General features: G+C 34.9%; 5 protein-coding genes and 2 pseudogenes across 5 annotated transcripts in view; 4 read left to right on the top strand and 3 right to left on the bottom strand.

Annotated features, from left to right (window-relative positions):
• LOC125578669 (cullin-3A) overlaps positions 1-2,406 on the top strand; it is a 2,833-nt gene extending 427 nt beyond the window's left edge. The window contains exons 2-3 of the mRNA XM_048742059.1: positions 1-137; positions 215-2,406. The exon at positions 1-137 is cut by the window's left edge and continues 37 nt beyond it. Of these exons, the coding sequence (XP_048598016.1) occupies positions 1-137; positions 215-2,252 (2,175 nt within the window). The 3' untranslated portion in view covers positions 2,253-2,406. The remainder of the gene's footprint in view (positions 138-214) is intronic.
• Positions 2,407-2,806: 400 nt separating this feature from the next.
• LOC125578671 (origin of replication complex subunit 6-like) lies at positions 2,807-4,731 on the top strand. Its single transcript, XM_048742061.1, has 10 exons — positions 2,807-3,030; positions 3,120-3,166; positions 3,245-3,349; positions 3,438-3,518; positions 3,618-3,729; positions 3,833-3,895; positions 3,988-4,075; positions 4,164-4,228; positions 4,337-4,433; positions 4,522-4,731. Exons 1-10 carry the CDS (start codon positions 2,911-2,913, stop codon positions 4,596-4,598), a joined length of 855 nt encoding a protein of 284 aa, XP_048598018.1. The 5' UTR covers positions 2,807-2,910; the 3' UTR covers positions 4,599-4,731.
• Positions 4,732-5,140: 409 nt separating this feature from the next.
• LOC125578670 (probable methyltransferase PMT2) lies at positions 5,141-8,093 on the bottom strand. Its single transcript, XM_048742060.1, has 6 exons — positions 7,817-8,093; positions 6,810-7,461; positions 6,521-6,731; positions 5,767-6,451; positions 5,601-5,678; positions 5,141-5,520 (listed from the first exon to the last, which is right to left on the bottom strand). The coding sequence occupies exons 2-6, from the start codon at positions 7,452-7,454 to the stop codon at positions 5,295-5,297; spliced, it is 1,845 nt and encodes a 614-aa protein (XP_048598017.1). The 5' UTR covers positions 7,455-7,461; positions 7,817-8,093; the 3' UTR covers positions 5,141-5,294.
• A 12,112-nt stretch (positions 8,094-20,205) lies between these two features.
• Positions 20,206-21,056, bottom strand: LOC125578167 (annotated as a pseudogene).
• A 10,051-nt stretch (positions 21,057-31,107) lies between these two features.
• LOC106443056 (protein FEZ-like) lies at positions 31,108-38,892 on the top strand. Its single transcript, XM_013884663.3, has 3 exons — positions 31,108-36,369; positions 36,485-36,789; positions 37,411-38,892. The coding sequence occupies exons 1-3, from the start codon at positions 36,183-36,185 to the stop codon at positions 38,167-38,169; spliced, it is 1,251 nt and encodes a 416-aa protein (XP_013740117.2). The 5' UTR covers positions 31,108-36,182; the 3' UTR covers positions 38,170-38,892.
• Positions 38,893-43,504: 4,612 nt separating this feature from the next.
• On the top strand, positions 43,505-47,007 carry LOC106448383. The gene is made up of 3 exons (XM_013890269.2): positions 43,505-44,199; positions 44,476-44,905; positions 45,091-47,007. The coding sequence occupies exons 1-3, from the start codon at positions 43,505-43,507 to the stop codon at positions 47,005-47,007; spliced, it is 3,042 nt and encodes a 1,013-aa protein (XP_013745723.2).
• Positions 47,008-50,165: 3,158 nt separating this feature from the next.
• On the bottom strand, positions 50,166-52,100 carry LOC106447776 (annotated as a pseudogene).
• Between the last annotated feature and the right edge of the window lie 6,398 nt (positions 52,101-58,498).

Genomic DNA, 58,498 nt, shown 5'->3' on the forward strand with positions numbered 1-58,498 from the left:
TTCCAGATAGAGGCGTTCAAGCACCGCGTCGTCGTCGATCCCAAATACGCCGATAAAACCTGGCAGATCCTCGAGCGTGCCATCCATCAGATTTACAATCAAGATGCTAGCGGCCTCAGCTTCGAAGAGCTTTACAGGTCTTTCATTGCTTCCTTTCGTTTCTTCTCTTATTGTTTGGTATGTTGAGAGTTGTTCTTCTTCTTGTTTGGCTCAGGAACGCGTACAACATGGTTCTGCACAAGTTTGGAGATAAGCTCTACACCGGCTTTATCGCCACCATGACTGCTCATCTCAAGGAGAAGTCCAAGCTCATCGAGGCTGCTCAGGGAGGGTCGTTTCTTGAAGAGCTCAACAAGAAGTGGAACGAGCACAACAAAGCGTTGGAGATGATACGGGACATCCTCATGTACATGGATAGAACTTACATCGAGAGCACCAAGAAGCCTCACGTTCATCCCATGGGGCTTAGTTTGTGGAGGGACAACGTGGTGCACTCACCTAAGATACACTCGAGGCTTCTGAACACACTTCTTGATCTTGTCCATAAGGAACGCACTGGTGAGGTTATTGACAGGGGGTTGGTGAGGAATGTTACTAAGATGTTCATGGACTTGGGAGAGTCTGTGTATCAGGATGATTTTGAGAAGCCCTTTTTGGATGCTTCTTCTGAGTTTTACAAGGTTGAGTCTCAGGAGTTTATTGAGTCTTGTGATTGTGGGGATTACTTGAAGAAAGCTGAGAAACGTCTGACTGAGGAGATAGATAGGGTAGGACACTACTTGGATGCCAAGAGCGAAGACAAGATTACGAGTGTGGTTGAGAAAGAGATGATTGCTAACCACATGCAGAGGCTGGTTCACATGGAGAATTCAGGGCTTGTTACTATGCTGTTGAATGATAAGTATGAGGATTTGGGTAGGATGTACAACTTGTTCCGCAGGGTTACCAACGGTCTTGCTACTGTCAGAGACGTTATGACCTCGCATCTAAGGGAAATGGGGAAGCAATTGGTTACTGATCCGGAGAAGTCAAAGGATCCGGTGGAGTTCGTGCAGCGGCTATTGGACGAGCGGGATAAGTATGATAAAATCATCAGCACCGCGTTTGGTAATGATAAAACGTTTCAGAACGCGTCGAATTCTTCGTTTGAGTATTTCATCAACTTGAATGCTCGTTCTCCTGAGTTCATCTCCTTGTTCGTTGATGACAAGCTACGGAAAGGACTGAAGGGTATCGCAGACGCGGATGTGGAGGTCGTCCTTGATAAAGTCATGATGCTGTTCCGCTACTTACAAGAGAAAGATGTGTTTGAGAAGTACTACAAGCAGCATTTGGCTAAAAGGCTTCTCTCTGGCAAAACCGTGTCAGATGACGCAGAGAAAAGTCTGATAGTGAAACTAAAGACGGAATGTGGATATCAGTTCACTTCGAAATTGGAAGGCATGTTCACTGACATGAAGACTTCAGAGGACACAATGAGAGGGTTTTACGGCAGTCACCCTGAGCTTTCTGAAGGACCAACGCTTATTGTTCAGGTTCTCACAACTGGTTCATGGCCCACGCAGCCTGCAGTCCCTTGTAATCTCCCAGCTGAAGTTTCGGTTCTCTGCGAGAAGTTCCGCTCTTATTACCTTGGAACCCACACCGGTAGAAGATTGTCTTGGCAAACTAACATGGGCACAGCGGATATCAAAGCCATCTTTGGAAAGGGTCAGAAACACGAACTGAACGTGTCGACTTTCCAGATGTGTGTCCTCATGTTGTTCAACAACTCTGATCGACTCAGCTACAAGGAGATCGAACAGGCTACTGAAATCCCGGCACCAGATCTAAAACGTTGCTTGCAGTCGCTTGCGTGTGTAAAAGGCAAAAACGTGATAAAGAAAGAACCAATGAGCAAAGACATAGGAGAAGAAGATCTGTTTTGTGTGAACGACAAGTTCACAAGCAAGTTTTACAAAGTGAAGATTGGAACAGTGGTGGCACAGAAGGAGACAGAGCCGGAGAAGCAAGAGACGAGACAGAGAGTGGAGGAAGACAGGAAACCTCAGATTGAAGCAGCGATTGTGAGGATCATGAAGTCGAGAAAGATACTGGATCACAACAATATAATAGCTGAGGTGACGAAACAGTTGCAGCCACGGTTCCTGGCTAACCCAACGGAGATAAAGAAGAGAATCGAGTCGCTTATTGAACGTGATTTCTTGGAAAGGGATAATACGGACCGGAAACTTTACCGCTATTTAGCCTAATAAGTTGATTACCTCAACAACAACAAAAAAAAAAAGGCTGTTCGTCTCTGTTTATTTGCTTTGTTTCTTATGTTTTGGTGTACAAGCGTATGAACTGAAATCGAACGAACATGGTGTTGCTGCCGTTGGTCGAATATTATATTTCTCCCTTTTTTTTTTGTCTTTTTTACAAATTTGCTATGGTATATTGTTTTAATTTATTTGCGAACAAAATTTTCATTAAACTAAAGCAGACAAGTTATTAAACAATCAATCATGTGTAATATGCTAAAACGATATAAAAACAAAGATTCATGATGAGTTTAGAACTTCTCACTCAGCAACAAATACACAGATTTTGATTACCATAAAGATGCACAGATTCATGATACATATCTTCAGAGTTCAGACACTCTTCAATTCTTCAGCTGCCTTTACGAGCATTAAAATTCTATATGGGCCAAACCAGGCTAAGCCCATAAACGAGAGGGAAAATGAAAAAAATCAAGCGCGGTTAACATTTTAACTAGGAAACAAAAATCCCGCCAAACGTTGGCAACTCTTGTTTCTTTTTAATAATAATCCCTCCTCGTAGCTATTCACCATTGACATCTGTTGAAAACCTCAACAATCACTCGGATCTTTGTTCTTCGTCTCAACAATCACGGAAACAAAAGATATGGATATCTCCGACATAGCGAGAAAGCTTGATCTCTCTAACAACAAGCTTGTCGTCCGAAAAGCTGCCGAGATTCGACGTCTCTGTGATGCTCAGTTCGATTCATCCGTCATCGGCGTTGTAAGACATTCCTAATCCGAATCCAAAATTCAATCACTATTTGATTTTTAATTACCATCCGTCTTAAAAGTTTGTAATCGGATTCGCAGGGTGAGATCTGTAAAGCTGTGATCTGTCTCGAAATCGCAGCGTCTAGGTAATGTCGCAATTGAAAATCATATGCTTATTCAATCTCCATCGTGGGTATCTTACTTTTCTTTCGAATCTATTACAGGTTGCAGGTTATTTTCGACAGACAAGCAGCGATTAAGTTGAGTGGCATGTCTGAAAAGGCATACACGAGATCATTCAATAGCCTCCAAAACGTTATCGGAGTCAAGTGGGTTTCCTTTTCCACTAGATCTCCACTTCAATTACAAATCTTTTCATGAATCTGTTGAGTTGATTAAAAAAAATGTGCATTTCAGGATTAAGCTCAATGTTAAAGAGCTGGCGGTTCAGTTTGGGTGCGTTAGGATCATTAAATCAGTGCAGAACATGTTATCTTTGTAAGTTTTGTATCCCCCTTTATCGTATATGCATGGGATGTGTTTGATAAAATGTCTCATAGAAACTCCTGGTCATGTTTTGCTTTGGTTGATGTCTAGGTACAAAGAGAGGTTTCTTGCGTCACTACCAGCGTCAAGGCGGGCGAATGCTGACTTCACTAGACCTGTATTTACGGCTGCTGCTTTCTACTTGTGTGCCAAGAAGCAAAAGGTTATTAGTACTATTAGTCTATATTTATTTCCTTTTGAGGGATGTTCTGAGTATCTTTGTTGGGTTGTGTAACGTTTCTGAGTATCAATCTTCTGTTTTGCAGCTTAAGGTAGATAAGCTTAGGTTGGTTGAAGTTTGTGGAACTTCAGAATCTGAATTCTCTTGTGTGAGTGTGACATTGTTTATTTATTTATTTTTCTGATGTGTGAGTTGATTGTTAAAGTACTGATTTAGAGCTACATGGATTATTCAAAACAGGTCTCAACCTCCATGATAGATCTTTGCTTTGACTGTGTTGGGGTCTCCAAAGAGAAGAAAGATGCAAAAGACGTTAAAGGAAACCGGGGTATGTTTAATCTTTATATTCTCTCTACTAGTCTGAACATATATTTCCATGGTGAAAAATAACTGATTATGTGCAACATTCTCCTCAGAGTTGATTGATGTGTTACCTGAAAAGAGGAAATTAGAGGACGGTGGATATTCATCTGATGATGAGGTACTTTTGTTTTCTAGCAATCTTTTCTAGAATTACTCCCTTTTGCGTTTGTTTACCTACTTCATGTGACCATTTGCTCACACGTCATTTGAATTGGATCTTATGCAGTCTTCGTGCTACAAAAGACACAAGAAGATGGAGGAGGCTAAGTACGAGGACTGGAAATCAACCGTTGTTCATTCGATCAAGAAAAATCCAGAGAAAGGTGCTTTATACTACTCCCTCGTCACTTTCAAGAATTGCTTCATTGTATGTTTACCTTTGTTCCTAATGTGGATTGTGCTCTTTTTCAGGACCTAAGAAAGTTATACAGACTAGTCTCAGTTTCACAAAGAAGGCTGCAACAGAAGAGGTGCAAGTTGATTCATAGTCAAGAAGACTCAGATTCTGTTCGATTTATTGTTGTTTTCACCACATGATATATGTGTAAATTACAATCCTTGAAAGAAATGTTATTCCTAAACCATTCTGCTCAATAACAATTGGCAAATTTTGTAAGCAAACAAGAACATAAGACAAGAAAAAATGTATACCCAAACCTAATAAAACATGTCGTCTTCTGAACCAACTGCTATAAATAGGATTTTATGTGATGAGAGAGTTGCAGAGTGCAGGAAGAGGAGAAGAATCTTGTCTCCAAGTCCAAATCCACCAAGTCAACAAAGTTCCCTATTTGCTATACCTAGGACCTAGCCAGTGGGTAACCGCCACATGACAATGCTTCATGCATGGGTGATGGGTATATGCATCACAAGTTCTTATACAATAATATCCATTCTCAGCACCACAGGCTGATTGTTCCATATGCATACAAAGCTCTGTACAACCATCTAGTGTAAGGAGTTATCCTCGATACAATTGGTGGTGCCTTATACTCAGGTGATTATCTAAATTTGAGTTTGCTAAGAGAAGAAAACAAATTTAACTATATTATAAATTAAATAGAGATACTTAGCAAAGTGTAACAAAGACGAGAGTGTAGCTCTCTCACATTCCCTAAGGACAAAAGAAAGCTTCTATCATTTGATCAAAATGTCATGTCACACACCAGGAAATAAAAGAAACTTCACTGAGCCGAGGTGGAGTTAGTGACCCAATACTGCTTCACAGCAATCAAAACCTTCTCATTAACTAAAGGACCATCCTCATGATCAACCAGCTTAGAGTCCCATCTCATTCCAGATATGATTCTCTTCACCTTGATCAATGTGTCCACATCGTCCCGGATAATAACCGCTCCTTCTGGACGGAGTATTCTATCCATCTCCAGAAGAATGTCATCAACATTGCACCTAAAAAGATCCCAGTTTCATTCATTAGTCTCAATAACACATCATAGACAAGTTTTTGGTGAAGAGACAGAAACACTTACTTGTTTTTGTACAGACTGAAGAGGTGGTTCGCATGGATTAAGTCATATGTTCTCGGGTATGTAGAGAAAGCCTCACACCTGAAAACACATATTAACACCACAACAACGTCTCTAATGAGCTTTGAGAAGTTGTGAGAAGAAGAGGGTTGTTGTTGTTTTTACTCACCAGTCATGATAGATTCCAATGAGTCCTCGTTCATAAACAACTCCAAGTCTATTCTTTTCAGCAATGGTGGGAACAACATTCATAACCCAAAGCTTTTGTGATTCTATAGCAGCAGCAAAGCCACCAAACCCTGCGTTCATGTCCATGATGTTACGGTACCTCCCGGTGTCAAGTAGACTGTTGATTCTCTTGTAGGCTTTCACATGTTTCTTCCACTGTCTGTTATCGTCTTCATAGGCATCGACCGTGACACCAGAGATGGAACCGCTAGAGATCCTAGGCGGAACTGCGTTGAGTCTATCAGGGAAAACCTGAAGTTCTCCTCCAGCTACCTCATCTGAGCTACTTGTCTCTGGATAAGGTGTAATGCATGCCTCCATTTTCTTGTACCAGACATCATCGGTGTCATCAGTTTTGCAGAAGTTGGCTCTAGGATCATCTTGTCTTGAACGGCATGCATCATCATTGACTCTCTTCTGCCAAATGGCGATCTCACCGTGCTCATACTTCTTCTCCCAACAAAGAAGCTTAGCAGCTTCCTCAATCTTTCTTTGTTCCTCTTGAAGCTGCTCCTTGGGACGTTGCCACGCCTTGTAGTTGATCTTCCAGTTGATTGGAGGACCAGAGAGAATCCAGTATCCACCAGGTCTAAGCACACGGTCAACTTCCATCAAGTACATCCCATCTGTTTAAAACACCAAAACAACATTAAGAAACTGAATCCTTTGTTAAAGAAGTAGAAACTAGTGCTCACCATTTGCTCCCCATGGAATCAAACATCTTGAGCAATGAGCCATGTCGAAGGCCCGTGTTGGATACGGCAACTTAATGGTACCAAGAACACCAATAACAGCAGGAACACCTCTCTCTAAAGCAAACTGAACCTGAGCCTCGTGTGAATCTCTTGGTGCAAAAGACATTGCACGTACATTCCTGCTCCATAAGTACGCTCCCCAGCTTGCAACCTAACCAAAACATTTCAGTTTAGCACCACAAAGAGTATCAAAAGCCTCAGGACAATCAAACATAAAGACATTAATTACCCCACAACCAGTGTCCAAAGCAGTCCTAACAGTACCATTCCCCATCGGTATCACAGAAGCAAGCTGATCAATATACTTATCAGCCCCCTGAGGGAACTGAGTCCCACCTCCAGGGAACCTAAAAACCTCACCCTCATACTGAATCCAATTCTGAATCGCCTTCTCAACAGTCAAGGCCTTATACGGCGCATTAGCATAAGGCACATAGTCTCTACTCTTAGGCCAAGAGAACGGCGTCACGTATCCCTTAGGCGCAGGCACAAGGCAACGAAGCTTCTCGCTCTCCGGAGCGCAATGCCTTTCCCGGTAAATCATGCTGTCTCTTGGGAACGTCATCGCACGCCTCTGGTCTTGGCAGGGAGTGTAATCAGTGTAAAGAGCATCGCACGGTTCAAAAGTTTTGACCTTTGCTGAGGAACCAGAGATGCTCGACTCTCCTGCGTGGTGTGTCTCGAAGTTGAGGCTTGGGACGATGTTGCAGTCAGCTCCACTGTTTGTCATCTCGAGAGCTATGCTGTCTCCTTTGCCGAAGCCGCTTCGTTGCCATGCTCCGAGGATGTAGAAGAAGCAACATAGGCTGAAGACAATGAAGATCTGAACAGAGCTTCTGGTTTTGTTATCAGCAGAGGTCGACTTTATCGCCATGATTGGTCTAAAAAGAATGGAACAAAACTCAGATCAGCTCCATAGCATAATAAGAAAACAGATCAAAGAGGGAAAAAGTGTGAATCTTTTGGATTTGAATCAGCAAAACAAGACATAAGAACAGGTTGAGATCAAGAGAATGATGCTAAGATATGTCTTCAGGAAGAAGCAAAAGATCAATACTTTACGACGTTATTAAACAAATATCCGTAAAAGATTAACGAAAACATTTTATTATACAAAGAGAATGAGAACAGATTGAGAAAAAAATAACAAAAGTAACAACACCCCCATCTGGCAAAAAAACATAAGGAGACAGGAACTACAAGTAGATTTGTCGGAATGAAGAAATAAGAACATACAGCAGAATCTGGGAGATAGAATTGGCTAATCAGAAGCTGTTGTTATCGGTGGGGATTGATGGAGAAGAAAGGGATTGAATGAAACGTGTAATAAGATAGATTGTGGAGAACCCTAGTTTATGATGTTAATCGTCATCGTAATGATCTCGACATGGGATGTGGTGATGATGAATAAAGCTGGCGACTTTGTGTTTGTGTGAAGGAGAAATCTAATATGCCCTTTTTAAAACTGAGCCATAGAGAGAGAGAGAGAGAGTAGGGGGAGGAACTGTGCAGATCAAATCGACGTCTCATATTTTTTCTATTTAACCTAAAATTGACGGAAATCCCTTATATATTAAAAGAGAAACATTGTAATAAATGCATTCACACTATAACAGACACGTGGCAGTCTCACAACGATTTGATAATAAATATGCTAACGCGTTCACACTATATTCATAAATGTGTTCACACAATGTATTTTGCGTTTTTAATATAAAACTCACATACATGGTTCCAATAAAACTCTGGATTTTTCGGTTCGAATAAAAATAGATAACAAATCAAAAGCCAAACTATATATATATTACTTTTATTATTTACGGATAAAGTTGAGCAAAATATTCATAAATTTTGATTCTATTCATTATCCATTTTGATTTGAACCAAATAATTTGGATATCCGCAACTCTACGAAACAAATCAAATACTAAAATACAATGTCCAAACAAAAAGCAAATCATAAATACCAATAATTTTAGGAACATATATCTAATTTGATCTGCTATATGAATATATATACATATATGTAAAGAATTATATATATATATATATATATATATGTTATGAATTAAATTTAATATATTAGGTACTAAAATTTAGAAAGTTAAATAATATTTTATTTTTGTAATAAAATGTTATTATTAAAATTTTCAATTATTTTAAAATTTTATTTTATTTACGGATCAAATCGGATATTCTTTAAAATTCTAAAACATTTCGGATATCCGAGTCACCAAATATCAAGGTGGCTAAAGATCGAATCGACACGAATGCTTCCAAGTACTCATATATTCGATCTGGCCCCACCCCTATTTACGGATACAACTTTATTTTCTTTATATGAAAAATGACTAATGTCAAAGCCTTTTTTATTTCAAATTAATTTAAATTTTATCTTTCATGTATTATTTTGAACAAAAATGTCATTTCATATTAATTAACAATATCTTTATATATATTTGTCAACTATTTTTATATACTTTTTACATACTCATACAACAACTGAAATATCTATTTTTTTTTAAAGTTGAAATATTTTTTCTTATTGCTTCTTTCACTACCGACCAAATTGTAGTAAAATGATTTGTCTATAATAATTTTCTTTTCTTTTTCTTTAAATATTATATGTTTGAAACTATAATATTAACTATTGGTTCGACATGACAACTATCTAAAATTCATAACATGAAAATAAACAAATAATATTAATTTTTGATTTTTACCGGAAAAAAAACCAAAAAATCAAACATTTTAACCGAATAAACTAAAATGAATACTCCCTCCGTTTCTGAATAAGTGTCGTTGGAGAGAAATTTTTTCGTTACAAAATAAGTGTCATTTTCGATTTTCAGTTCAAAATTTATTAGTTTTATTGAGTAATTTATTTTTCTATTGGTTGAAATATGGTTTGATATAGTGGTAATTGTGTTTTTATATAGGAAATATACAAAATTAATTGTTTCCTTAATCCGTGTGCATAGACCCAAAACGACACTTAGTATGAAAAGGAGGGAGTATAAATTTAAAATAATAGTTATATTTTAGAAGATTAAAAATAAAAAAAAAACTTAAAACCGAACTAATATCCAGATTAAACAGATTTAGTGTCTATTTATTAAAAATAACGAAACTAATAATCACATCCCGTGCAAGGCGCGGGTTATTACCTAGTTTATAATTAAAGCCATTACATTTGAGAAAATACTTTTTTTTTAACTCAACAACTATTTTTCATTAGCCAACTTACTGCTCTACAAAAGACTTATCAGCCTCCATACAAGAAAATAACCAACTAGGCACAATATAATACAATTTAAGGATAATTGACGTAAATGTAGCAGTTTTCTTTACTATTCTATCTGCAACTTTGTTATCAGTTCGAGAGTAATAAACCACTTCAGCCTCGCTTAAACCTGCTAGGGATATACTAATCTCTTGGATGATGGATTTCACTCTTGGCCAGATTTCCTCTTCTCCACTCGGCATCTTCGAAAGTATCTGAGAGTCAGTTTCAAATGTAACATTTTTATATTCGAAACCCGCCAAGGTGTATATTGCCCATCTCAAAGCCTCTGCCTCTATTTCCAGCTCTGATCCCATTCCAGGTATACTCTTCGCCCCTGCCCACAACATATTACCAGAAAAAAGGAGAAAAAGAAAAAGTTGATTTTGTCTTTAGTTAATTATAATTGTTTTTCGTACTTTTTTTGAAAAAGAGCTTACTATTACTTTCCTTGCTTTTATTTTTATTTTATGTACTTTGTTCACACTAGTAGCTTTTTTTCATCCAGAGTTTTTTTTTGATAAGTATGTTAATTATCATTAAAATGAAACAGAGTTGTAAATTTACAAAAAAATTAAGCGGTAAAGCCGATTGATGCCAAAAAAAGATAAAAAACAACAAAAGGCTTATATGATGAGATAGAAAATCCACACCACACTAGACAGTATGTTTGAACCATACTTGCATTAGCCCACCGAAGTTGCTACGATTCTTCCTTGCTAGGATTGTATTTCTGATGAGTCTGTCAATATCCTTGCAGAGTCTGGCCGGTGTAGAAGAGATGCGTTGATGAAGACGGTTGTTGCGCTCGATCCAAATACTGTATATGGTTGCCTGAGCTGCAAGGCGTCTAAGTGTGAGAGGGCTTGTTGTGTCTCTAGTGTCAAGCCAAGCAATAAGAGCGGACCAGGTATGGAAGTAGAACGGTCTATATCCGAGGCGCCTAATGATGATGTTCCATAACTGCTCGCTGAAGGGGCACCGAAGAAAGAGGTGGTCCCTGTTTTCATCATAGAGATTACAAAGCAAACAAGTCTTGACAATGGTTATATCCCAAGCAGCTAATCGACATCGAGTTGGTAATCTATCAAGGTTCGCCACCCACATATTGAAGGCATGTTTAGGAATGTGTCCGCTGAACCAGATAGTAGATTCCCAATCTACTGTAGTGCCCCGACATCTCACACAGTCCCAGGTTTTACTAGTTGAAAAAGAGTCCAGGGACTGGCCATTTACAGACCAGTTGTAGACATCAGGGGTAGTGGATGAAGAGGGCAGAGGAACTGAACAGAGGAGGATCTGGAGGTGTTCAGCTTTGTGAGATCTCGCTGGCCTCAGAGACCAACCATTGAGGGTACAACATTCACTTACTTTGGCGTTGAGAGGAACTCCTATGTGTCTTGGTCCAGCATCACCAAAGTACTTAATGAGGGGGCCTATAGGCAACCAGTAGTCAAACCAAAAGCTTGCTGAGGCGCCATTACCGATCTGACAGCGAAGAAATTGCTCAGCCATAGGTCTAAGCTTCAGGATGGAAGACCAAACCCAAGAGGACTGCTTCTTTGCGTCCATACTCCATAGGCTGGCGCCCTTTAGTCTGTGCGTCTTAGTCCATACGGCCCAAAGGGATTCAGTTTCAGCATGAAGTAACCAGACTAATTTGAGCGCAAGAGTCTTGTTCCAAGTATGAAGGTCTCGGAGGCCTAGACCACCTTCAGAACGAGGGAGGCAAACTGTTTCCCATGAAACCTTTGCAGCTGCTCTGTTTGTAATATTACCATTCCAAAGAAATCTTTAGCACAGGGACTCAATTTCCCTGATACACCCTTTTGGCAGCACAAAAGATGAGAACCAGAAGTTAAGAGTACCAAAGGTCACAGAGGAAAGTAATAGCTTACGTCCTGCAAAAGAGAGAGCCCTTGTGGACCACGATGAAAATCGCCTTTTTAGTTGATCCAGGAGTGGCCTATAGTCGCAGATACGCAATTTGCGGTGCATAAGAGGTAAGCCTAAGTAGCGAACAGGGAGAGAGCCAAGGGAGAAGCCAAGGCTTGTTAGTTCCGATGATTCTATCTGGCTCATTCCTGCGACATATAGCTCCGTCTTGTTTCGATTCATTGACAGGCCAGACCATGTGGAGAAGCTTTCTAAGGTGAGAGTTATTTGCTGGAGAGACCCGTATTGACCGTCGAAAAATACCATAATATCGTCTGCAAATGCCAGATGAGTTACTGAGGGGTTCGACGCTGTTGGGTGATACCCGATACTTCCCTCTGCATACTTTCTGTTCAGCATTTGAGCAAAGACTTCCATGGCAAGGACAAATAAGTAGGGGGACAGAGGGTCTCCCTGCCTTAATCCTTGTGCTCCCTTAAAATATCCTCCGAGCTCACCATTAACTGAGACCGAAAAGCGAGTGGTTGTAATACATTCAGCGATCAAACCTACAAAAGATTCAGGAAACCCCAAGACTCGTAGGATGAGTAGAATGAAGCTCCAATTGAGAGAATCAAACGCTTTCTTCAGGTCGACTTTGAGTAAAGATCGCTTTGAGATGTTTTTCCAATTGTACCCATTGACCAGCTCTGTAGCCATGAGGACATTCTCCACTAGTTGCCTTCCGGGGATAAAAGCTGACTGAGTGTTTGAGATTACAGAAGGCAGCACTTTCTTTAGCCTGTTGGAGAGCAGCCTGGAGATAACCTTGTAAGTTGTATTGCAGCAAGAGATGGGTCTAAACTCAGAGATTAAAACTGCATTCTGCTTCTTCGGGATGAGGGTTAATATGGTGGCGTTCCATTGCTGTAGAAGTCTACCAGAAGTGAAGAACTCCTGAACCGCATTTATCATATCATTACCAACTGTTTTCCAATGAGCAGTGAAGAACTCCGCAGGATAACCATCAGGTCCAGGCGCTTTATTCTTCGGAAGCGAGAAGAAAGTCGCCTGAATATCAGTTGCTGTGATGGGCGCTTGAAGAGCAGCCACTACATCTTCCGAGCATCGATACTGGAGCAGGCTAGAAAGGTCAGCTGAGGTAGAAGGTGTCATCGACGGTGTGCCTCCGAGCAAGCTTTCATAGTAAGAGACAACATGCCTCATGATATCATCTTTTTCGCTTAAGACATTACCATGTTCATCTTTGAGAAAGATAATCTGATTTTGAGAAGATCTAGTCCGTACTGTCCGATGGTAAAATGTAGTATTGGAGTCGCCTTTATCGATCCAGTTGACACGAGATCGCTGGAAGAAAAATGACTCCTCAGCCTTAGCAAGCTCTGACCATTTTCCAAAAGCAAGTCTCTCATCCATGCCCGCCTGAGGAGTAGGAGAAGATAGGAGAATTCGCTGACACTGAGTGAGTTGATCGAAAGCTTCTAGGACTCTCTTTTCAATCCCTGAATAGTTATCTCTACTAAAGGACCTAATAATACTCTTTAGCTCCTTAAGCTTCCTAGAAACTTTGAACATCATAGTCCCTTCAAACTCAAGAGAATTCCAGCATTCAGATATTAGGATTTCAAACTCTGGATTATCATTCAAGAGGGTGAAGAACTTGAAGGGTAGCTTCTTCTTAGGCAAGGAGGTATCAAGGTAAACACAACACGGGCTATGGTCAGAGATTCCCGGGTCACCAAAGACACCAAGTGAGTTCGGGAACCGCCGCAGCCATATGTCGTTTACGAGAATCCTGTCTAGCTTCTTTGAGATCACCGAAGCACCTTGATTGTTAGACCAAGTGAACGAGTTTCCACAGTACGGGAGATCTGAAAGATTAGCAGAAAGAGTGCAATTATAAAAATCTCTCATTCCTCGGGAAGAAGAAGGGGCATCAGGAGAAGAATGTTCAGAAGCTGCTAGGATCTGATTAAAGTCGCCCAAGACAGTCCAAGGTAGATGGCTGATAGGGGAGGAGGAGGAGAGGAAGGAGATTTCAGACCATAACTCCCGTCTCTCCTTCTTGTGGTTTGAGCCGTAGACCAGAGTAACAGCAAGTTCAGTAGAGATAAAAGGCAACCTTACCGAGCAGGTGATGCACTGAAGAGATTTCTGGAGCACCGATACAGAAACTGACGGATGCCACAGAAGCCAAACTTTACCTAAATCCGAGAATTCGTAATTACATTCATAATGCCAGCCAGGAAAAACTCTGTTAATGATCGAGCCAGCATTTGCGCTACTGACATGAGTCTCCAACAGACCTCCGAAAATTGGCTTATTAGAACGAAACCATTTCCTAAATCCGCTGCGCTTTACTTTATCATTGAAACCCCTAATGTTCCAACAAAAAATATCCATAAATAGGGAAAAAAAATCAGAGGATTAAAGGGCCTCTGGCCCTAGCGATAGCTCTTGCTTTCTTCTGTGATCTCCGCGAGATCACTTTGATGAACTGATCAGCTAGATCATCAGGATCATCTTCCTCATTAGAGAACCCCTCTGAGCCTGGATCGTCTTCATCTGAAGAAGTAGAGGACTCTGGAGAAGCGGTAGATAGTTCTAGGTTGCGAAAGTCAACAAATATTTCTCCTTCCTCGAGATCATGAGTAGGGGCAGCGAGTTCCTTTGAAGGGCCGGACTGCTTCGAGGGGGCTTCTTCAATGATAAGAGGACGCTTGATAGAATCAGTACGTACCCATTGCTTTTTACTTTTCTGCTTTCCTCTAAGATCAGGCGCTGGAACTTTTGCTGGGGCATTGTGCACGTTAATCTCAATGAATGATTTTTTTTACAGTTAAATGCATAATTGAGAAATATTTTTATTTTTGTCGACCAAATTGAGAGAGATTACTTGTGACGCTCCAAGTAGTGAGTGACTTTCAATAAATAAGTCATCATAATTGTTGTATGAAATTATGAAGGTAAGTTTTAATTACAACTGAGTAGGGAAGAACATACCTCTGAACATAGGACCCATCATCTGTGAATTATTAAAAAAGCATGTTATGTCTGCAAAGCCGCGTTGTGATCGTACAGCCCATGATGATTAGTATTTGGATCCGACGGCTCCCACGTAATTTTTGCTGATGGTTCTTTTGATAGTAGTAGCATAAGGCGCATCCACAGATCCACACGGCGTGCTCGTTAATACGTGACATCGATTGTAACAGAATCTTTATGCATCTTGTGGTGGATGTGTCTGAGAGAGATAGGGATTCTCAGTAAACCCTAGGTTCTGGAGATTGTAATCAGTGTTCTTGTTCAATAAAGGTTTGCATGTGTTCTTATCAGATTATTTTCAAACGTGGAAGAATTGACATATCAAGTCAACATGTGGTTGTGGTCCTTGTGGACAGATGCATCACATATACTCTCGAGGAAAATGCACTTACGACACCATTTTGCATATTTATGTAGTTATGTGTATACATAGATGGTGTATCACGTAATATATATGTTGTTCATATGGGATAATGGGGCCAACAGGCGGACAGTCATTACAAAATACCACTTAAAATAAAAGAACATATATAATCCAAATAAGCTTTCTATTAACATTTTAGATTTGCGGGACTCCATTCAACATCTAATGTGTCTGACCTTTTTACAACTTTCCAAACTTTTTAACGATTTGGTGTTCTGAGCTATTGGTAAGTTCTTATGATGTAGCATACATTGTTAGTTATCCTTTTGACCTTTGGTTTTCTAGTTTCCATTTCTATTATTAAAGTCTTTTGTTTAGATAAATTTTAAGTTTCTTGTTACTAAAGAGTTTAGGATAAAAACTCTTGGATACAAGGTTATATTCTAATCTTGTAGGAGTTATGACTTTTCATTTTAGTATATATAACAAACCTTTGAATGGTGAGTCATTGTTGATTTGATTTAGAAAATTATTAAGAGGTTTGCATAAACTTTTGAATCCTTACTCTTCGGGTATTCTTCAAGAATTTAACAAACTGAAGAAATATAAGTTAATAGACATTCTCAGAATTCAACATTACTTTATCAACAACCTTAATCAATTACTAGATTTTGACATGCGCTGGTGTTTATTTTATTTTTATAAATACATATATATTTGTATAAGTAATAATATATATTTATATAATTTACCCCTATTAAATAATTGTTTAACATGACATCTGTAAGCAAAATAATTTATGTTTATATTGATTAATTTTATTTTTTCTTGTAAACAATTGTTTTACACATATTTTTAGAACATGACCCGTGCATTCACACAAATGCTTTTTTATTTTTTATGGATATTTTTTTATGATAATGTATCGGATAATTGTTTTATATAATATTTAAAATCTTGTGCTATATATTTTATACTCTTCAACATGTATCCATTTACATTCGGTTATTATTTATAGGAAAATATACGTAAAATAATATATTTATAATTTAATTATATCTTATATAAATGGTTCTTTTTAAATTTAGGTGTCTTCTTTAGTAATATGAATTTTCTTATTAAGATCATACTTACTAATTGAAACCTCAGATTCATATAAGAGCCACGATAATTCAATGAAACCTTCAAAGTACAAAGTTCACTGAGTGAGAACCATTGGATCATCATTTATTTAATAAAAAGATGTATCCGTACGCTTCATATTCACATTGAGTTGGTTCCACTCGTTTAGTTGATAGAATCAAACATATTTGTTGGAAAAATGTTGCGGAGACATGATTTGAACCCGTTACCTCAAGGTAGTTTTTATGGTTGTTTAATTTGATAAAAAATATAATAAATGTTAAATGTTAGAATTATGTAATTTTTAGTGACATTAAAATAAAATTAAGTAGTTGTTTTAGTTTAAGCTTAATTTAGAAAATGATTTATTAATTAGGAAAAGACAATTTTAAATATATGTTTAATAATTACTCAGTGAAATTATAATGTAAATAAGTTGTAAAACTAAGATGCATTTTTTAGTTGTACTTTTTTTAATAATATAGATGTTTGATTTCTAGTGAAAAATAGTCTTCAAGTTGGGTTAGAGTAAGACCCACTCTATCTTCTTTCTAGTACACGATCGACAAGTTATTGTAGATTGGCGGTTGAATGCTCCCAAATTTTCATGAGACCAAAACCTCTGGATTTTTAAATTAATAAAAATATTGATTAGGAAAACAAAAATAGTCGGTTTAGGTCACCCATACCTCACTCCCTTCAGTCCCTTTCAAGAAACATAAGTTCATCTATTTAATATAGGACTGCTTGTTAGTATTATTATGAGCGATTTAGGAAAGATGCAAACCCACTCAGAGTCTCAGATGTTTGGGGAGACGATCGAATCCCATTCAACTACAACATATATGATTGTGTTTTTACTTTATTGAATGTATCATAATGGTGTGGGGTAGAAGCCAGTGACTTTTTAGCTAAGTTTGAGAATTAAATATGTAAATCTAGATTCAATAATGCACAATCCTAATCTGATCCGGATGTATATCAACCAAAAGTTTATACACCTGTGTTGTTAACAAAACATATTACTATATTATGTTTGGTTTTTAGTCCATATACAAAAATACCTTTGTACGAACGAATAGTTGATCAAAGCTTTTAATATTAGATGAAGCCAATATGTTTTCCTAGTGGTAACTAGTAAGTGACTCCTTTCTTCCTCCTAGGTTAGCTCCTGTAACAGTTTAAAAGTTCAACTCCAAACTAAGCAGATTCGCGAAACTACAAAAAAAAAAAAAAAAAAAAAAAAACCACGACATTGACAATCGGCTAAGGTTTATTGACTGGGCCCATGTTGCTGCTTCACCTAGATAACGCCCAATAAAGGTCTTGAGATCCCAGTTTTTCTTTGTTTTTGCGTGAACTCATTTCTCGGCCCAAAAGTCTAAAAAAGAAGGTGGACGCATCCAAACAACTAGTTTTTGGTTTTCTTAATCAAGGAATGTATACAAATGCATAAATGAAACACATATAACAACTTTTTCACTTAATTAAGTATATTGAAATGAAACCTTGATCTAAGCCGGAACTAGAAGTCATTCAACACTGTTGGAGTGATGGTATAATTAAATCGAGCCAATATGATCAGTCGGTTATGTCATAAGCGTAAGCAAGTGAAACATTAGTGTATGAATTCCAAAATTTAAAAGATAACTTATATAAACATAAATCTCTAAAAAGTATTACATTTTCTGTTATTAAATTTATTAAATTGCTTATAACTCTTTAAATTTTAAGACGTACTCTGGATATGATATACGGCAAAAATCTAATATAAAAATAACCGAGACAAAGGAAGTTAAACCATTGATTAAATTTATACTGAATGAATGATACGATTAAATCTATGTTATTAAATCAGTTTTTAATTTTGAAGTAAATTGACCATTTTCAAAAAAATAAAGTATTCTGACATACAAAACTCAGATTCATCAAAGAAAATATTGATGAGCTAAATTAAGCGGAATAAATGTAAATACTAAATATAATTTTGAAAAACGAAAACAAAATAAATAAATAGAAGACTAGAACATATTCAATGTATTAATTACTCCCTCCATTTTTTAATATAAATCGTTTTAGAATTGTGCACATAGATTAAGAAATCATTAATTTTTTATATTTTTTAAACAAAAATATCATTAATTATTTAACTAACCACAAATCAACCAATAATAAAATAGAAGATATATTATCATTGGTCATATAACATTAAGTGTTAATAAATTTTACATAGAAAACCGAAAACGTCATATAATTTGAAACATAAAAGTTTCTCTAAAACGACTTATATAAAAAAAAAGGAGGGAGTATTTAGCAGTTTTTGTACCTTTATCTCAGTTTTTAAAGAAAAACTATAATGATATCATTATCAGTTTTTTTCACGTTTTATCTTCTCTATAACCTGAAAACTAATTATTAACATGTGAAGTAGTGCTAAAATAGACAAATATAGTTCAAAACATCTATCTATCTATTATTATAAAACACAGTTTGCTTCACTTCTAGGTTGTCCACGTCGTCTGCCAACTAGATAAGTCGAGCTCTCTCAGGCCAACACGTGTCGAATCCGCCCAAAACGCATCACTTCATTAATGTGGGTTATGTGGGCTTTGATTAGTGTTTTGGCCATAGGTAATGTTCAAGGGATCAAGCACGATAGAATCACTTCTACGCCTCTCAATACGCGTCGCGTCATAGGGTTCATCCCACTTTTGATCTTCACCGTTTGAGAGCTTGATACGATGAAGTCGACTTCAAGAATCTCTATGTAGGGTTTCGATGTGCCTTTTGATCTTCTTATTAGAAAATACGAAACGCTCCCACTTTCAGATTCATAGTTGTTAGACTCCTTTTCAAATCCATCAACCACGATCTAGCCTTCAATGCGAGTTTGTCTTCTTGCAACACGGTTTATCTGCGAGTAAAAAGGTTAGCCTTCCTCCTCTCAAAACCATCTTCTCAATCCCTCAAAATAGAGCAGTAAAATTATTTTCCGAGTGTTAAGGTAATATTTTTTCGTATGAATGATTTGCCTTTAACCATGACTTTAATTCATTTTTTTTTATTTTAATCCATATAAGCAGATAATAAAGTGTGCAAGGAATGTGAGAAATGTTTGTAAAAGTCGACTCAGAGTCTCAGAGATGTACATGTATATTGTATACAATAGTTGTCTCTTTGAAATTTCGAGTTGATTGGATTTGATGAATCACAGCGACTCCATTCTATTTGATTTCAGGGAATTTCTCGGGATGGGCATGCTTAAAAGTTGAAATTTTCTGAACACAAATGGAGGGAGACGGTTGGGTTCAGACTATGTTCAGATTCTTGGAAGCAAAGAACGTCAAACTTGGTGGTGAGATGAAGGCCTTGCGATGCTTCTCCTCATGATTCTAAGGTTATTATGTTCTTTAAACTCATGATAATTGTAGGATTAAACTATTTCTGGCGTTAAAACTCATGATTATCAGACCTTTGCATTCATATATTCATTGAATCACTTCTGAATGGGAAATTTAGAACCCGTCTGTTGATTATGATTTCTTCTTCACCTCATGATTATCAGACTTTTGTATTTTATATTCACTGAATCACTTTTGAATGCGAAATTTAGAACCCGTCGGTTGATTAAGATTTCTTCTTCCCCCATGATTGTCAGACTTTTGTATTCATATCTTCGTTGAACCTCTTTTGAATAATAAATTTAGAACATGTTAGTTGATTATGGATTCTTCTTCACGTCTGTTTGTCAATGCCACATCAGGGACACATAGCTGTTTCGACAAGAAGACTTATGCAGGGGAAGTTACTTTTACAAGTAAGTATCTTGGTGATTATTAAATGATTAATTACATATGAGTATGTTATATTACTCATCCTGTACTCAATCTGCCTGGATATTTTTCATCTATGTAGGCTGGTCTCCAAAAACACTGAGAATACATCAGCAGCTTCACTTTTTAGAGGCTATGCAAAGATTGAACCTTTGCCCATGGCTGATCTCAATGAGTTTATTATCACAGCTATCCCTAAGGGTTTAAACGCTTCGTCTAGGCTCTTTTCAATGTTCTTGGAGATGAGTCCAGGAACGTCCTTGAAGAGATGGAAGGTGAGTCCCACTTCACTCAAGTGTCCATCTATGGCACCGTCAGAGTCTGGGAGTATGATTTGCGCATGGTTTGCACGGCAGACACCATCTCGAAGATGGGTTCCAGCGGAGATGTCAGCGTCTGAACCGACAATGAGTGTGGCTGCGCCGTCACGGAAGAGTGCCTATCCCACGAGTGAGTCAAGCTGAGTGTCAGAAGGGCCGCGGAAGGTGACGGCTGTGATCTCGGAGAAGACCAAGAGACACGTGCGCCACGGTTGTTCTCAGCGAGGTCCTTGGCGAGACGGAGGACAGTGCCGCCGGCGAAGCAACCTTGCTGGTACATCATGAGACGCTTGACGGAAGGACGAAGACCAAGGAGCTTGGTGAGCTGGTGGTCAGCACCAGGCATGTCAACTCCTGAGGTGGTGCAGATGACGACCTGTTTGATCTTGGACTTAGGCTGACCCCACTCCTTAATAATCTTCACTCCTGCCTCCTTACCTAGCTTGGGGACTTCAGTGACCACGACATCCAAAGAAAGTGAGGAAGAAGCAGGAATCTCGGAAAGTGAAGTATCAAAAACCTCATGCCACAAATTCAACCGCTGAACTTCTTTAAAATCAAGGCTAAGGTGGCAAGAAGAAGTGATAAGCACTACCTTTCTATCTCTTTTCATTTTTTTTTTCTCTCTTTCATTAATTTTCTTGGACTGTCAGATTCTATGGTTTGTTAATGTCCAAAACTTGCTGAAACCCAAGTTGTGTTTGTTGATGGAAAAGAGTTTGTTTGGTTTCATCACTGTCCTTGCCTTTTTGGCATCGTATGTCAATGGACAAGAACGAAAGACAAATGTCAAAAACAAAAGAAATATCAGTTGGTAATCACTGAAGTACATTAGATATTTCTACAGACTTTGTAGAGTGTAGTTCGCAACTGCCTGAACTTTTAACACCCTATACAAATTGTTCCAACAGAAACTTCAAAAGAGTCGATTTTGAGAAAACAGATTTTCTAACAAGAGAGCACAAAAATGTACAAAAGGAACACTGAGCACAAAGATAAGTTGAGTCAAATAATTTCCAACAAAATAGTTGATGGTGAGGAAGCTCAGCTTGCGCCATCTAAATCTTAATGTCACCCATGTTTCTCTTGAAAAATTAGCATATAATCTGTGGAGAATGGAAGTAGCTCGCAGATTTGAGGAAGCTTGGAGTGCTGAAAAGGCACTCCTGTCTGTTCCAAAGATGGAAAAGGCCAAGTGCAGAGCTATAACGGAAGCAAGTGAGAAAGCACAGATGATGGTGGAACTGGAAGGAAGCAAGCATAAATGAAAGAAAGAAGAGAATCGCACGAGAAAGACCGTGCATGCTTTCGTACATAATGATGTTCGGTACAAAAGATAGTATATAAAAAGATTGAAGAAGTCACTAAGGCACACTTGATCACACCTCTGTTCCCATTAAAGTCTTAAAACCTGATGCTGCTCAAGACATCCTCACAAGGTTTGTCTCCTTCGTACGTGTCATGCATATGGTTATTTGGTGTATGAGTTCATGGAAAATGGAAGCTTAGAGGAAAGACTCTTTCAAAATAAATTACATCACGTTAAATAAGCAATACAATTACAAATTATTAAAACAAGATCAAATAACACTCCGACATCATTGCACATTTGTCATAAGATATATACTTTCTTCTCAACAAATGACACCTGCTAACCTAATAAAAATATAATCAGAACGTTGACATACAATATACTTATTTTATTATTTTTAAAATATATATATATTTTTTAGCAAGAAAGTTTATTTATATTATTTTTAAAATTATATTTAAAATAATAAAATAAGTATCAAACATTGAGATTAATGTTAGTTTAAAATTTTATTGAAATGAAATTAAATAAATTTTATAATATAAGTTAATTTATATTATTTTGTGATGCACAGAAACATTTTCATTTTCATTCTCATTCAACAACAAAAAACAAAAAAAAAGTCTCAACCCACATAATAATCCCATAAAAATTATCATTCTCCACTAATCTTAACAATACATGGATCAATAATTAAATATTACCAAACTTATCATATAAACCAAACAAATGAAAATTCCTAGAATAAATATTACATTTAACTATACTAATCTTTTTTTTTGCTTAATTTCACCAATATTTAGGTACACTAACCGTAAAAGTCAGTGTATGAGATTGAGTAATTAAATCTTTACGTAATCTATACAAAAAATTGATATTAGGAAAAACAACAATTTTGGCTTTGAAACAAAACCGAAACAAGGACTAAACATCTTCGTATGAAATTATCTATATGCCATAATTTTGCTATGCTTGCACATGAAAACATGAAGAATGCATGAAATTTATGGATCTCCATGAATGGCAAACCGACGTGTCTGGAGTTGAAAAAATGCTATAAATATATCAAATGTTCCTTACATGCCGTCTCTATATTGAAAAAGAAGTGTTATGGAACTAATATTATCTTTATAATGCCACCAAAAAAATACCATCTCAATAATCGGGAAAATCAATAGTGATTGTTATTACTATAAACAAATAGAGAATTCTTAAATTTGGTTTTACAGTGACTAACAAGTGCATACACTCATCGGCCACTACTCAGTTTTCACACTTTCAAGTTTTAATGTTTTCTTATTTTGATTAGCTTTGTTTTACTACCTTCTTCCCATTCAATATAGCATTCTACTTTTAATAAGAAATGCAACTTCAAATAATCACAACTTCCACTTCAATATCATGTCGAAAGACTATGATTACAAGATATACAGTAATTACTCTTATAACATACACAAAAAATTACCCACAATCCAATCTTTCCAAGTCCAAATATTACAAACAAAAAATAACGCACCAAATATGGGATCAAATTTTTGTAAAAGAAAACAGCATGAAAACTATTTGAGGCGTTTACAGCATATTAATGCCACAACTCTTTAATATAGAAACAACTATTGTAAATAAATAAAATACATCTTATCACATATAATTCATTCTCACCTAAAATATCCAAAAAGATAAAAATCATTTTCATATATATCAAAAATACAAACCACAAAATCATACAATAAATAATAATTTAGATCACAAGTAAAGTATATCCCGCCCGCGGGCGGATCGTAGTTCAGTATACAAGGAAGATTAACGAGTTACGTTTGGTCAAAGGTAAAAGTTCGAAGGTGAGAGACATGATTAGTTAACTGTGGTGAAGAGATGGTTAATAATGTTCACGAAGAAAGAGGTATGAAAGAGGTATGGATTTTACCAAAAAAAAAGAAAGAGGTATGGATGCTTGGGCTTGAAGACTTAGAAGTTTTGACTAATATTTTTATTATATTTTTTATGTACTGTGAATAACTGGTGAAGACATTTTCTTATATACAATGAAAAAATCAAAGAAATATCTCTAGTACCAAGTGCACACGCTTGGGAAGTAAAAACCAAAAGAGTCAAAACTCAACGAGAGACAAAATGGGTATGAACCGAGGAAACCTGGCTTTTAGGAATTTCATTGGGTTTGGAGTACCTATGAATTTAGACTTTTGCCTATAGTGCGATCTAGTTTTGGAGTCGGTACCAAAATTAAACTCAGGTGAAGCAGGGCCATCAAGCTACATTCTATTCTTTCCAGTTTTTCACATGTTAAATTTTAAATATTTTTCCGTCGACGGGCTTGTTGATGCCCCAGTTGTTGAGGTTAAAACAAAGTGTAGGCAATTCCTAAAAGTATTTTTTTTTGGTACGCCTCAGATAAGTTTTTGGAACTCGGATTGTTTAACATATGGAGTACAAAATAACCTATAAATGACAAAATAACCTATAAAATGACAAAATAATAGGTTAAAAAGTTTATGGTTAATTTATATACGTCATTGAGAAAATAAATTAAAATACGATGGTCTCATAGCTATTCACATATTTTTGTTGCAATTAAATAGTACTTGTGAAAAAAAACTGTATCATAACAATGATTTATGTTTGAAAACTTTGAATGTGAGCAACTATGATGCCTAAAATCAGTATAATGTTTGAATATACTTTTTTTTTTGACTAAAGTGCTTGAATAATTTGGAAGTAGGTTATGAAAAATATTGGTAAGTAAAGGTACCGTTAAGCCCTTTCTCAAAAAAATAAAAAAGTTAAGGTACCGTTTCAAAAAAAAAGATGCCTCGCACGAACAGGACAGGCAGATCAACAGTTTAAAGCTTAATGCCAAAAAAAAAGAACGTTAACATATGCATAAAAAAAATCCAAATGATTAAACGTCATATCATCCATGAATCATGATCCATCTATGGTTGCAAAAACGATACATGTCTCGTTAGTGACAAATAGTTGGGACATAACAGCAAATTTCGTATCTACGTTAAATAGTTATCTTCCTTAATCAAACTCATTCTCATTCATGCATGTCTTCTTCTTTTTTGTTGTCAATGTTGAATTCTTATTCAAACGTTCGAAGCCAAAAGACTTAGGTCAACAATAAAGAAAAATGCTACCAATAGGTGCGATAGAAGAAAAAACTTCCAAAACAAAAAGAAGTAATAAGCAAAACCATGACGATCGCAGTATAGTTAACGCCATACCATGCATGTCTTCGTTTAGTATATTTCCACCTTGCAGTTAGACTTCTCTTTATTTCTTTCAAACTAGGTTAATCATATGTCTAACTGTTTTTCTTCACAAGAAATTCACTTAACAACCTATATAAGTTTTGTTAGAATATATTGACCACCATTTAATTTAGTTGATAGTAAGATTTATAAGTCTATGCCTTTCTACTAAGGTTATAAAAACTAACTAGGCTAAGATCCACGCTTTGCGCGGAACGAACATTATATATACTATTTTTATGTGTTATATGTTCTTTTACATATTTATAAAATAATAAATATATATTAAATAATTAAAAAGTCTGTAACTATTACATATATAATTAAATTGATGTGATCACATAAATAAATTTCATTAATCCAAATTAACAATCTCTTTTTCTATTTTATATGATATATAATTAAATTTTAATGATATTAACATATATATATATATATATATATTAAATGAAGCTTTCTACTCATATGTTTTTTTTAATTGTATATTTTTAGCACAAAAACTTTAAATCACAAATAACAAAATTTTCATTGTGTGATTAATAGTTTTAGTAATTTATGAATTACTAAAAAATTCAAAGCTAAGTTTAAAATTTAAATATTAAGTTGTCAATATTTGTTCAATAGCTTTTACCAAAAATATTTCTTCAAAGTAAATTTCAAAATTAAAATATTTATATATTTTTTATGGAACATAGTTTAATTTTAATATATATATATATATATATATATATATATCTTTTACAGTTATCATAACAAAAAAAATTGTAATTATTTCTATTTTATCATAACAAAAAATTTAAATCATAGGTCACAAAAATTTAAATGTGAGACTTTTAACAGTTTTAGTAATTTATAATCTGTAGAAAAAAATCAAAATATAATATATACAGAGAAATCTAAATTTTTATTATATGGTTAATGTAATTGTTTAATTAATTTTATTAATTTGAAATTAAACAAATATGATAAAAAAATACACTAATTTGTATCAAATATGTATTATCAAAATCATTATACTTTAGCCACATTAGGCAATTTCATAATTTCATTTAAAGAAAAAATGAAAAATATTAATAATGAATTTATTGTTAGTTTAATAAAAAACTTATTATATATTTAGATGAACCAACCTAATTCTATAAGGATTAAGGATTCTAAGATTTATTGTGGTGATGACACATAATCCCCATGTAAATTCTATTTGCCTTGTCACTTAGCAGCTAGTGTTCTATATTACCAGACTCCGGAAACCGATAATTAACTATTTGACAGTCTCGTAAACGATCAATTAATTGACGGTACTTGTACATACACACCCTTAAAGAAATCAAATTTGAATTTTATTAAAGGCAAGGAAACGTTGAGAAATTCTATACTTTGGTATTCGGTATTTAAAAAATCATCAAGAACTTCGAGTAAATTTGACTTTTGCCTTATAAATGCTACACGCACCTTGTTAATGTTAATGATTTAATTAACCGCGTACCCGATAATATTAGTATAACCTATTTCACCTACTTTTGTACTTCAGAACTAAGATTAGTTACTCCTGAAGTCTTTTTATTTATTTTAATTTCACTTCGAACTTCGAAAAAATTATATGGAGGCAGCATACGTAATCGTATTATTAATTTACATATACATTTATAGCGTGCATGGGTTTATTTTAATCACATAGATTTTGACCCCTTATTGAATTCAGTTAAGTTTTAATTTTTACTAAAAGGAACATATCAAGCCTTCTTAAGCTGTCCACGTCGGATTGGAAATTCAGGCCAATCAGAAACTGACTTTATGCCACGTCACTTATCTTCTGGGTCTGAACCGGGCCAAGATTTATGTATCTGAGTCGATGTGGCCCACTTCCATACGAATCCATCGCTTGGCAAAGCGCGACTCTCCAGACTCCACTTCATCTTCACCGTTTTTAGATCGAAAATTATGTTGTATCTGAAAATCACAGTTACGTTGGAGTTAAGTCGACCCACTCTTTCACATTAATAACCTTCATTACTCCTCCCTTACAAGTTAGAGATGTTAGCGTTCTGACTCCCATTGTTCTTAGCTTTATATAAACTCCTTTATAGAATCTCATTTACTACCTTTACAAAATCATTTCCTCTTCATGTCAACTATAGCCTATTCAATCGCCCACAAGAACATACCTTTAGGGTTTCCATTTCAATTAAAGCACAAACCGAACGTTTTCACGCGAGAGAGAACGCAGAACTCGGTGACCCTATCAAACCTATCCTTTGTTTCGTCTTCGAATCGATCTGATATATTCATCCAAGTCGTGGATCTCAAGCCTATCCAATCTATATACGTAAGATTTTAACTTTTAACTCTGCATCAGTATTCATCCTCCATTGATACCATTTCTGGGTTCAATAATTTCGTCAACATATTGGATTGTAGTTTCACCATCGTCTATGATTCCATGGTATAGATCTCGGTTTACATGTTCTTATTGTGTTTACAGGTTAGTGAGAATGATGGAAAGACGAAAGTTTCATGCTGGCACTTGCGGATGACTAAGATCACAACAATGAAAAATTAAAATCTGGAGAGCCGGAGCTGAGATCCTCTGATCCTCAAGGTGTGGATGCGGAGAAGCCTGTTGTTCTCACTGATGAGCCTTTGAGGGAGGCCTCTCCTGCAACCGATGTTAACCTGGTTTAGAGGAAGTGGTGGTGGATGGTGAGAAGTCTAATGTCGAGAAGTGGGGCCAAGAGTTGCAGAATTGTGAAAACATCCTTCCCTGGATAAGGTTCACATCTAACAATACCCTTCAAAACTAAATTTGCTAAGCCCCAAGATCGAGATCATACATTGGAGTTGTCAAGAACATGTAAGCTGATACGTACGGATGTATACTATGCAGGGTAATTATTTTGGTTGGGTCCAAGTTCTTCTTCTCAATGTGTTGTATGTTTAAAATGATTTCACTACTATCTCTAGGATCATCTTTCCAACTGTTCGATCCTGTGATATTGTGCAGCATGTGAAACCAGAGGAAGGGAACCAATATAATGGTATTTGGTTCTATCTTTTTTGCTTCATCATTTTTTTTAATAAAGACATTTTAGCTTGAGCATGTCATATTTTGGACTCCTATCAGGATATATGCTCCAGAACCATTTGATGTTCGAAGGATATTATATTCAGACATTCTCTCAAATGAACTGGAAGTCACCGTTACAATAGATGATCCAGTTGATCCTGGTTGGTTTTACAAAAACTATCCACGATTCAAATTTGAAGTGGCAGTAAGGTGAATGATGGGCTGGCTTATCGAACTGCAGATTCTTTCTTGGAATCCCGAGTAGCGTCTTTGATTCGAAATTCAAACAGTGAATTCAGAGTATGTTCATCTGTTTTTTTTTTCAGGGAAAGAGTTACATTGAGTTTATGTTCCACTAAGCTGAACATTTAAAACTCCTTTTCAGGTGGTTATATTACAGATGAATGAACAAGACTGCATCCTGATCTCATGTCTTTACCCTTGGAAGACAAGAATAAAATTATCTCTAGGATGGATTACAAAGGCAAGAATAAGTTGGTTGTGCGGATCTCTGTTTCAGCGGAATGGATAGCCTCCCCAATAACCAGCCCATTGAAGTTACAGGTAAATACCTAATCTCCTGCATATTTCTCTCAGGAAAAAAGAAAATTAGAAGCATCCAGTAGCGTTTATTATCTTTTAGGTTATAATAATTATTTTGTAGCCAAGGAGTATGAATATTCAAACCATATTTAACCATAAATTGGTTTTGGTGGCAATTCTACTCATTCACCATAGAAAGTTGCAAAGCTACATTATAATTCAAAATCTTTCATATAAGAACTACCGATAAACGTTACATAATTTATATTATTTAAGTTTTATGCACGTTTTGAAAGACTAAATAACACCATGTCATTCTTATAATTATTTACGTTTTTCACTACGTTGAGATTGTGATTCTTCATGCTATTTCACCAAAAAAAAAATAACTTTTTGGACATTCTATGAAACTGTTTTACAATTGTATATGTTTTTTGATATGCACCCACTTTTTGGACATGCTATTTCACAAAAAAAAAACTCTTTGGATATTCTCAATAGTTGTGAGGTCTTAAATTAAATTATTCAGGGGAGGATCAGGTAACTTTCATATAGGTATTGATTCCTAACTTTAATTTAGCTTATCATTGAACCATCTATAATTGAGTAGCACATGAGTCCATGCTTATGCAGTACCTTAGTATTGGCGTTGCAGTTGCTTTCTTCACCATCTATAATCATGAACATATTGAATCATCCTTTGTTTACTGAAATTACTTGAGACTATAGCCATAACGAGTCCATTTACCTAGAGTAGCTAACTCTATTTGAAACTAAGTTTTCTCATGGTCACTATTAACAGGAGTTCGTAAAAGTATAAAAGTGTCAAAATCTGCTTGGCACATCTATTTGTGGTTTAATGTTGTGGAGAGCTTGCGTTCACGAAAAAAACTCTTCAAAGGAGGATGAAGACAAAGAGGCTATGAAGACGAGCACACGACCCTTTTGAATCCTCATCACTAAATTGTTCGTTGTTGTTTTTGTTGTCTTAAATGGAAGACTTTAAAAAAAAAAAACCATTATGCCAAAATAAAGTTAAAATAAGTTTCTCAAAAAATTAAGTTAAAATCAGTATAAAATGACTAACAAAAAGTACATACAAGAAATTAATTTAATATCTAGGTTAGTGGTTTGAAATTAACATATATTATTTTAATTAAATATTAAAATATAATAAGATTCCATTATTTAGTAAAATATTAGAAAAAATATCCAAATCATTTAAAACAAAATGGAAATAAATTTCTAAAGAATCAAAATTAAAAACTATTCAAAAGGTACTAAATTGATATTTAGAATGATATTATGTAAATCAACATACAAATTTAACTACCACGAAGAAACAAATTAAATCTTAAAAGTTATAAAATTCTTAAAAATCATATCTGCCAATATAAAATAGAAATCATCATAAATTTATTTTTTATTAAAACTATAAGATGAAAAATTATGAATTTAATTAGTTATCTATAGCTTTTGATTACGCTCGATAAGTCGCATTACAAAGACTTTTTAATTGTTACTTCTAGGCTATCAATATACTGTTAGATTTGTTCATCGTTTATTTGCAATGTTTGACAAAACAAATTTGTGTAAAAATAAGTTTAGGTTAGAGAATTACCAGTAGGTTCATTTTGAGAAGTCTTTACAATTTTTGAAAAATTTCTAATTTGCTTCTCGCTATTCCAAATCCATTTTAAGTTGTTTAATAACAAATTTAAGAATAATGGAAATATGTTTCAACTCTAACATACAAACAATCTTGCATGGTTATAATTTTTTTAGCCAATACCAATGCCTGATATATCTGCATATATGTAATTTAATCTATTCCAAATATTTTTATGTAATATTTAAACATGAAATCATTAATACGGAATCTCCTAAAAGTTTCACATTTTTAAAATAAATAATTATTTACAAAATAATTAATATCAATGAAATTTTAACACAGAAATGATTACACATTTATGAAAATATATATATTTATATGAAATGAATTTATTTACCTATTCTTCAAAAGTATAATTTGAAAAAAAAACCTTTCAGATGATTCATGAACAAATATATGATATACATAAATTAATAAAATTTGAATATTTTATAAAATATAAATTATTTTAATTTTAATAAAGTTTTAAACGATTACTAAAAGATTAATAGAAAATTTAAATATGGTTACATATAAAATATATATTAAATAGAAATTAGTGATATTCCTAACAAAAATTTTAATTTCTTCAAACTCTTTCACTCTAATTTATCAAATTTTATATAAAAAAAATGATATAATATAAACCCAAAAATAAACTTAATTTACTTTAAAGCTTATAACTTAATTTCTTTTAAACTCTAAGCTTTGAATTATATTTAACATTAAAATTATAGACATTTAATAGACAAATAAACCGCGCGTAGCGCGGTAAAATCTCTAGTTTTTACTAAAAGTGTTGGTACAAGCAAACTAGTACTCTATATAAAAAAGAAGGTGAGTTGACCAAAAAAAACAAAAAAAAACAAAAACAAAGAGAAGGCGCTTGCTATTAAGACTGAGCATTTTATTCATTAAATTTTATTCGATTTTTTATTTGTTTCGGTTCGATCCGAAAAATTCGGATATCCGTATGCCTCCTGCCTCCGAAGTAAAGTAAATATTAAAAATCAATATCCGTCAAAAGCAAAGCAAATCACAAATACTAAAAAAATTAGAGACAGATATCCGATCTGCTCCGCTTATATACAAATAGTTGTATATCTATAACTAAATATAGAGTTTTAAATGCTTATACAATTATATTTTAACATATAATTTTATTAATTTTATTTATAAAATTACTTATAAAATATAAAATTAAGAGAAAGTATAAAATCTTTAACGAAAACTACAATTTTTGTAAAAATATTTGTTTTATAAGAATTTTATATTAATTTTTAAAATTCATAAAACACATAGTTTCATTAAATTTTAGTTTATATTTTGTATTATGTAAATTTTATTTTAAGAAAAAAACAAATTTGTGTAATGTTTGGTAAATTTACTTGTATTGTACAAAGTGGATAAAATATCCGTAAACATACGTGAATATCCGCAAATATCTATAAATTTTCCAAATATCCATATTTTTTCGAATCAATGCAAATCAGAAAATCAGATATCCGAATCATAGATACTAAAAAATATGGTACTATCCGATCTGTGCCCACCCCTAATTGTTATACTTTTAGACCTTTAGATAGTTTATTTGGTCACATGACTGGATGCATAGAGGATTAGTTACATTTTACTGCCGATAGTAGTAAATTTAGGTATTGGGATTAGTGTAAACTGGTTTCATGTAATCTAGTTCAATAATTAACAAAAACACATCCAATTTCTTTGAATCCTTTGTAAAGTTTTGTGAATTTTTTCAAAGATAAAAAATTAGAAATACAAAGATTATTTTTAAATATATGCTAAATATTTTTTTGATAACTGATACGCAGGGCCGGCTTAGGCCATGGGGCAAGGAGGCGTGGGCCCAGGACCCTAACATTTTTTCATAAAAATAATATAAAAGAGGAGTCTAATTTAAAAATAATAATTAGGGATAGAAGCCCAGAAATTTTAAATTGTCCATATATACATGTAAAAAAAACCTAAAATTTTTTTTACCTAAGGGCCCATTAATATCTTGAGCGGCCCTGCTGATACGACTTTATCTTTATTTTCTCTTAAATTGTAGTAGCACATATGTATATCATCAGTAGGGACAGAAAATGACAATCTTTCAACTCTACTGAAATAATTCACGTTCCCATGATAAAAATGTAAACAAGTATGAACATAATCAGGTCATCTCGATGAGTCGTGGACCAAAACTCATAAATTTCTATGTCGGAAAGGTTCGTCCCATCTCTTTCCAAGTGGAATCAGAACTACAGAATCCTAGAAAACACAACATATGAAGAGTCCTAAAAAGCCTTTCATTCACTTGGTAGACCATATTTGTTGGCATTGTTGCATTTGACTTGATCATTTTTTGGTGTTTGGACCAAATAGATGAGACCTTGTTACGGAGTATGACTCATCGAAGATATATATGGTACTTGCACAACACAAGATTGTGTGAAGAAATGTCTATATATCTTTTTATTTCTTTCTTTTTTGCCAACGTTGTGAATTTCACATAAAATATGAGAAAGGTTTGTAAACTTTACGAAAATTTAAAACTAGATGGGCTCACCTTGGCAAAAAGAATAAAATAATGTGAAGCCCTTAGAGCATCATTATCTCTGATTTTTTAGGGCGGAGTTTTTAAGAGAATATAAAAATCTGTTTAATTTTTAACTAAAAAGTTAAGAAACTGTTTCTTAAAGTACTTAGAGCATGATCATTGGGGGGAGAAGAGAGAGATTCTTAGAGTGAACTTCTTAGCGGAATATAAAAATCTGTTTTTTAATTTTTTATTAAAAAAGTTAAGAACCGACTTTTAAATAAGAACAATCCCCCGAATAATCATGCTGTTAGAAAACAAGATGGTTCGTATCTGTAGATGTGATTCATACATTAATTAATTATTAATGCATGACAAATCAAACATTCGGCGTAGAAGAACAATCAGTGCTTTGTGTATCTTTGTTTGAGCAGCGCATATAAGTTTTGTAGCTTTTGCTAGACATGGAGAATTACGAGAACCAAGACTACATATAATATGCTGATTATGAAAGATCTGGTAGTTTGTGTGTGTTTTCTGTATGAAGATTGTGATCATGGTTTGTACTCGTATTCGTAGAAACCACTGGAATAAGACGATATGTACACGTGTGCCAGAGCTATCTATATTGCGGGATGACACGTAGTTAAAATTTATATCATTTGAAAACTTACCTTAAAGATAATTTATATCAGTTTCATAATAATTTCAACTTTAGAATGATTAAGTATCATCCTTACAGTCATTTTGCAATTAATGTGTTTACACACTAATTTTCTTAACTCTATCGCAAAATATTTAATGTATCACAAACTAGTTTTTTTAATCATTTCATTTTTAGTTTTTGTATTTTTAACTTTTGTATTAGTGAATTGAAGTTCTCTTCAGACAAGTACTGAATAATATCATTGTTGAAACAATTAAATTACAAATCATTAAGATTCACATCAACTAAAATACTGGAATGAGAATGTTTTTAGAAATTGATAGTTTCGTATATTGCTGGACTTGGCCATAGTTGAGGTTTATGCACACGAAAGCAACAAATTGGTTATGAATTAAGGAAACTGAGGTGTTAAACGCCACACACAAAGTTGAATCTTTAGTTTAGCCAAGTATTATTTTTCTTTATAGAGTTTTCATATCAAATTAAGAACTAGAAACATAATCAGATTGTTAGAAGAAAAGACAGAAATCATAAAAAGCTTTAAAAAAAGAACTCGCAAAATCAATTGAAAAACATAATTCATATACCGAGTGAAGAGATCACATTATTTTTGATGCAACTCTAATCCATTTCACTTGATTCTATCGTGTTTATAACATTACCAAGAACTTTCATAAGAAAGTACACGTTATTGGTTATAGACTACGTCGATTTTTAACGTGTCCAACACTATTGACACGACGCCCAACCATTTTTATTGGTGTTCTTATAGTATGGTACAATAATTATGTATTTAAAATAAGCCTAACATATTAGTTTTACATTGATTTATTTTCTTTATATTTATAGAAGAAAATAAGTCTGGGTAAAATATTTGGATCTGAAGAACCGAACCGAACTTGATTTGAAAGTACTACTAAACATAAACTAAAACTGATTAAGTACTCAAATGAATCTAAAATTTTAATACCAGAATAACTATACCCGAATCCGATCCAAACTGAAATATTTTGGATACCAAAAATATCTAAAACACAATTATATACTTAAATATATTAGTTTTTTTAAAAATTTATATTTATTAGATATTCATTAACAGGTAAATATCTAAAATAACAAAATATGTTCAAAATACTGAAAATATATTTTTTCTCCATCTAAATATTTAAATTGAACTATTTTTATATAAATTTAAGTATTTAGTCTTACATTATTCAATTTTTATGCTTATATTATTTTTATTTTTCGAATTTTGAGGATTAAGTATATTTGGATTTTTGTTAAAAAATTACACAATTAAAATATGTATGCGAACTCGAACCCGGACCGAAATGATTCGAACCAAATTCAATCTTAATTCAAACCGAAATTTGTAAATATCTAATCATATTTAAATTTCTAACTCTAAAAATTAAAATCCGAATAAATCAACTGAATCCAACTGATATCTGAATATACATCCTTGAATATTGTAATACGATATCGTAAATAATCAAATTAATTATTTTATCACTGCGGGGACTAATACCAAGGAATATCGTAATATGCAATATTGCGACTAAGTTTGAACTTTGTGAAGTTAGAGAAATACTTTTCTTTCTGAACCAAATGAATAGACTTGAATTAAAAAAATGTGCGTAAAGTAATTAAAGTCGAACCCTTCAACTAATTCATTGGCCTATGAGTCAAACTTAAGACTTGTCCGTTGGAAAATACGAAACGATGAAGTTACCAAAAAGGTCAAAGTGAACACGATCGTTCATACAGTGGTCAAATCAAATTTAGGGTGTTAATTGTAAATTACAGTAACGTCGTCGCCCCATTGGCCATTAAAACGTAGCCATCTGTTTAATTTTGTAATTTTCTGACATTGGTCAGTGGGAATAGAAACTGTGAAGAGGAATGGAATAGAAACTCGGATTCTGAGAATCGTTTTTAAATTTTGTTAGTATAATCTTAATTAGAAACCTGAAGGCAATTATGTTAGTGCGTACGACTAAATTTAATTTCGAATCTTTTTGTAGTGGCAGCTGGCCTCGATCGACCCTTGTTTCCTTTATTAATTAGAAGACTTCAAACGAAGCTACAATATTAGACTCCAGTGGTCTTTAATAATTTCTTGTCTTCATTCATATATAGTAAGTACTGCATTCAAACACAAATGACTACACACAATTGAGGCAACGAAAAATACAAAAAATTCATGCACATCCTTGTCTGTCTATGCTGCATGCACACTGTGTACAGTACACGTTGTGTATATATGCGTACATGCTATACCGATCATTCTTGAAGTAATGAAATGTAGAAATACAGATAGTATACGTATATATGTAGAAATACGGATGATATATAGTATAGTACGTTTTCATTTTATATATTTTCGTGTACTTGTCCTAGTGTTTATAACCTTTTTCCCTGAGCTCAATTTTATTTTTTAAATTGTCTTCTAAAGTAAAACGAAGCCTTCAAACAAATTTTCTTGGGACATTAATTCAAAAAAAAAACTTTACTATTAAAAAACTCAGCTGAAATGGCGGCTGATCCTTCGGGTTCAGACCCCTCGCAAGGAAGCATATATTGATTCCAACTTAAGATAAACCACTTCACTTCTCTTCCACCTCTTTTAACCAGACTCAATCTTTTTCCACTTAGGGTTTATTTCTAAACTCCTTTTTAGGGGAAATGGGAGAGAGAAACGTTGATGGTGATCAGAAAATGGAGGAAGTATTGTTGCCCGGATTTAGGTTTCATCCAACCGACGAAGAGCTTGTAAGCTTCTACCTGAAGCGGAAGGTTCAACACCATCCTCTCTCCATTGAACTCATAAGACAACTCGATATCTACAAATACGACCCCTGGGATCTTCCAAGTATATATAATTTTTCATACTTTATATCTCATATTCGTTGCTTACAAATAATATAAGTAACTGATGTCTAACCAAATATGTTTGTTATTGTTGCTGTTTTGAATTAATATATTAGGGTTTGCAATGACGGGTGAAAAGGAATGGTATTTTTACTGTCCGAGGGACAGGAAGTATAGGAATAGCTCGAGGCCGAACCGAGTGACTGGAGCTGGTTTCTGGAAAGCCACGGGAACAGACAGGCCGATATACTCGTCGGAAGGAAACAAATGCATAGGTCTAAAGAAGTCACTGGTGTTCTACCAAGGAAGAGCTGCGAAAGGAGTTAAGACTGATTGGATGATGCATGAGTTTCGTTTGCCTTCTATCTCGGAGCCAACTCCTTCTTCTAAGAGGTTCTTCGATTCGCCTGTCTCTCCAAACGTAAGTTCGGGTTAATTCAATGATTTGTCTAGATTTAATTTATTTGGAAATAGAAACATATATGGTTGAAAAGTTATGCGGACGGCTACACGTACAAATTTAATTATTAAGATCGAAGATCTGGTTAGAAGGTTTTGAGAATAATTGTTATGTGTAAATAATGTATATCTTGAATTTGGTGCATTTTTCGCAAAGTAGCTAGTGAGTTGAACTATATATCTCTCTATAACATTAATAAAGCAAATATATTTTCAAGATTGTTTATTGACAAATACTAGAGTGTGAATATATGGATTTTATATTTTAGGGACTTGTTTCTTTTTTTTTCCCTACCTTTTCCCCTTTGATTGTAAGCTTAAACTATTGTGTGTTTTCCGTGTCTACTATAATCTATTTCTAATAACAATAAGGTTTTTATGAAACATTCTCTTAAAATTACAACTCATATGCAAATAATCAAAAGTATATTATAATTTATGATAAATATGAAAAAGCCAGCTAAGCTCATTCAATAAATAGACTGTGGATGCTTATGCCTGAAATACTATGACTCTTATTGTTAATATAGTTTATACAACACGATGTTTGTTACTAATACAAAATTTATATGGATCACTACAGGACTCGTGGGCTATATGCAGAATCTTCAAAAAGTCAAACACAACGAGCCTAAAAGCTCTCTCTCACTCCTTTGTTTCCTCGTTACCATCAGACACAAGCATCGACACAATGTCCAACCAAAAGCCATCAAACACATCACACTTTTCTTCAGACCTCAAAACTAGCTCTCACTTCCAGTTTCACCATGAGAACACGAACAAAATTCCCAAAACTAGTAGTAGTACAACTCCTCTTGCTGCCCCTATAAGTCCATTCTCTTACTTGGATTTCACTTCCTACGAGCCCACCAACGATTTCAATCCGGTTTCATGTTTAGACCAACAATACCTCACAAATCTCTTTCTTGCTCCACAAGAAATACAAGCTCAGTTTCCAAGGCTCGCCTCGTCTAATGAATTCCCCTCGTTTCTCCTAAACATGCCATCATCATATTCGAGCTTCTTGGGAGAATGCAACGGCAAGATCGACCTCAGTGCGGTGTTGACCCAAGAGCAGTGTCCTGATCTTGTAAGCCTACCACAAGAGTATCAAGAAAAGGGACTCGAAGGAAATGGGGAAATGAGGAACATGCATAGTTTCAATGAAGATCTTCATAGTCACTGTGCCACACTCAGGTCTGGTGATATTGCTTCAACAGTTGAAGAGAAACATCCTCACCATTATCAAGACGTGAAACATAACATGACATTGTTGGAGAGTTATTATTCTTCTTTGTCATCCGTTAATGGAGATTTGCCAGCTTGTTTCTCCACAACTTGATGGATTTGGATAGATTTTCATGTCTTTGTCTTCTTGGTTTTGTTTTTGTAAGCCAGGTTGTTCCTCTTGTAGGCTTTCTCTTTCACTAATGCAAGGAAAAATCATTTATGCTTTGTTGACTGTTTGCACAAGGCAGTTTAGGCTAGCTTGACTTGAGTGAAGATGACATAGACTAAACAAACTTAAATTAAAGAGAGAAACCATTAAAAACATTTTAGTTTTGATTACAGTGCCAGAAAGAAAATATTTTCTAGAGCTGATAAAGTCAGAAGTACCACCATAATATACGAGATTGTCACTGAAATATTCAAAAAAAGGTTTTTAGAATATAGTTATAGAATGAAGTTAAGAAATTCAAGTGCGACTAAAATTTCTATTTCATTTTTCAATATGTTAAGCTTGTCAATAGGTTATGTACACTCCAGTGATCTAATTTATATATGTGAAACACTTTACAAAGACTAAGTAACTCAAAATGTCAGCAGTATTCACGAAAATTTCACCATTCCTTATTTTGTGTGCTCATAACTTCACTAGCTGTATAGGAACGTTGGGTAGTAAATTTCATGAGTTGATGAACTTAATTTTGACCTGATCGAACCTCAACATTTCACCGTGTAAAAATGTATGTAATCCAAGGCCAAAAACAAAGAGGAAGAAGAAAAAAAACATAAAACGCTTAAGCTACACGAGAATCAAAGTCCAGAGTACTAGAGAACCAGAGTAGATTACAAAAAAAAAGAGAGAGTAGAATCACATACGTATTACACTGTGAAAGGGTGATTGTTTACATATCATGCATCGAAAGGAGACGTGGAGTCTCGACGATGCGGTGTTGGTTCGATTTGGTGGCGTAGTTGTTAGACACCATTTTCGCAGGCTTTTCTCCTTAGGGCTCTTACGACGGAGACTATAAGAGCTTTTAAACCCAATTATATGGGCTTTGGTGTTATAATTACTAGCCTCAAGCCCAAACAAATATAAGTTCATGTTTTTCTTTCTTCATCAATAAACCAATTCTATTTTTTTTTTTTTTTTGTCGGGGATTTATTTAGATATTACAATTAGAGAAAGATTACAAAGACGATTCGATAACCGGCAATACTACCTGTTTTATGAGGATCTACGCCTAACTGCATCATTTGAGCCGTCCTATGAAGATCACGCCTGACTGGATTTACTTGCACCATGTTGAGAAATCCTTGTAAGCTTTTCTTCCGTAATCGCATAATTGTTGAATAAATCGCTTGCTCCGGGAATTGAAACCTGGATTTCTTGTGCAATCTGCAAGAAACTGCATAGTCTGGGATTTGAACCCCAGACCTGGGTGTAGAAGCCTTTAAACCATAACCACTAGGCTACGGTGTTTCTACAAACCAATTCTATTTACTGTACGGATTTTCTGACTCAAAAGGTGAATATTTAGTTTAAGGGTTTTTAGTAATTAAACCCAACTAAAGATTAATCATAAAATAAACATTCAATTAAAAATCTTATGAAATAAATCTTCAACTTTAATTCCGTTAACATATGTTACCCTCCGTTTAAAAAACCGTGGCGGAAGGTGACATATGTTAACGATTTATAAATTGAGGGTTTATAATGTTGAAAACTTAGTTGAGGGTTTTTTTACGATTTAAAAATAGTTGAGGGGTTTTATCACTAGAAGTCATTAAATGGTTTAAAAAACTTATCATCATTTATACACTGTTTTATATTGATATAACCCTTTAAAACTAATTTATAAATTTTTATACATTAATTTATTATAAAATTAATTTATACATCTTAAATTAATAATTTTTAGTAATACTTACAACTTAATATAACTTCAAAATATTAAATAATTTGATATTTGGCAATAATGATATAAGAAAATTTCTGTGTTTTTGTCATCATTGTCAAATATCAAATAATTTAAAGTTTCTAAGTTATATTAAGTTTTAAGTAGTGTCGAGGATAATTCATCTATGAAGTCAATCTTTTTATTTAGAGTATGATGCATTTTTTTTCTATTTTCATGATTTTTGTCCTCCGTCCGGCTCATACTTCCCCCTATCCTCCCAAAATAATGCATGATTATTTTTATTCTCATTGATTTATGAACAAATACGTTATATTTTTGTTTTCTTGATCAATAAAATAATATATTTGATATATTATTCTTGATTTATTGGATTACTTTATGTTTCAGTAGAATCACGAAGAATGTTAGATTATTTTATCCTAACTAGTAGCAGAAATTGTAAAAACTTATAAAATCATTGTGAAACCGTAAAATCATATGTAAAAGTATTAAAATATTTATGAAGCTTTATAAATCAGTTATAAAGTAATGTATTAAAATTTATAAATTAGTTTTAAATACTTATATCAATATAAAACAATGTATAAATGATAATAAAGTTTTTAAACCATTTAATGACTTTTAGTGATAAAATCCATCAACTATTTTTGAATCGTAAAAAAACCCTTCAACTAAGTTTTCAACATTATAAACCCTCAACTTATAAAATCTTAATGTATGTCATCCTCCGTCACGGTTTTTTAGACGGAGGGTAACATATGTTAACGGAATTAAAGTTGAAAGTTTATTTCACAGAATTTTTAGTTAAAGGTTTTTTTTACGATTAATTTTTAGTCGAATGGTTTAATTACTAAAAACCCTTAGTTTAATGTTTGATGTTTGCTGACTCAAATACATAACATCTTTTGAAACAGATAACTACAAAAAAAATGATGTATATGTTTACTAAATATTCACCGTTTAAGTCAGAAAATATGTTCATATAATATTTTGTTAACGTCATGTGTTTATATTAATTTCATATTGGTTTAAAATTCTAAGAAATAACTACAAAAATGATTGAAAACTCTAAAACATATATTTTTGAAACATTAAAATGACATTTAATCCAAAGTTAAATGTTTTGAGAACACACGTATTGTATTCTTGACATTCTTTTGGTTGGGCGTTATTCTGTTTGTTGTGCTTTTCATTTTTCGTCATTTTTTAATACTATCGTTGTGAATCTGAGTTCGTGAAAACATATTTTCTTTTGTTTATATCGTCAATGTGGTCTAAGTTTTTTGGAGATACCAGATTCTTCTTTCTATAACTTTTTTCTGCAAATTTGAACATCGGCGACGTAAAAAGATACCAGATTTTAGATTGATCTTTGTACAATCTATCCTTCATTAATATGAATTTTACAGTTTAGCTAAAAAAAACATTGGCAACGTAATCAAAATAATGTTATCTCCCAACTCCTGGTTGGCGATTGTGCGTGCTCCCCCTCTGCAACCCACGGCTCCGGCCGGCATCCTCTGCCGCCCCCCTCCCCTCCCCGTTCCTCCCGACCCAACTCACTTTCCTCCCCTCCCCGCCCCCGTTCACCCTCTAATCTCTCGAAACCTTCCTCTCTTCCCCCTTCTCAACCCTTGCGCCCTGTTCACCCGACACCTACTACCACCCTTCTGTCCGCTGGTGTTCCTTCTCCGGCTACCTCTTCCTCCCCCACCCTATCCAAGGTACTACCCCCTCATCTGCTTCTCTCCTCCTAGCTTCCTTCCTCCATTGCCCTTTCCCTAACTGTTCACCAAACCCTATCCCAATTTCCTCTACTACTATGAACCCCCCTCTTAACCCTCAATCTCTTCCCCCTATTTCTCCCCCTCAACCTTCCAGCCTTCTTGGTGCTGGACCCTCCCTATCTCAATCCCCATTACCTCATCCTTTTCCATTTACTGATCCTTCCCCCCCTTCTGCCCCCCCTACCTGGGCTTCAAAAGTAAGATCTAATACAGATAGGACCCTCTGTAGGCTAACTCCACAAACCTTCTCTCCTAGCGGTGTTCCTAGAGTAATCATTCCGCATGAAGTCTACCAAAAAGGAGCTGAGCTTCATAAAGACTTCCTCATCTGCAGATTCTTTGGTCGAATCCCTGCATATAAGCTCATTCAGAATGTACTGAACTATCTTTGGGGAAAAGGTAAACATCTGGAAATCCACATGTTACCTACCACAAACTCTGCCCTCGTGAGACTCTCTAATGACTTCATCCGAGAAAAGGTCCTTCTCAAAAGATTCTGGTACGTTGAGACATCCATGTTCCATGTCTCCCAATGGTCAGAATCGGCTACAACAACCACTCCCTCACTCCAACGCATTCAGCTCTGGGCTCATTTAAAGGGCGTCCCATTCGATCTAATTCATAATGCTGGGCTCAGTCATATTGCTGGGCAGATAGGTGAACCGAAAGAAACGGATGACTGGACACTAAGTCTCTCGAGCGTTAGTGTCGCCCATGTTAAAGTCGAGGTCGATACCTCCATCCCGCTGCCACAAATTGTAGAAGTGGGCCGCTCAGATGGCTCCTTTGTCAATGTGGAAGTTGATTACCCATGGACCCCTCCGATATGCTCTCATTGTAAAGAGTTGGGCCATATCTCCCGTAACTGCCCTCTCCTCCCTGAACCACCTAAAACTGCCCCTGCTACTGACCCTCAAACCAAACCCTCAAACCCTGCTAAACATGTCTGCTACTCCTGCAAAGCCTCAGGTCACTTGATGAAAAACTGCCCAAAGAGTCCAAAAGAGTGGATTGAGGTATCTCGCAGGAAAAAATTGGTTGGAGATCCTGTGGAGGATCCTCTCACAGTGCCTCGTGTGGCGGTCGATACTCACTTACCAGCGGAAGATCCTCCTCTTATTCCTTCTGATACTGAGCCTCCTCTCGAGGATACCCCCATTATCCCCCCTCCTTCTCCTGTTTCTATGGATATTGACCTCTCCTCCTGCCACCTTGCCCCAGCCTCTCCTGTTCCCCCAGCCTCCCCAGTATCTCCTCCTCACCTTGAAAACTGCATTCTTGGCCTCGCAGCTGTTTGTCCATCCCGCCCTGTAATCTTTAACAGCAATGCCTTAAGTCTTAAAAAACCCAGAACCGCAAGAAATAAACCCACTTCACTTAACCCTTTTCAAATACTAACCCCACCTGACCCCTCCCCTTCAAATACCCCTCCTCACTCCCCTTCTTCCTCGCCTAAATCACCACCATCCATAGCTTCCCTTAACCCTTTTGTTCCCCCCCTTTTTAACCAATCTTCAGCCGCTATATCTTCTCTAAACTCCTCTTCTCACCCGCCCCTCCCTGATCTAGCGGAGGGTTCCCCTTCCCTTTAATTATGTGTACAAATATATTTTTTTGGAATGTCCGTGGATTCAATGACCAGGACAAGCATCACCCTTTTGTTCAATGGCTTAATCTTCACAAGCCGCTAGTTGGTGCTATTTTGGAATCGCATATTAAAGAGCCTAATCTAAGCCATATTATGTCTAGAGTTTGCCCAAGCTGGAATTTTACCTCAAACCATGACACGGAAGAGGACGGGAGAATCATTATCTTGTGGAAGTACCCAGCAACTGTTCAAGTTTTGCACCAATCTCGGCAGTCTCTTACTTGCGAAGTCTCTCTCCCTCGTTTACCCCGATTTACTTTCACTGCGGTCTATGCTTCCAACCTCCGTGAAGAGCGTCGTTCCCTTTGGGACGATTTATATGAAGTTCAAACCACTCTCTTCTTGGATCATAGGAACTGGATCATTGGAGGGGATTTTAACCAGATCACCCACCATGAAGAACACTCTTCCTCCTCTGTCGCTCAACTTTCCAGCGATATGACCGAATTGCAAGATCATTTTCTTCGGTTGGGAATTTCTGATCTTAGATTCCAAGGATCATACCATACTTGGACCAACAAATGCCCCTCCTCCCCTAGTACAAAAAAGCTTGATCGGGCATTAGTGAATGGGAACTGGGTTGATGCTTTCCCGAACAGTGTAGCCTCTTTCCTACCCTATGAATTTTCCGACCATACTCCCTGCCTCATCGACCCTTCCTGTCCCCTTCCCTCAATTGGAACCCGTCCCTTCAAGTACTTCAACTTCCTCTCAAACCACTCTTCCTTTCTCACTGCGGTTGAGAATGCATGGATTCTAAGTGGGAGCTTTGCGCATGACCTCCACACGTTGGGCTATAAACTAAAAACAATAAAGAGAGATTTAAAAACACTAAACAAAGAGAGATTTTCTGATATTGAGAAGAGAGTTTTAGAAACTAACTGTTTGCTCAAAGATGTGCAGGTACAATCTCTAGCGGACCCTACCACAGCTTCCTTTACTACAGAAAAAGAACTCATGGCGCAATAGACCTTCCTGAGAGGAATTGAAGAAGCTTTCTTCAAGCAAAAGTCCCGAATCAACTGGTTGAGACTGGGTGATCAGAATACAACTTTTTTCATCAGAATAGCAGCCAGTCGCAAAGCTTATAACTTCATTCGATCACTCCTCCTACCTTCTGGTGTGCTTGTGACTGACCCGGAGGAGATGTGTATTATTGCAGTTAATCACTTCAAAGGGATTTTGGCACCTACTAACCTTTCCCAGCTAGTTTCCTCTCTTCAGTGGTTTGATCAACTTCAACCATTCCGGTGCTCTGACGATCAGAAATGCAGTCTTGCCTCCTACCCTTCAGCAGAGGAGATTCAGAGAACCATCCTAAAGCTAAACCCTCACAAGTCCCCTGGACCTGATGGGTTCACCTCGGCCTTCTTCAAGGACGCTTGGACAATTGTTGGCCTGAAACAATTGCAGCAACTAAACAATTCTTCACCACAGCCTTTCTGCCAGCTGCAACTAATGCAACAATTCTCACGCTGGTTCCCAAAAGGCCGGGTGCTTCCTCTATATCAGACTTCAGGCCAATTTCTTGTTGTAACACCACTTACAAGACGATCTCTAAGTTACTGGTGAAGCGCTTAAAATCCATTCTGCCAGAGGTCATCTTACCTAATCAAACAGCGTTTGTCCAGGGCAGACTACTCATAGAGAATACCATTCTTGCATCTGAAATTGTCCAGGGCTATCACAAGATAGGAGGGCCCAAGAGAATCACACTCAAAGTAGACATAGCGAAAGCTTTTGATACTATAAGATGGGAATTCATATTCCAGTGTTTGAGAAGCTTAGCTGTTCCAGAAATTTTTCTGCGATGGCTCCATGCTTGTGTCTGTACCACTTCTTACTCTCTGGGTTTCAACGGTGCTACCTACGGGTTCTTCAAGGGTTCTAGAGGCCTTCGCCAAGGTGACCCACTTAGTCCCTATCTGTTTGTGCTAGCAATGAACTGCCTATCCTTATCTCTGAACAAAGCAGCTAGGGAAGGTCAATTTGGCTACCACTCCAAGTGCCAAAGAACGAGCTTGACTCATCTATGCTTCGCCGATGACCTCTTAATATTCTGTGATGGTGAGCCTGAGTCAGTTACCGCCATCTTGAATATCCTAAAAGATTTTGAGCTTCGTTCGGGACTAGCGATTAGCGTGGAAAAGACCTCTTTGTTTACTGCAGGAATTAAACCCCATGAGTTAGTTCAGATAAAAGCAGCTACGGGGCTATCTGAAGGAACTCTACCGGTAAGATACCTAGGAGTGCCGCTCTGCACCAAGAAACTGTCGCTAACACATTGTGCACCGCTGCTCCAAAGTATCAAATCCAAGCTGCATTCTTGGACAGTACGCACTCTGTCTTTTGCAGGTAGACTTCAACTCCTCTCTACTGTCATAGCGGGCATAGTCAATTTCTGGTCTTGCGCATACATCCTTCCCAAAGCCTGCACAGATGAGATTGACTCGCTTAGCAGCAAATTCCTATGGAAAGGCAAAACCGATGGTCCAAATGCAGCAAAAGTGGGTTGGGAAAGTGTAACAAAACCTAAAGCTGAAGGGGGGTTAGGCCTTCGTAACTTGACTCAATGGAACATCGCTGCTGCTCTCAAACTCATTTGGATTCTTTTCTTCAGACAAGACTCTATCTGGTCCTCCTGGTTCGTAACTGAAGTTCTCTGCGGGAATGAAAATAATTTTTGGGTCATCAATACAAAACAGAAACACACCTGGATGACAAATAAATTGATCTCACTAAGGGATATCGCCTACCCTTGGATCAAGGCTCTACTGGGAAATGGAGAGAGGACTTACTTCTGGTCTTCAAATTGGTCCCCCTTTGGACGCATTAAAGATTTCTTGCGTGGTGAGGCCTCTGCTTCTCTTGGAATCCATCAAGACTCGACCCTGGCTGAACTCTGGGAGCTGGATCATTGGGTTCTTCCTGCAGCGAGATCAGAAAACCAGGTCAAAATCTTCTCACATCTCACATCACTCTCTATTACTAATCAGCCAGATCAACTTCTATGGAGCCCTAACAACTTGCCATCAGAGAAATATTCAACACAACTCATCTATAACCTGATCAGGACGGCTGCGCCTGCTGTTCCATGGCACAAGGAAGTTTGGTTCTCTGGAGGTATCCCGAAACATAAGTTCTTAACTTGGCTAATGACCCTAAATCGTTGTCCTACTAAAGATAGGATGCTCCAGTGGGGGATCCAAATTGATGGTGGATGCGTGCTCTGCCAAACTCAGATCGAATCCCGGAACCATCTGTTCTTCCATTGCAGATACTCTTGGGACGTTTGGTCGTCTCTAGCTTCACGTTGCTCGGTTTCTCCCTCCCCTGATTGGGACGTGACATTGACAACGCTACACAACTACAGGGGGACACGACCATGGAGGAAGCTACTACTACTCTCCTGGCAAGCGGCAATTTACCTCCTATGGTCTGAACGTAATCAAAGACTCCACCGAAACCGGTTCAGGTCATCAGACTCCCTCCTATTGGAAATTGATAAGCAAATCAGACTTCGGATTGCAAGCTTCCGGCTCTCAAACCCGGCTGAGTCCTCCCAACTTCTCCAACTTTGGTTCTCTTCCGTTTGATCACCACTTTTAATCGAAGATCACGTAACCTCTCCAACTTCGTTATCATCTATCAAAATTGGGCTACTGTCTTGGGCTTTACTCTTTCTCATAACTACATTTGGGCTCTAGTTTTTGTTTATCTAATTAAGCCATTTGGCTAACTATGCTAACGCATTGTAACATTTTCATTCTCATGCTTTCAATAGAAAAACTTTTAGCAAAAAAAAACATTGGCAACGTAAACATATGAGAAGGATTCAATACACCACAAATTAAGTGAGGGATAGTGGTCAATTGTCTTTTTGGTTAAGTATAAAATTATTTTCCCACGAATTTGACATTGCACTATTTGGATATTGTTGTAGACAATAACATTATTATTTTCAGTCTAAAAAATAACCTTTTTAGAATGTAAGAGCACTATTATTGCTATAACCCCATTTGGGTTTCTTAGTGATTAATTTAAGAATAAAAGTTATTTAAGAAATGTAGTTAAGAATCCCATAGATTTTATGCTTTATTGGAAGTTTCTTAATTAGGGGTTTTTAAAAAAATAAAATTAGGGGTTCATGACTCATCTCCTCCAACTCATCTCCTCCAACTCATCTCTTCCAAGCTCATAACTCGTCTTGTGCATGTTACCTGCATTTACACACAAGAAAAGAGCACAAAAAAATATAACAAGATCAATACACTTAAAGCAACAACAGAGACTCTTCATTACACAACACCAACAGAGATTCTTCCTTACAAGAACAATACACTTAAAGCAACAACACAATTAAAAGAGAACAAGAACAAGCCACTTAAACGGAAACCACAACAAGAACAAGCGACACTAATTAGCCAACATTTTAACTTAAATGAAAACAGAACACTTGTTTTTAACAAGAACAAGAACAAGCCTCACTAATTAGCCAACAAGGTTCAATCTCATCATCTATCACCACGTAATTAGCCAACAAGGATCGAACTCCATCTGCCTCCTCCCTAAAAAAATTCAAATCAAGGTTCAATCTCATCATCTAATCACCACCTAATCAATCGTATTAAGTGTGAATATCAAAAGGATCTCACCGATCAGAAGATAGAGGAGATGGGGTGGCATCATCTAATCACCACCTAATCAATCACTTTCCTTCGCGACGGAGAAGACCAGTGAAGGAGACGCCTTTTAGCGGCGGAGCAGACGAGACAAGGGAAAGTCAGAGAAGACGTCGATTGCACGGAGGAGACGTCAATTGCACAGAGGAGACGCCGATTAAACGGAAGAGACGTCGATTGAACGGTGGAGACGCCGATTGAACGGTGGAGAGGCCTCTTTCATGAACGCAGTCGTCGTCGTCTTGAAGGAGAACACAAGAAAATATGAGAGAAAATAAAAGAAAAGAAAGAAAAAAAGAAAAATCAAAACAAAAAATCAAAAAGGCTTGGTTGCCTGACACGTGTTCTAAGGACCTGCTTTGTGATCGGTTGCAAAAACTATGAATTAAAGATCGGTTATACAATTTTCTTTTTGTTTTCATTTAATTAATTGCCTAATTTTCTTAAAAACTCCAGCTAAGGACCTGCGTTAATGATGCTCTAACATTGGTGTAGTAGTTATAATAAAACTAAGAAAAATATAATTGAGGGAGATGGAGGATAGCGGACATGACATGCAGTCCCGGCTCTTGACCATGGAGAGAGGGGCGGTTGTCCTGGATCTATGAGTTCACAAATATTTTTTAATGTTATTTTACTGATTATAATTTTATTTTTTTTGGTAAAAAAAAAGTGATTTTACCTCTTTACCAGGAATCTAAGCATTGTAAATAGTTTTTCCCACCGTGAATTGAACCCGAGTGGCGGTAGTTACAGCCGTAACCCCTTTACCACTAGGCCAACTCAGTGTTGGTTACTGATTATAATTTAAGTTGATAAAAAAGTATATTTCAAATTGTTAAAGGACTAAATACTTGGGGAAATTATAATAAATGATTTATAATAATTAAAAACTTACTCACATACAACAACAACACACAACCCTAAAAAAGTCTGAACGTTTAGCTATTTTCCAAATTTCCCGAATAAATTTCATTTAAAGAAATGCAATGAAGAAAAGTTAAAAAAATGTTTATGTACAGTTCATACTAAATGTTTCGTTCAAAGCTATTAAATCGTTTAAAATGGCCCCTGATGGCTATCTAGCTTTGCCTTTGGTTGTCGTTTTTCCTTTTATTCATACTAGGGGGTTTTCCGGGCTACGCCCGGATTTTTTTCTATAATATTAATTTAGTTTAATTTTTATATGTATTCTATAAATAAACAATATGCCCACCGGTTTGGTTTTCCGAGCCGGAAGGTTTCCTATCATAGTTTAGTTATTGTTGTCAAAAAAAAAAAAAAAAAAAAACAATATGATATAAACTGTAACTGGTTATAGACTTATAAAAGTAAATGCAAATTTAAAACTATTTGAAATAATTTCTTGTTTTTATTCAAATTTTATATAGGGTATTAGTAAGATTAATAAAAATTTAACTAAATTATTAATTAAGATATATATTCTTTATCTTGAAATTTCACTATTCAAAATTTGTTATTTTATTATTGTAAATTATATATCACCCGATAAACAAACATATTAAAATGATTTAAAATTAGTTTAATATGAATATATTTATTTTTTGACTGAAAGATTATTTTTATTACCACATTTATTTAAGTTTACGTAAAATAAATTTTAAATTAACAGTCTTTTATAATTTTTTTGTTAATGTTTCTTTTGGCTTGAAACCCATTAAATTTATAACTTTTAAAGATATAGGACATTTATCTTTTGATTTCTTTTGTTCCTCTCCATCTAAGTTGATGTATTTGCATTATATATATATAATTAGTTTGAATAATGTCATACTCGTATTTGAATAAAACTGCTATTTTCTCAGAATGCGTTGGTGATCAAAATAATTATTACAAAGTAAAAAAAAATTGCATTGTGGTTAAAATTAAAAATTAAAATATTGCAATTTATCTGTGGTTAAAGAAAGAAGCAGGTGTTAGCTAGATTGAGACTGATGATGGGTTTTATTATTCAGGAGAGAAGCATCGTAGAAAAGAGGAATTACAGAGGTACAGTTGGTAGAGCTGATGGACTTCAACACTATTGGAAAATCTCAAGAATATTTGATGCGTATATAAGATTGAATTTTGATCCACTATAGGAATAGCTGTGAACAAATTGCTGGAATGTAGATTTTCATCTGTCTTGAGTTGCTGCTAAACATCCACACAAAAACATCATAACACATTTAATATAGACAAAAGAAAAGAAGGGTTGCATTGCACCAAGTTATTAATATCATGAAGAGCATGTCTTCTCCTCAGAAAGAGATTTCTACTCCCTTCATCTTCTGATTTCTGTCCCTGGTCTTGCTCTTCTTCTTCTAATTTCCTTCCCTGGTCTTGCTCTTCTTCTTCTTCTGATTTCCCTATATAGTCTCACTCTTCTTCTTCTGATTTCCCTCCCTGATCTTGCTTTTCTTCTTCTTCTGATTTCCCTCTGAAGTCTCACTCTTCTTCTGAACAGTGATGTGATATAGACTTGGATCATCTATCTGCTCTTTAGTCACGCCAATTAGGTTACCTAAAAGGCTAAAACAAACAGAGACGAATAAATGAAAGGTTTTACTCAGTTACAAAAAAAAAAAGAACAAAGAATCAAAATTTCTTTACCTTAAGAAGAATTTGTTCATAAGTACTGCTGTTGAATCCGAGCTCTGTTCTCTTCCCACCACAATCTTGCATTTGTTTCTCCAAACCTATCTCGGCTACAACAACAACAACATGAACCATATGCTGTCAAGTGCTTTTCTTAGCAACAGAAAGGGTAATGAGTTTTTGTTTTTTTTACCTGAAGCGAACACGTCTAAGCTCACGAGTCCCATCTGGTAAAGCTCTGATTGTGCTATCGTCTTGTTCCACCCATTCTGTTTCCATGTCACTTGCATTACCTACCGAGACCTCCATTGAATAATCTCCATCTTCTTCTTCTTCCCTTGATGAGCCACTACTTCTTGCAGACATATCAACCGATGATGTCTCGGTTTGGGTCCCACTTATGCTAGAAAGCTTTGGCGTCGTTGCAAGACCAGCGAATCACAGTGGTACCGACTTTGTGTTTGTGTTCTTGCTTGGTTAGCCGCGAGTAAGCCTTTTCCTCCAGGACATTCTTTGTTTAGAGGTGGAGTTGCAGGACTGTTCTTGCTGCAGCTCTAGTAAAAAAAATGGTTCTAGTTAAGACCCATTCATGTGTTCCATCAGAATCAAAGTTCAAAGAGTGTATACCTCATCTTTGGATCTAGGAGGAGCGGTTGGAACCGGGACACTCTGCTTATTAAGTTGCGGCACATTGTATAACTCCATGACCTTCTCAAAATTCTCACCCCACCATTTTTGAGCTTCCCATTTATCAAACATCTCACGGCTACAAGCAAATAGACATTTGTTAATAAAAAAAGTCAACAAATGAAGAGCTGTCTTAGTGACTATAGACAATAAAATAACGAAGTGAATAGTGACTTGATATATGTTCTAATCATCAATGAGAGCTGAAGAAAGTTAGTTAGCTAGATCATTGCTGCTCTCAAACATGTGTCCCCACCTACAAGTTTCACTAAAGTCTTCCTTTCCCCAACACAACTGTTCTTGGAGTCTTTTCATTTAAGATCAGATTAAATTACCAAAAACATAATCCACATCTGAATAACGTTTCTCACAATACATAGCACACTTCAAGTAATTTAGTGTCATAAACCTCAAAGCTTCAGATTTTTTTTTTGTAATGAAAGTCAAACGGACTCTATAATAATCACATAATTTCATAAAGAAACAATAATGGTTCTTACAACTGGGGTTCTTCGAATCAGGTACGCTGAGTTTGGTCAGACCGGAGGAGACCGATGCTACTACCTTGGCTTACTTCGAGTGGGGCTCGCCGATTGAGTGGCTGGAAGAGACACAGGGTGTGTCGATGGGTTGATCGGTCCGGAATAGGACTCAGCCTGAACGCCTTTTGGTTTCTCCGAGGAGGAATCACCAGATAATGCGGATTTACCGTTGGAACTCATTGCGTGGTATTAGTGGAAATTTTCTAGGAAACTTAATCGAAATAAGACTCGGATTAGAGCTTTATAAACAAAATATGTAGGGGAAAACCAAAAAGAATCCATAAATGAGAGTAAAAGGATGAGGAAGTGGGGGATGTATTGATTGTTTAGAGGTGAGATCGTGAAACTGATGGAAGACGAGGAAGAGAAAGTGATGAAGAATGTTTTCTGACTTAGGGTTTGGGGAATGCGAAAGGTAAAGAGGGCGATTTACTTTTGACGGTGTGACGGGCTTCAGGCCCATTATATCAACACGATTGGTTATGAAAAACCGCAGAAGATGGAATTGCAAGCCCATGATAACCAAAATCGTGAGCCCAAAATAACCAAGTGTCATGGCTATGTGACATGGCAAAATATACTCTTCTAATTGGCTAATTTTATTGTCCTACGTGAACAGTCTGGCTACTCCTCATATATCCCTTTTAATATAGGTTAGATAGACCTCGAAAAGAATATAATAAAAAGTTTGTAAGCATTTTTATGTTTAATTTGGCTCAACTTTAATCAATCAAGCATAATCAGACTGTCTTAATCATGAGTCATGACTTGTTGTTATCATCCCGCTTTTGTATATACCCACTAGATATTCCTTCATAGCAACACAACAATGTCGGAAGAAGAAATTATTATATAATTGTTCGTGATTATATAATATATGTAAATCATATAAATCTATGCATATACAACAAAACGTAACTTATGACCTTGATCACTCTGCCGACTTTGTAAACATTGTTTCTTGGGCAATTGTCAATAATAGCACCTTTTGAAGTTTATGTCTCAAAAATAGCACTAGAAGGAGAAAGTCACAAAAATGACATTCATTAAAAGGTAAAATATCTCTAATACCCTTGGTTTAAAATTAAATAAACAAACAAAAATAATTAAAAATAAATAAAAAAAATAAAATAATAAATAAAATAAAAAAAAAATTTATAGTTTCAGATTATATGTTTTCAGATTCGAAATTTTATAACTTTTTTTTGAAATTATTTTTTTCAAAATTTTTTTTTATTTTTTTTCAAATTTTCTTTTTATAATTTAAAAATATTTTTTGAAACTGTTTTTAAAATTTTTATTTTTTATTTTAGTATTTATTTTTTATAAAATTTTAAACCCTAATTCTAAAACTCCACCCCTTAACTCTAAACCCTAAGGTTTGGATTAATTAACCCAAGGGGTATAAGTGTATATTTACCTCTTTAATGAAACCTATTTTTGTGACTTTGAGCCTTGAGTGCTACTTTGGAAACAAAAACTTGGTTTGGTGCTATTCTAATCTTTTTCTCTTGTTTCTTTGTCTTTTTTTATTTAGTAAGTCTTATTATATTATATTCCACAAAATGATTCTTTTTATGAAATATTAATACTTATAATATCTTTTTTTTTGTGTAAATGTTAAATACTTATAATGTTTCGATACTAAGATATTATAAGTATAATAAGTAAAAGATATTATACTTATAATATCTTAGTATCGAAACATATAGCATGAATCTGTTTTATCATATAAATAATTTGATTTACAAATATTGAAGCTGCTAGTTCTACTAGTAAACCCTTCTTCTTTTTTTTCTTTTAAATAAAGTTTTAGATTTGAGTCTAAACATCTGCGTTGAAGAAATTTAACAATCGGTTTTTATTTTTATATCAAAAAATTATAGACATCAGCTCAGAACTTCTTGAATTAAAATTAATAAATTTTAGATGACGTTGTGTGAGTTTTCTATTATAAAATGCTTACATCTAATGAAAATTCGATCTCCGACTTTTTTTTCTTTTGTAAACCATCTCCGACTTTTATTACTTGCTTAATTACACAACAACCATTTTAGTGGCTAAAATGAATAAATTGGATATAGATTTCTGTGTTACAAAAAAATGTATTTAGTTTTCTGTTATTGATGCAAGTGGTCCAGGTGTGTTTATTCGAAACTTGTCGACGCCAACATTAAAATGTCACATATTAATTAGAAAACAAAAGTATTTGTTAGATCTCCTCAAGGGATATGACTAACAAAATGAATTATCAATGTCACGAATAGGTGGAACATCGAATGAGTGGACCGACCACTTCAATAATTTAGATCGACGGTGGGCGATATATTGGGACGGTACATGATTATAACAATGGCGTATCATAACCATTCCACCACTATGCACATGGCGCCTCCCACCATGGTAGACCAACTGAATGGCCCAAACATTGATTTAATTATAATTATGGAAAGTTTAGGTTCAATTAGCCATAAATATACGTGTAGATAAATTTCAACCAGCTATTAGTATCTTAAACTAATACTATTATTCTATTGTAACATCCCCTATATATTAATTGGGAAGCATTGTTTTAAAATGAACTTAAAGTACAAATCTGACGTGTCAGCCTCTCAGCTGCTCTCAGACCCTTTTTAAAAATGTCCGTTAGTTACTAGAAGATTTACAGTTTATGCCACTGGACCGACCAAATTTTAATAAAGTCACGAGCGCTTTATAAGGAGCGACATATTAATATCAAGATGGATTGGTTTAATCCCGGTTACTTCAAAAGGTAATTTGTCTCAATTGATTCTTGCCCACGATTTTCCTGCGGTACACCGAATAAAATATATTAGGAAGATCTTATTTCTATATTTCATCCCTGTCTACCATTAACTCTAAATATTTTAAGAGGATTGTCTGCGTGATTAGCAAACTTAAATTGTTTCTTTATGTGCTACTGAACAACTTTATTCTCTAAATAATTATTGCTCTATATATTACAGGAAGGTAAATATTAGATTTAGGTTATTAAGGTGGCGATTGGTTTTCCCGCTACCACCCGCAAACGCAGCTTTTGCGGTCGGTAGCGGTTGTCGGCAGTTTGCAACAATCACTCAAATCGCTCTAAACCGCTTCAAACCGCTCCGAATCTCATAAATTCAAAAGCTGGCTCCAGCTAGCGTTTGCGGTTGCGGGCGGTTGCGGGAGGGTAAATTTTTTTTTTTTTTTAAACAATATATATACAAAGAAAAAATATTTAATAAAAAATTTAAAATTGAAATTATGAAAATATTAAAATTTATCTATTTTATTTTAATTAATATTATAAAATTTTATAATAAAAACAATTTCAATAAATTTTCAAAAATTAAAATTATAACTTTCTAAATATAAATTTTATATTTATTATAATTTTATGATTTTTGATATTTTTATAATTATATTAAATGTAAATATTGTTAATTTATTATTTGACTGTTACCGCATTTGGTAGTTAACCAGTCATAAGTCACCCGCAAACGCACCAATTTTTAACCGCATTACCAGTCGTACAAATCTCTTAAAACCGCTAGAAACCGCAATCGCCCGCATCCACAAACTCCCGCAACCGCAACTGCAACCGCTGCGTTTGAACCAGTCAGACCCTAAATCATCATTGCTCTATTAAATGTACAATGTACAATATACGAAACTTTAGTGCTACTTTTAACATAGGTCTACCTATATAATGTCACACCCAAGGTATTTCATCATCATTTCACACAATCAACCAAAATTTTCTTTTGATCACCTAGACTCTTTGCAATCGCTTTTCAGTTCAAGAGTTATGGTTTTATTGGCGTTTCATCCTCTTGAATTTACGGTTTCATCTTCTTCAATATCAGAAACACCAACCGAACTCGAATAAGTATCCGAACGCCCATCCCTAGAGACTTATATATATTTGGGCCTTATTCTATATGTTTTGCGGATTTAGACCATTCATGTAGTTCTTTAATTCGTTTTCTTTTACCGTTTTTATGTTTTATAATTGATCAAAACTGTTTTATTATTACAAATAAAATAAAATTAAAATCTGTAAACCAGGTACAAAATACAAAAAAAAAATTATATAGCTTTCACCCCGCGCAAGGCGCGGGTCGTCACCTAGTGTAATCTTATAGTACGATTTTAAAGGTGACCGTGAAAATGCACTTATGGATATATGGTTTCCACTTAATTATAAACTAGGAGGTAATCTGTATCATGCGCTAGTAATAGATTAAAAAATATTATAACTTTAAAACTATATAAGTTAAAGTATTGATGTAATTTAAGTATATAATATTATAATAGATCTATAAGAATAAGCAAAGACTTATATAAATTTATTAAAAATTTAAGATAAAACAAAACATAAACAATATAATTATTGTTTTCATAATATAAATTATGAATAATAAATAAAACGAAATAGAGGTAATAAAATAGTAAAATACGAAAGAACTAAATTATAAAAGAAATACTGTTGTGAGAAATATCTTCAGAACTTTTGGTTAGCAATCATATAAAAAACCATAACAAAGTATCAGCTTACCAAACTAAAAACAATTAATGATAGTCCAAATTCAATAAACAAAATTTCTAAAAACATCGATTTCTGGAACAATATAATTTTCGAAAACCCATCAATGTTAGTCACGTTCTTCAATCGAACTTATCATGATAAACACAATGTAAGCAAAATAGTAAGAGGATATCAGCTTCAACACTTTTCTTATTTAAAATTAGTACAGTCCAATTTTATAAGTGTGGAAAGTAATATAATTAAAAAATCAACATATAGAAAACAATACTAAGTTTTTAAATTAACGTGATCAAATAGCAACGTGATTGACGTGTTGTTATTCTTCAATTTTGGAGATTTGGTGCTTAAGCTAAATAATTAAATGGAATTTGTAAATTGGTATAGTCCAATTAGTCGAAAAATAAAAAATCAGGTCACTAAATTTAAATCTCGTGTTATATGATTAATACTCATATACAAATTGCCATTACAGAATACGCACCATAAATGTTGATTTTTAATAAGGATCAAACTTAAGATACGACTGGGTTTCTTTTTATTAACCAGTGATATTAACATATCTCTTATTTGAACTGCGATTTGCGATGATATATATATATTTAAAACCTTATAATGATATCTTATTAACATGTCTTTTATTTGACTTGCGATTTGCGATGATATATATATTTTTCAAATCTTTTAATGATATCTTATTTTCACAATTCGGTAGAAAATTCTTTGTTATGCAGTGACATGGTAAAAGAAAAGTATATAAAACATACCAATAGAGACTCATACGATTTGTTATCTAACGCATAGAATATTTAAATATCACAAGACACAGATCTTTATACTATTGAATATCGTATATTAAGTATTAACAAACATGACACTTATTAACAAACATGAGACTCATAAGTATGAAAGTTAAATGACCATTGACATAACATACAATTAGTCTAGGCAATGAATGGTTATTCACTAAAAGCTGAGAAAAATTCTCATGATAACACATAAGTAATGGTAAATTTGATAATAACACATGAAGCAAAAGTTTAATACTTAGAATGCTCTTCAAATAATAGTAACTAAAGTTTTGATAATAAATTAAATATCAAATACATTTAGTATATATATGGTCTTCGTTCACCTCTTTTGTTTGGTTTCTTTCGCAGCATTTTTTCTATACTTTTTATTCAGTTCTTCTTAACCGCATTTGTTTCTTGCATTAATCTGTCCATTCTTCTATACCACTAGTTTTGTTATAATATTTTCTTTGATGATCTTAAATTGACTTTAACAGTATATATATCATGGTTTAAAACATCTCCAATGTTAAATTTCATTTTTTCTTTCAAACTGGACTAATAGAGAAAATTGAGTAAAATTGATCTAGTTCAACTTCAAATCTCATTTCATAATAGAGTAATGAATAAACAAAAAATAGACTATTATATTTATGGAATAAATTTCATTATAGAATGAGATATGAAGTTGAATTGAAAATTTTTTTTATTTCATACCATCTTTTACTCTATTTTAAAGTAAAAAATAGAATGAGGTTAGAGATTACTTTATATACCTTTACCATACATTCCTGAGGTGCGTGCTGGCCAAATAGAATAGAAATTGCATCTTAGCAATTTAATGATATACAAAAAAAAAAGAAATAGCTGCACGTAGCGTGTGAAATGAGAAGGAAAAGGATACCTAACGTAAGAAAATGGATTCGTAAAGACTCGGTTCCTTATTAACCCATATATATTCCAAAATACTTTATAAATTATGTTCATGAAATTGGCAAAGGAATCGATCTTTTTTTCATTTCTGTTTTGGTATCTGATTCATTTTTTCCAAGTATCACTGATTGAAATATATCAGTATAGTCAATATTAAAAAAAAAACTAAAAGTTGCGAGAGAAGAATATTATTACTCTATTTTACCAAAAAGAAAATATTATTACTCATTTTTTGTTTGTCGTCAATCTCTCTAGTTTTATACCATTTCAGACATACCTCAGATTAAGCTTATTGAACCCACAAA

This window comes from Brassica napus, chromosome A9, assembly GCF_020379485.1.
Source record: "Brassica napus cultivar Da-Ae chromosome A9, Da-Ae, whole genome shotgun sequence".
NCBI classification, from domain to species: domain Eukaryota; kingdom Viridiplantae; phylum Streptophyta; class Magnoliopsida; order Brassicales; family Brassicaceae; genus Brassica; species Brassica napus.

Coding starts and splice junctions, on each gene's coding strand:
- LOC106443056 (XM_013884663.3), top strand. CDS start 36,183: ATGGGAGAGAGAAACGTTGATGGTGATCAGAAAATGGAGGAAGTATTG. Junction 36,370..36,484: donor CGACCCCTGGGATCTTCCAA/GTATATATAATT, acceptor TTAATATATTAG/GGTTTGCAATGACGGGTGAA. Junction 36,790..37,410: donor ATTCGCCTGTCTCTCCAAAC/GTAAGTTCGGGT, acceptor GGATCACTACAG/GACTCGTGGGCTATATGCAG.
- LOC125578670 (XM_048742060.1), bottom strand. CDS start 7,454: ATGGCGATAAAGTCGACCTCTGCTGATAACAAAACCAGAAGCTCTGTT. Junction 6,732..6,809: donor CTTTGGACACTGGTTGTGGG/GTAATTAATGTC, acceptor TGTTTTGGTTAG/GTTGCAAGCTGGGGAGCGTA. Junction 5,521..5,600: donor TTCAGTCTGTACAAAAACAA/GTAAGTGTTTCT, acceptor GGATCTTTTTAG/GTGCAATGTTGATGACATTC.
- LOC125578671 (XM_048742061.1), top strand. CDS start 2,911: ATGGATATCTCCGACATAGCGAGAAAGCTTGATCTCTCTAACAACAAG. Junction 3,896..3,987: donor CAGAATCTGAATTCTCTTGT/GTGAGTGTGACA, acceptor TATTCAAAACAG/GTCTCAACCTCCATGATAGA. Junction 4,434..4,521: donor CAAGAAAAATCCAGAGAAAG/GTGCTTTATACT, acceptor GCTCTTTTTCAG/GACCTAAGAAAGTTATACAG.
- LOC106448383 (XM_013890269.2), top strand. CDS start 43,505: ATGTCTAGAGTTTGCCCAAGCTGGAATTTTACCTCAAACCATGACACG. Junction 44,200..44,475: donor TTTGCGCATGACCTCCACAC/GTTGGGCTATAA, acceptor TTTTTTCATCAG/AATAGCAGCCAGTCGCAAAG. Junction 44,906..45,090: donor GCTGGTTCCCAAAAGGCCGG/GTGCTTCCTCTA, acceptor GAAATTGTCCAG/GGCTATCACAAGATAGGAGG.